This window comes from Spermophilus citellus (assembly GCF_964194105.1).
Source record: "Spermophilus citellus genome assembly, chromosome: X".
NCBI lineage: Eukaryota > Metazoa > Chordata > Mammalia > Rodentia > Sciuridae > Spermophilus > Spermophilus citellus.
Genome location: NC_138190.1, coordinates 10,262,571 through 10,317,901, shown reverse-complemented (window position 1 = coordinate 10,317,901; position 55,331 = coordinate 10,262,571). Strand labels below are relative to the sequence as shown.

The 55,331-nt window shown below is 38.2% G+C and overlaps 1 protein-coding gene across 2 annotated transcripts; it reads left to right on the top strand.

Annotated features, from left to right (window-relative positions):
• The first annotated feature begins 383 nt into the window (after positions 1 to 383).
• ASB9 (ankyrin repeat and SOCS box containing 9) lies at positions 384 to 36,901 on the top strand. 2 transcript variants are annotated; one of them, XM_081277297.1, is made up of 8 exons: positions 384 to 567; positions 4,920 to 5,120; positions 14,455 to 14,534; positions 24,995 to 25,102; positions 27,062 to 27,212; positions 28,755 to 28,889; positions 30,637 to 30,896; positions 36,700 to 36,715. In XM_081277297.1, exons 2-7 carry the CDS (start codon positions 5,027 to 5,029, stop codon positions 30,858 to 30,860), a joined length of 792 nt encoding a protein of 263 aa, XP_081133423.1. In that variant the 5' UTR covers positions 384 to 567; positions 4,920 to 5,026; the 3' UTR covers positions 30,861 to 30,896; positions 36,700 to 36,715. The 2 variants fall into 2 exon arrangements, with proteins under 2 accessions (XP_081133423.1, XP_081133422.1); XM_081277296.1 differs by having other exon boundaries at positions 385 to 567; positions 30,637 to 30,828; positions 36,700 to 36,901.
• The last annotated feature ends 18,430 nt before the right edge of the window (positions 36,902 to 55,331 follow it).

Genomic DNA, 55,331 nt, shown 5'->3' with positions numbered 1-55,331 from the left:
CACTTACTAATTTTTCTTCCCTTATCATTGTTACATCTTGAAAAGCTTTCAGTTTACAGAAAAATTGCAATAGCACAATGAATACCTTTGCATCCATCATTTAGTCACGTTTGCTTCTCTCTTGATGTATTCATGTATGCATGCACACACACATATACATATATATATATGTGTATATACAAGTGCATATGCATCTATTTTTTGGGGGGATACTGAAGATGGAAATCAGGGGCACTCAACCACTGAGCCACATCCCCAGCCCTATTTTGAATTTTATTTTGAGACAGAGTCTCGCTGAGTTGCTTAGCACCTCACTGTTGCTGAGGTTGGCTTTGAACTCATGATCCTCCTGCGTCAGTCTTCCAAGCCACTGGGATTACAAGAGTGCACCATTGTGCCTGGCTACATGCATCTATTTATATGTACATATCTATTGTGAACCTGTATATAATCAATACATATGCATATGTGTTTAAGTGAACTATTTGTAAGTTTCAGGCATCATGATTCTTCACCAGGACTAGGATCAAGAAGAGGTGAATGAGGCCAAACATTTTAGCAGGCAAGGTAAATATTTTCTTTTCCTTTTTTCTTTTAATCACTTTTATTTTTTAAATACATGACAGTGGAATGCATCACAATTCTTATTACACATATAGAACACATTTTTTCATATCTTTGTTTGTATATAAAGTAGGTTCAAACCATTTCGAGTCTTCATACATGTACTTTGGATAATGATGTCCATCACATTCCACCATCCTTGCTAATCCCCTGCCTCCTCCCTTTCCCTCCCACCTCTCTGCCCTATCTAGAGTTCATCTATTCCTCCCATGCTCCCTCTCCTTACCCCACTATGAATCAGTCACCTTATATCAGAGAAAACATTTATTTCTAATGTTTTTTTTTTGGGGGGATTGGCTAACTTAGCATTATCTTCTCCAACTGCATCCATTTACCTGCAAATGCCATGATTTTATTCTCTTTTATTGCTGAATAATATTCCATTGTGTGTATGTGCCACATTTTTAATCCATTCATCTATTGAAGGGCATTCAAGGTAAGTATTTTCTTAAGGCAAAAAGCGTACAATAACCAAGATATCGAAATTTTTAATACAGACAGAGTGTTGTTTGTTTTATGACCCTGCATTGTTGTGCAATGGGAAGTTTCCCATGTTTCTGGGATATGTGGCCTTTGAGTTCATTAGGAATGACAATGGCATGCAAACAGATTGAGTACTCCATGTTTTGTATTTACTCATGTGTTAAAAAAATTTTTTTTGTAGTCGTAGCTGGACAGAATGCCTTTATTTTATTTCTTTATTTTTATGTGGTGCTAAGGATTGAACCCAGTGCCTCACACATGCTAGGCAAGTGCTCTGCTGCGAGCTACAGCCCCAGCCCTACTCTTTTGTTTTAACTACAGAACTTGCATTGACTTTTTCTATCTGGTGCAGAATGTGTGAACAGGGATCCATTTCCCCCTTGGCCTCACAATCCATTATGGCTCTCTGCACCAAGTATTTTATTGTTCATCTCCTAAGAGCATGTTCAGAGATTCTTCCCCAGAACCACTGTGTGGTGATTATCTAGTGCCCCACATCCATCCAACATCCATCTGTCTGTACACTTCCACAACTGTGTCATTCATGTCCTTTCTGTCTCTTGCCACCATCAGGATCTGGTCAAGGGTCAGATCAAGCATCATCCATTGATTTGAGTTCTCAAATCTCCTTATTATCTTGTAATCTATAAAGCTTTCCCCTCCCCACTTTCTAAAAATATATTTTATTTAGTTGTAGATGGACACAATACGTTTATTTATTTATTTATATGTGTTGCTGAGAATCGAACCCAGCACCTCACACATGCTAGGCAAGTGCACTACCACTGAGCCACAACCCCAACCCCTCTACCCCACTTTTGTCTTTCCCACTGTTGGCATTTTGGTAGAGCCCAGTCCCATCATTATGTAGACTCTCTCCTTTTTAATTTCCCTTTTTGTTTCCTCAAGAACATCACATTATTACAGATTTTTTTTCTTTTTTAAAAAAACACTTCTTTGTTTGAATTTCACTGTACTGTTCCTGGGAGTGAAAGCAGCATCAGATACTGAGCATGCACAGGCAGTTTTGCAAGAACAGTGGAAATAAATAGGAGTTTTGCCTGAGAAGCAGAGAGTTCCCAGTTATCAGAGAAGATGTGTAGGTTTTAAAGGGTTTGTCCTAGAAAAATTGCCAGCTGGATCAACTTGAACTCATTGGAAGTGACTTTCAAGGTTCCCCAAGGCTGTGGGAGGGAGGAAGTTGTAATCTGTGAGTGACGTGTACCTTGTACTAACTTCTTTTACCTTTCCTAACCTGCATGAATTTCACTGAACATTCAGACCCACACTGACAAGCATCAGGGCCTTGGATAGCTAAGTGAGGGTGGGAAAGAGGTACTGGCTCATGTGAACACTGCTCCTGGTAAGGAATGATTGTGGCTTTGCTGTCTTCTGCAGTCTGTCATTCTTTTACCTTTCCTAACCTGCATGAATTTCACTGAACATTCAGACCCACACTGACAAGCATCAGGGCCAACTAGAAATTAGTAAGATTGCCATTCTCTTATGGTTTGTGGTAAGCCACCTTATAATCACAGCTTATATATTTTATCCTATATTAATGCTTAAAAATGCATGGACTCCTCTTGTAACTATGTTTAAATGGTTAAAAAAAGTGTTTCCATCCTCCTATTCACTATGGTGATCAACATTATAAATGTAATGAAAACTTTAAAAGCTGGTGAATTCCCTCCCAGGTACTAGGGCAACAACCTGGAAATTTTCTCTATTGTCATTTTGGAACTTAAATTTGAATATGGGAAAACTTATCTCCTTGGAATTTAATTAAAGGTAAATAAAGAACATGAACTGTGAAGATTTTATTAGGAAAAAATGGTGATAGTATCCAGCTTCCTCTTTATGCTCCTCTGTTTAACTTCTCAACTGGTCTATGATGGGAGTAATATTCTCACTCTTTGCCAAATACAAGTTTAAGTTTATAGTTCTCCAATCTTTCCAGATAGAGTACTGAGGAATTTGTATGTTTATGGCCTTCTCACTTAATTCTGCAAATAGAAATGGAGGGCAATTTGGCAGTGTTTATCCCAATTTTATGTGAGCAGCTTTTTTAAAAACAACTAAAATTGGTATTGAGATAATTATAGATTCACAGGCAGTTCTAAGAAATAATATAGAGGAGCTCTCCTTGTACACTTAGATCACTTTGCCCCAATGGTAACTTTTTGCAAAATTACAGTACAATATCAGAATCAGTAATAAGCATTCATATAATCTTCTGATCTTTTTCAGAATTCCCCAGTTTTACTTGTGCTCATTCGTGTGTGTGTGTGTGTGTGTGTGTACATGTGCCTATAGTTCTATATAATTTTTCCCATGTGTATGAGCACACCTTTGACTTAGTATTTCCACTCTTGGGAATCTCTCCAAAAATATTTGCATGTGTGCACAAAGAGGTGTGTACAAAAATATGAACTGCAGTTATTTTTGAAGGAGTAAAAGAAATGGTAACATTCTGCTTGCTTTGCTAGGAGAATAAATAAATATTTTTGGCACAATATGGAATGCAGTAGTGAATAAAGAAAGGAACATAGCTATATAAACTGAAATGTAAATATTTACCAGACAAAATAAGTGTGAAAAGCATAAAACAGTATAATAATATAATTTTAAGTGCAAATGTGAAGGGATAGACGTGTGTGTGTGCGCGCGCGCGTGCACACATGTGCACGTGTGTAGATGCATAGGATATATATCTATACATGCACAGAAGTGCATGGAGGATGTGCTTCAAACTATTCATGATGTTTACCAAATGTTTCAACTGGACTCCTCTTGTGTGTGTGTGTGTGTGTGTGTGTGTGTGTGTGTGTGTGTGTATCCATATATCTAAAACAGTAAGGCTTCATTTTTGGAATTAAAACAAGTCTACAATCATTTCACAGACAGAGGATATTTGATAGTAACTCAAAGCTTTCCCCAACTGGGATGAAAAATCCTCTTCCACATGGAAGAGAGGAAGATAGGAATCTAGGAGTGGCCATCAGCCTGAACCATCACCCAAGGGTGTGGTAGAAAATGGAAATTGAAAAGTCACATACACAGAAAGTTAATGTATTTTGTATAGGTAAATTGATAAAATCTTAACAAAATAATATTTTTATAATTAACCATTGAAAGATGGAGGGTCTCTTCCACACCCCATGCCACCCAGGAATCCATTATTCCAATGGAAAATTTTCATTGTTTATCTAGAAGTTAAAATGTGTGGAGGAAGGGTGAAATAGGACATTTAATGAAGTTCTTGCAGCTGAAAGGAAGAAAACAGAAGCTCTTTCCAAATCCTGCATTTTTGTAACATATAGACACATTTTTCCATAAGACACTCCCAGCAAAATTGAAACCACATGTGCAGATGGCCAGGGCGTGCTGTGCATATTACCGTGCAAGCAATTCACAGAGCTGCTGCAAAACTAGCTTTTTCAGCTCTTGGGTGCTGGAGCTTGTCTCAACACCAAGAAGCCCCTAAGTAGCAAACAGATCTCAGCACAGTGAGCAACTTTGCAGGAAGGGAGCTGTTTCCTTCACTCCCTCACCCTACTCCCTTCATTCTCTAAAAGTTACAAACTGAGTTTCCTTCCTGATAAAGTCCAAGGCTTCTTCAGTGATTGGTCTCAGTTTTGGAAAGGACGTGACATCAGCAGTTTTTGCAGACTTAGGGTTGGGGGGCTGTTGTAGGCTTTGGCCAGACTCCAGCCAGCTAGGTGGTATGGTGTGTGTGTGTGCACTCGTGCATTTCTCTCTGACCACAGGTAGTACTCACATTACCCTGCTTGTACTGTTCTCTGTTGCAGACAGTCTGACCAGCCAGCCACAGAACTGGAATTTCCCAGGAACACGAGGAGCCTGGAATTTGGACTTTCCTAAGCAACTGAAGTGGAACGTGGACCAGGAGAGCCCCATGGCTAGTGAACAAGGGGGCAAGAATGGCAGTAAGCCCTTGGGGCCAGGAGGCTATCCTGATACTAGGCTACTTTCAAACCCATTGATGGGAGGTGAGTCTTAGGGGCTGTGAAATCAGTGTGCTGGGGAGGGTGGTTAACTTGCTTAGGAGAGAAGAGGGCTGAGTGATTTCAGTGGGTATGTTTGACATGTGTCCAGGGTGCAGTTGCTGGACAGATGTCCACAGTTTGCTGGTATAGGTCCTTTACATGGTTGTTCAAAAATGTATACACTTCTACTTGCAATGTCCTATTCATGATACAAATTTAATTATCATAGATTATTCTCCAGTAAAAACTATAGCTCCAAACAATCATTCTTTGTGGATCATATGCATTACTCATTGGATTAGAGGATTAAAAGTAATTTATAAATCAAGAAAAAATTGAATGCTAAAATAATTATTGTATTAAAAGGTCTTAGGTGGACTTTGGCATGTAGTTCAGCTATAGTAGAGTTTGTGCTTTGCATGCATGAGGCCCTCAGTTCAATCCCCTGTACTGCAAAAGCAACAAACAACAACAACAACAAACCACAACAACAGTAAAAACGTTTTGGATAGTTGACATAAAAGGCTGAGTTTATAAATGATGTTCAAACACTGAGCACTGATTGATTCGCTTTAAACAGAGAGGTGTTTTACAGGCATGAGCTTCATCTGTCAGAAGAAGTTTTCACCTCTGTATAGAATCCCACACATACAGGCACTGTCACTCTGTTGTGAGCATTTAGCAGGTGCTCTCTTGTTGAAAGGATTCTGAAAAATGGGTCTAGGCATTTAAGGATAGATTATAACATTCAATTTTGCAATTACATTCCTGACACTGGTAGGCTGCTCACAATATTTTTCAATCAGGGGACAAACAACAGGGACTCTGAAGTCAGCAAAGAGTTATTAATCTCCTACTTCACTGGAACAAATAAAATACAAAATGCATTCCCTCTGACTGAGCAGAGAAATCTGCTCACTCATTCATTTATTCATCTGATTTTACTCACAAAACAGGTGGAATACTCAATGGTGAGTAGTCTTTTCATCCACAAAGGCAAAACTGAAGTAGCCAGTGGATACATTGAGCACAGATCTGAAGTGTTAGGGAAGCAGTGTGGCACCAAAAATCACCATTTTAAAAAGAATTTGTTAAACATATGTTTTAAGCAGCAAACTAATAACTATGGGAAAGAATCAGTAATTTGGTTGACTTGTACACAGTTATTTTACAGCTAAGTAATATGTTTATTTTCATTTCCACGTGGGAAAGAGGAACTAGCCACTTTTCACTGTTCAAGGTTTCTAAAGGTCCTAATCTAATGCTGGTTGTAGCAGGAGGAGTGGGTGGAAGTGGGCAAGTGTTATACTCAAAGGTGTGTTGCTTAGAAAGTGAACATGTTGTGAGAGCTAGAATGCAGAATGTTTTAGGGAGTCTAGTGAAGACAAATTTGGAGAGATGGAACCATATAATGAGGCTTTGAAAGCTAGGTGGAGGAATTTAACATTCATGAGCCAGGGAGTTGACAGGTGTTGACAGTTCTGGAGCAGAGACCTAGCAGTAATCAAGGATGTAAGTAAACGAATTGAGTAGCCATAGTTAGGATAGACTGTGGTGGCATCACAGGAGATGCTGCACTAATGCACTGGTTCTCAAACTTGTGTACCTCAACTTCAACTGGATAGGTTGCTAAAATGCAGGTGGTGAGGCTTCTGATGAATTGGTAGGTCTGTGGTGAGGCCTGGGAACCCTCATTCATAGCAAGCTCCCAGGTAATGCTGATGGGGGTGATCATAGAACCACTACACTAATATAAACATAGAAATTAACATTTGGATCAAACCTTGGAAATAACAGAGAAAGGGTGACAATTTCAAAGGAAAGAATAATCAGGCAATGCTGCTTGATTAAATATAAGGGCTCAAAGAAAGAAGTCAGCTCCAAATGGTAAAGTTGTCAAACCTAAATTAGTGTCAGATAGGAGAGCCTGATAAAAGGCAAGTTGGGAAGGAAAGTTGACTTTGGAATGAGTGAGGAAGGGAGGATGTTAACTATAAAGAAGTATGAAATTATGGCATTTTCTGGTAAATGGATGGAGATGGAGACTACCATGCTAAGTGAAATAAGTCAGTCCTAAAAAAAGCAAAGGTTGAATGTTCTTTCTGATGCTGACGTAATGCAGGGAGGAGGGAAGAATAGAAGTCCATTGGATTAGACAAAGGGGAATGAAGGGAAGGGTGGGGGTTGGGAATAGGAAAGACAGTAGAATGAATGGGACATAAGTTTTCTATGTTCAAATATGAATATACGACCAGTGTAACTCCACATCATGTTCAGCCACAAGAATGGGAGGTTATTCTCCATATATGTCAAGATACATGTACTGCCATGTATAACTAAAAAGAACAAATAAAAAAGAAAAAAGTACTAATAACTATGCCTTTTAGACAGCATGTGATACAAAAATGAGACTGGGAAAAGTACAGGTTGGGAGTCAGACCTCAGAATGTTTTTGCGCAGGGGCTGTGGTTCAAAGTCAGTGAAAGAACAAATTTTCTGATGGCCAAGAGCTGAGAGCCAAGGATTAAGCCCTGGGACAGACCTCTGGTCAAGGATGTGGGACCAGTGAGTTGGACAAGGAAGCAGGAAGAGACTCTGGATGTTGTAATTCCGCACGGACTAAGGGAAGAAAAGTTTTCAGAGAACTGCAAAATACAAGGATAGATTCCTGGACACCTTTGATTTTTCATCTCCTCCTCTGAATCAGACTGACATACTCCTACTCACACCTTCTGCACCCAGCTGGGCAACTGTTGCCATGAAACCCTCTTAGTCTTTTTCCCAATTCCTACTTAAAGTGGAGTCATTCTCTGCTTTGCACCAGTCTTGCACTTGGGATAAAACCTCAGTTATATCTGGTTGCATTTGTTTATGCTTCTCAAGTTTTGACCTTGGTGAAGTGTGGAATGTGGAACACTCAGAGTGCTGTTTCCAAATTGCCATCCTGAGAAATTCAGTTCTGCTGAAGCATGTCCCCTGGCACAAGGACAAGTCAGAGGGAAAATAGGGCCTAGGGATGGTTCATCTTGGGGAATTTTGCTGCTCCCATCTTTACCTGCAGGTTCTTTGCCTCCTTCTCCAGAAGGAGGGAGGAAAGGCTGTGAGGATGGACAGCCAACTCTTTATAGAAAGATTTCTTTAAAGATCGACTCTCCTGTCCCAAGTGCATGGAAAGAATATCTCTTTCCTGAAAGTACCTTGTTATGAGTTGAATTGTGTTCCCAGAAAGATACATTGAAATACTAACCCTCCATAACACAGAATGGGACCTCATTTGGAAATAGGGTCATTTGTTTAAATGAAGTTATACTGGAGTATGTGGGCCTTTAATTCCACATTACTGGTATTTTTGCAAGAATGGAGAAGACACTTAAAGGGAGAATGCTGTGTAGTTACAGGGGCAGAAGTCGGAGTGAAGAATCTACAAGCCAAGGAATGTCAGGGATGAGTGTTGATTGACTGAAGCTGGAGGAGGCAAGGAAGGATATCCTCCTTGAGCCTTTGGAGATAGCATGGTCTTGCTGACACTTTGATTTCAAACTTCTAATCTCTGGAACTGTGAGATAATAAGGTTTTATTGTCTTAGGTCCACTTAGTTTGTGGCACTTTTTAATGGCAACCCTAAGAAACTAATTCATATCTAGTCCATAGACGCTTTGGAAAATACATTGGAGGATAAACTAACCACCACAACTCAACCAAATACATGACCACTCTTCCCATTTTTAGTATTTGACCTTTGGATTTTTGCCTGCAGGCTGATACCTATAAGAGGAATTTCTTTTTTTCACTCTATTGAGCCACCCTGTAGAGTTTTCACATTTAAACAGAAAACAGATAGGAACAGGCATGGAATGGGGAAAAAAATCATTCTCTTATGGTGAATTCTTAGATATTGGTGGACCTCATCAAGGTAAAGTTTTCTGAGGGAAATCTGTCCGTTAAACAGAATGGGTGATAATGTAAGATTCCTATGGAGAATGGAGAGAGAGCAAATGAGTGAGTGAGCAACGGTGGATGATGGAATTGGAAAAAGAATTGCAGTGGGCAGGTGCAATTTGCCCAAGAGTTGTCTTAGTGGGTCTTTCTCTTTGCCTCTTTCTGACTTTGAGACTCCCATTTCTCTTTTGCATTTATCCTGGAATCAAATTAAGGTCCACTGTGATTGCAAACACAATACCCAGATCCTCTCTGATGTTGAATCATGCCACCGAATCCATCATTATCATGTTCCAAAAACCAGAGGCAAATGTGCCTATCCCCTCAGGACAACCCCAAAGAGAGGTCTTTTCTCCTATTGACCTTGCAAAATGTTTCTCGAGATGGATAGATTAATGCCACTGCCCAGCCTTCACTAGTGCTTTCAGCTTCGTTAATAGCTCTTTCAGAATGTACCAATTAGTGCATTTAAAATCTCTGCTGAAATAATGGAAGTTTTAGAAATCATTCCAGAAAGTGCAATAAAAATGAAATAGCCTTCCTAATGTGCAGTAGGTTTGATAGAGACATGAGTTTCTTAAAAATGGTAAGTTTATTGGCACCAATTAGAGGACTTGTGGAGTGGTTTTGTTATGAGAGCTCCCTGCCCCATTTTACCTATGAGATATGCTACTGGATCTGGGGGTGCTGCCAGTGACCTCATTTTTCATCTATTTTTTGGCAGAAAAACCAATAGATCATGGCTGAATAAGTGTTGAGAATCCTTAGTATGTGTCAAGAGCTTGTATAATGTGTTACATGTAGATAATGACCCTTGAGTTTCAAAGACTTTGGTGGACTCAGTGGAAAAGAGTATTATAATCTTCAATCTCCCCTTTATCCATGATGCTCGTACTGTGAACATCATCCACATTTTGGCAGGAAAACTAGGTCCCCTTTTCTGCATGGTTGGCTGTTTCTAGCTGTCAGTTAGCAGGAAGGCAGGTGAGGCTACTTCTGGTCTTAACTGGACACATGATAAGCCTACAGCTCATTTCGTGCTTGAGGGATAGGCCCGGGAAAACTCTGCAGGAGCACCAGGTCCTACCAGGTTGTTTTAGTCAGCTTTTTCACTGCTGTGACTAAAAGACCTGACCAGAACAACTGTAAAGGAGGAAAAGTTTATTTAGGGGCTCATGGTTTCAGAAGCCTTAGTTCATAGACAGCTGGATCCATTCCTTGGGGCTTGAAGTGAGGCTGAACATCATGGTGGAAGAGTGTGGGGAAGGGAAGCAACTCACATGATGATCAGAAAGGAGAGAGAGAGAGAGAGAGAGAGAGAGAGAGAGAGAGAGAGAGAGAGAGAGAGAGAGAGAGACACTCCACTCTCCAAATACAAAATATATACCTATAGCCATGCCCACAGGACTCACCTTCTCTAGCCGCATCCTATCTGCTTTCAGCTACCACTCAGTTAATCCCATCAGGGGGATTGATTCACTGATTGGATTTAGGCTTTCATATCCCAATCATTTCTCTTCTAAATCTTGCATCGTCTCACACATGATCTTTTGGGGGACACCTTACATCTAAACCATAACACAGGCAGACCCTCATTTGAATTTCACAAGGTGCAAGTCTCTGCTAATCTCTTCACTGTTTTCCAGAGCGAAACAGCAAGTGGACTAATCTGTGTTGCAAATTATGGTGTTTGCTAAACTGTATATGTGTGTTTGTGTGTGCTCATGCATGTATGTGCATGCACACACAATCTGTGTGCTCTGAATGTTAGAAAACTATTAATGTATCCATTGTCACTATTCCAGGTTTTTACACAATCATTCAATTTGTTCTGAGACCTGCTGAGGGCAAAGATCTTGTATAAATATGAGATGGATTGATGCTTCACAAGAACCCATGCTTTTCTTTTTGGGCAGTAGTATAGGATAGTGTGACAGGCTTAACAAACCCTAGATCAACTTTTTAAGTTAGGAGGGGAAACACTGCCCCATACATTACTGATGGGAATATAAAGTGGAATATAATATCAAAAATGTATCATCATTATCATATAGCAGTTCCACTCTTAGGTGTAGACACAGGAGAATTGAAACATACATCCACCAAAAAAGTGTACATGAATGTTTTTAGCAGCATTATTAATAATAGACCCAAAGTGCGAACAACACAAAATTACATCAACTGATGAGTAAATAAATAATATGTGGTCCATCCATACAATGAATATTTGAGCAAAAAAGGGATGAAGACTAATGTATGCTATAATGTGGATGAACCTTGAAACGTTAGACTACATGAAAGAAGCCAGTCATAAAGGAACACATATTGTGTGGTTCTGTTTACATGAAATGTTCAGAATAGGCAAATCCACAAGGACAGAAAATAGATCAATGGTTGCCAGGGTTTGGGGAAGTGCAAATGTGGAGTGAATGTTAATAGGCATGGGATTTCATTTTGGAGTGATGAAAATGTTCTAGAATTGATTGTGGTATCGGTTGCACAACTCTGTGAATGTAATGAAAAGCAGTGAATTGTACACTTGAAATGGGAAAATTGTATAGGATGTGAATTATAGCTCAATGAAGCTGTTAGCTAGCTAGCTAGCTCTATATGGACATTGGTATTGTCAGCCCCTTACTACGTGTGCCAGGACAATCCTCTGTACTTCTCAGAAAGACGCAGACTGTCTGCTCTGCAGATACTATCTTCTCTCTGTGTGCAAAACATCAGGTAGCTTTTGCTTTTCTCTCAGAGAAGTACATAATTCTATTTTCCCTAAATAGGAAAAATAATGGTTCAATCATGAACGAGTAGAAAGTAAAACTCATTTTTATCTACACTTAATAATATAATTGTAATATTTTTATGACATCTGAACAGTTACAATTTAGGACCCCAAATAATTGCTTAGACGGTTTAGACTGTCAGCTCTAATAATCTTAGAGCTTTAAGAAGTTTGAGGAGTGTGGCAGCTCTATTTCTTAGCCGCTAAGCACTTGGAAGAAAAACTGGACTAATCATCACATGTAGTGATCCATTAGGATGCACTTGCAAATCTGTTTAAAACTGATTTTCAAAACCTTCCTTAATTTTTGTTTTTTTTTCTTTCTGGCTCAAGATTTTGTGTAAATGATATTTTGCATTATCAGGACCAATGGAGTGCACTTAGTTGTCTTTTTAATTCTAATTGGGGGCTAAATATTTTCATATCTGTAGACTGGAATTTAGATTCCAAGTCCTAGAAACAGCAGTATTGTTGCTGAATTAGGAATCTAAAAGAATGCTGTGAGACACTGAATGAGCATGAGGATTTGGGGGTGGGAAAAGACATCCACTTAAGGTACTTTGCCCTAAGATCTTAGTGACCTCACAAGGAAAGCATTGGATGGGCATGTGTAGGTGGCCTCATTCCACTTCCTTCCTCTTATGTACTTGATACTTAATGAATCCATCTGGAACCATGGTAATTTGCTCACTGGGACAGATTTTCCGGGGCACTGATGGCTCCAGGTGGCAGGCAGGCCATAACCACCACGTGTTAAATGCAAAGTGTTCTTGCCTTCTCCTTCATGGCCTTTCAGTTTGCAAGGCATTAGTCACCACTCTGGTTCTCCAGGTTTCCTCAGCTTTTAGGAAGCTATGAGTTCTCAAGCAAGGCAGAACTGGTATCAGACCATCCACCTTGTTTGTATGTCACATGTTTACCAAAGCAGGCAGAGCTGGCGCTTACACAAGCTCAGGCAAGTCTCTTCACACACACTTCCTGCATCTGTTTGTTCTAGAAATCAGATGCAGCTTGAGATGAGAAAAAAAATCAGGTCTGTGCCTCATTAAGTACATCCACACTTAATTATAAGGCGAGATGAAAGCATTTAAAGTGTTAGGGTAAGGATAACAGGCTTTTTTTTTCCCTATGTGGCTATTTGTTCCTCCTATATTAGACTATAAATTTGCTATTTTTAATAGCAATGATTATGGGATGTAATTGAGATTCTCTGTTTAGTGTTAGGGAAAGATGTGGATAATATGTACTGAGTCATGGCTGTATATATTGCTGTCCTTAATTCACTAAAAAGGAAACTGAAGATCAGAACCTCTCATGGGTCCCACTTTCAGAAGAGGTCAAGTGGGTCTGGATTCAGAGCTTTCTTTTAACCACACTGGCACACTGCTTTTGGAGGGTAAATAATATCCTTGTTTCAAGGTCTGATTTGTGCTTAATATTAGGACAGGAGGTAATCCATAAATAGATAAGGTTCTGTTTAGATTTGATTCCAAACCTAATGGTGTATGTAATTACATGATTACTACTATTAGTATATGGCACTGTTTGCTGAGATGCCAAAGTTTGCATTTCATGCAGGAAACTAGACTGGCAAACACAGCTTAACACACTAATGCTGGTAATTAGTGAAGCTCTCACTTAACTAAATGGGCCATTTGTCTTTGAGACAGTGTGAAATGGAAGTACTGTCATCTATCATCCCAATCTGCCTCTTTTAAAAAATTTGTTAAATATCAAGGAGTGGGATGGTTGGATCATATGGTGGTAGATCAGGGGGAGAGAGAAGATGAGGGAAAGTGAAGGTACTGGGGAATGAGATTGATCAAATAAGTTTTTTTGCATGTTTCAATAGGGCATATTAGGTATTAGGTACAATTATAATGCATAAATCAATCAATCAATAATAGCTTTGAAAAACTGTTGAATTAAAACTAATTTTATTTTAACTGATATGTAAAAATAAGAGTTGTAGATATTTACGGAGGAACCATGTGAAGGTTTGATATCTACATTGTGCAATGTTTAAATTAGGTTATATGTCTATCTCCTCAGACATCATTTCTTTATGGTGAAAACTTTCAAAATCATTTATTCTAGCTTTTGAAATATACTGTACACAATTGTTATCTACAATTATCCTCCTATGCAGTAGCACAGCAGAACTTCTTGTTCCTACCTACCTGTAACTTTATACATGTTGATCAACTTCTCCTTATCCTTCCCTCCCCACTTTTCCCTGGCCTCTGGTAGCCACTACTCTACTCTAAACTTCTATGAGATCAGTTTTTAGATCCCACATGAGTGACCTCATGAGGTACTTGTCTTTCTGGTATTTCCATGCCTGGCTTATTTTCACCTAACATAATCATCTCCCAATCTGTCTCTTTTGGTCCCAGTTTGGGCGCTGACCATATAGTTCTTTAGTTATCCAGACATTTCAGATGTGTGCAAGAAACATCAATAGAGAAATGCTGAAGACCTGTTGGGGATTTTTCTTGAGTGACTCCTATGCCTCCATTCAGGACCTGTTAGGCTCTAAATTGCTGAGTAACAAGGAGCCTCCCAGTCTAAGTGCATTAGTAGGATGTGACCTGTTCCTCCCTTTTCATACAGATGTTGTGTCTGATTGGTCTCCTATGCATGAAGCTGCAATCCATGGACGCGTGCTGTCTCTGAGGAACCTCATCAGCCAGGTAGCTCTTTAAAAAAAATGGTGAATAGTAAGCACATCCTATTGCTATGTCAAACTTAGAAAAAAGAAACTGTAGACTGATATTAAGATATGAATTTCCTATCGAGCAGCATGAGGTGAATCTTGTTCTTTTTTTTTTCATTTTTCTTGGTTATTTTATCATTTCCTTCTTTGTTGGCTGGCATGATACCAGAGTTTAGTACAATGCTAAGCACACAGTAGGTACTGTGCTAAATATCTATTAAATGAGTAACTGGTAAGTTAGCACATTTAAGGTGCCTTCACTTTGTTCAATAATCTGTGTTCTTAAAAACTATCATGTAAAACAGGGATTCTCAATGTGGCAAATTTATCCTTCTGGGGACATTTGAAAATGTTGGTTGTCACACTGGGATGGTGGTGATAATAGCATCTAGAGGGTAGAAACCAAGGATGCTGCTAACCATTGTACAGTGCACAAGACAGCCCTTCCCCTCAAAAATTATCCATCCCAGAATGTCAGTAATGCTAAGGTTGAAAATGCTTAATGTATAGTAAATGCTTGAAAATGTCTTTTAAAATATGTAGTCTTGTAGCCAAGGGGAGGGGACATGGGGTAGGAAAGATGATGAAATGAGATGAACATCATTACCCTATGTATATGTATGACTGCATAGTATACAACCAGAGGAATGAAAAGTTGTGTTCCATTTGTATACAATGCATTTCAAAGACATTTTAAGTTCTGTTAAATCCCCGGTTGACCGTGGCTCTGAACAGTTTGATTTTAGATTCTCTGCCTCCCCATTGTAATTTCCAGTGCACACTGATTTGGGTTTTGCTGGCTTGAAACTAATGGGAACCCACATAAAGGTATTTTTAAGAAAATAGTTCAAGCCACCATTCAAAATCCCAATCACGTTTTTGTTCAGAAAGTTTTGTTCTGTAAAATTATACTGTATCTTTTAAGTTAGGAACTCTTAATACCTTCTGTGCTATGGACCTCTTTGGTAATCTGACTAAGTCTATGCACCCCTTCTTTGAGTAAAGTTTTAAATGCATAAAACATAACACACAGGAAATCTATCAAAATATTAAAACAAATTTGTGACATAACATGTAGGCTTTAAAGTAATTCATTAAAGAAGATCTAGTGGTGATTCTAATAACTATCATAATTTTTAAGTAGGATAAGCCTATATTTAGAGATATTTAAAATACATACCAATCTGGAAAGCAGTATGGAGATTTCTTAGAAAACCTGAAATGGAACCACCATTTGACCCAGCTATCTCACACCTTGGTCTATATTCAAAGTACTTAAAAAGGTCATACTACAGTGATACAGCCACTTCAATGTTTATAGCTGTACAATTCATAATAGCTAAATGGTGGCAGCAACCTAGATGCCCTCCAGTAGATGAATGGATAAAGAAACTGGTGGTACATATACACAATGGAATATTACTCAGCATTAAAAGAGAATAAAATTATGACATTTTCAGGTAAATGGATGGAGTTGGAGAATATCATTCTAAGTGAAGTAAGCCAATCCCCAAAAAACAAATGCCAAATGTTCTCTCTCATAAGTGGACGCTGATCCATAATGGGGTGTGTATGTGTGGGGAGAATGGAAAAACTTTGATTGGACCAAGGGGATGGAGGAAAGGGGAGGGGACATGGGAGTAGGAAAGATGGTGGAATGAGATGAACATCATTACCCTAAGTGCATGTATGACGGCACATGTGGTGTGACTCTATATCGTGTACAACCAGAGGAATGAAAAGTTGTGCTACATTTGTATACGATGCATTGAAAAGCTTTCTGCTGTCATGTATAACTGATTAGAACTAATAAAAAATAAGTTAAATAAAAATACATTGAAAAATCATAGTGCATAAAAATATCAGTGATTTCTATTGGTGACAGTACTATAAATTGTTTTTACTATTGTGATTTGTTATCTACATTCATTTATTGAAGGACATGTAGAATTTCAGATAGAGGTTAGTGAAAATAAAAGTTCTTTTTTTTTAAAAAAAATGCAATTTCATGGACCTAAATAGATTAAGAAATCCTCCTATAAGAAAAATAGTTTCTAAAGAAAAAATTTTATACTATCCTAAGCCACTATCTTAAGCTGTCTTTCATAGCAGCAGCCTATTATAAGTAGAAATATAGATTATAACATAACTCTAGCAAAAATGTTAGTCTGCTTCTCAGATAAAATGAAATATTAACTCTATTTTGATAGGATGAAAAATGATAATTTCAGCTTTTATATATTACTTGTTAAATTGGACAGACATTTATTTATATTCAGTTATTTATGTGTTTACTGAACATCAGCCAGAAGAATGTTTTTATCTAAGCTCTAGCACATTATTTGAGTGAGTTATCATCCTGGAGTCTCAATTTTGTCTTCACAAAGTAAACATTCTGATAACTACCTGCATCAGTGCACCTCAAAACTCAGCAACCACCCCAAAACTCAGTGGCATAATGTGGTAGTCATGATTTCTTGCTAATGAGTGTTTGAATCAGCAGGTCTAAGCTGGGCTTGACTGGGCTCTGCTCCAAGCTGTGGATTGGGTACAGCTCTGCTACACATTCTCTCTCATCCCTTACAGACTACTGGTTACCTGAGGGATTATCTTTTTTGGCAAAAGGCTGGAGCAGAGCAGGGCAAGCTCAACCTTGCAAGAATACAGTACTTCCAATCTTTGCTCATGGCAATGTGCTAATATCCCATTGTTTAAAACATCACATGACCTATCTCCAAAGTCAAGGATTTAGAAAGTATGTTTTGTTAATATGAGGCCATGAGAAGGTTGTGAATGTGTTATACCGTCAGAGGTGAGTAATGTCCTGAGAACCAAAATTCAATCTATTATGCTAACTTAAATCTAACTTAAATGAGCTTGACAAAATTTACTGAGGTGATATATGTAAATTATTTATTTCAGTTACAGCCATCACAAATATTATCTATTTTCTTATTACAGTCTACATGGCATTTTAGATATTCAAAGAATACTGAAAAGCATTTTTGGCAAACTAAAAAGATATTTTACTAAGAGGAATAAGATAAGGCATTCAAATGAGTATAAAACAAAGAAAAAATCATAAAAAATTCTCATTAGGTCGAAGAAAGGAAAAGCCAAATCTGTAGTTAGTCATTCTGTATCATAGCTTACCATTGAAATGATTCAGGATGATTTTTTTAAAAGAATAAAAAGAATAAAAATGCTAGTCTAGGCCAGGCCTCATGCATTGGTATTTTCTTTTAAAAGCTTCTCTGGAACAACTGGGTTAAGGGGTAAGAAAAGTTTATTTTGATAGTTGTAAGAGGGGGAGAAGCATTTGACACAAAAGGAGTATAGCATGAGAAAAAGAACAAAAAATATCAATAAGTTGGATTTCATTAAAATTTACAACTTCATGAAAGGGCCATATTTAAAAAAGCAAGGAGGTGGGCTGGGGTTGTGGCGTGATGGTAGAGCACTCGCCTAGCATGTGTGGGGGCCCTGGGTTTGATCCTCAGCACCACATACAGGTAAATAAATAAAGGTATTGTGTCTATCTACAACTAAAAAAATATTTTTAAAGTGTATATTGTTATTAAAAAAGAAAAAGCAAGGAGGTGCTGGGTGTAGTGGCATACATCTGTAATTCCAAGTGACTCAGGAGGCTGATGTGGGAGGATCACAAGTTCAAAGTCAGCCTCAACAATTTAGTGAGGCCCTAAGCAACTAAGCGAGACCCTGCCTCAAAATGAAAAATAAAAGGACTAGGGGTGTGGCTCAGTGGTAAAGCACCTCTGGATTCAATCCCCAGAACACTCCCTACCCCATCAAATATGAGGAGACAAGGCATAGACTAAGAGTAAATATCTACAAATCTTTTTTTTTCTTTTGTGGAGCAGGGGATCAAAACCACTAAAAAATATTTTCAATCCTTTGAAATTCCTAATATAATTCACACTCAATATTAGATTTCATTGTCTAAAATCAATACAAACAAAAATAAAGGCAGGAATCCTAACAGAGAAAATGAAAAAGAGACTTGAGCTGGCAATTCATAATAGGGAATATCCAAATATTCAATAAATGTCAAACTGTGCTTATTATTTTTTTAATGTTTTTTTAATTGTTGATGGACATTTATTTATTTATCTATTTATATGTGGTGCTGGGAATTGAACCCAGTGCCTCACACATGCCAGGCAAGTGCACTACCACTGAGCCATACCCCCAGCCCCTGTGCTTATTATTAGATTTTGAGTAATATAAATTAAAAATTTGAGTTACTATTACTCTTTGACCTTACTAGAAGGGTTAACTTTGGAGAGACTGATCATACCAAGTGTTGTTAAGGATATGGAACAACTAGAACTCTTTTTCTTTACCAGTGGGAGTATAAATTTGTACAAACCACTTTGGGAGATTAGTACATAATATCTATTAAAGCTAAACATATTCCTGACTCAGCAATTCCATTTCTAGGTATGTACATAGTAGATATGATATGTGTATATATAAAAAGACAGGTACAGGTATATTCATACAGCCTTATTCATGATGGCAAGTTAAAAAAAGTTGAAAACAACCCAAATGATTTTTTTAAAAAATAAATGACAGTAGAATGCATTATAATTCTTATTACACATATACAGCACACTTTTTCATATCTCTGGTTGTATATAAAGTATGTTGACACCAATCTGTGTCTTCATACATGTACTTTGGATGATGATGCCTATCACATTCCACCATCCTTGCTAATCCCCTGCCCCCTCCCTTTCTCTCCCTCCCCTCTGCCCTATCTAAAATCAATAAAAAAGAAAGATATTTCACATATAGAAATGTTTGTTCAGCTGCTAACCATTTTTTCTAAAAGTAACAATTGATTTTTTTCATACTCATGAATTTTCTCTCTGGAACATGGGAATGAATGAATAGCATTTGTTTCTAAATTCTCTCAGATTTTCAAAAGCAGTACCAAGAATTTTTGTCTCATTACTTAGGAAGGATGCATTTGGTATAATTTGTTTGCTCAGAAGAAATTATTTTATATGAGAAAATGCAATGTTGCTATGGCAATACATCAGAAGAAATTACAAATAAAAAGCAATATGATATTTAAAAAAGAAAACAACCCAAATGTCCATCAAATGTAAAATAATAATTATGGCATATGATTTTGTTAACTTTCTATGACTGTGACAAAATACCTGAAAAAAATGAATTTATAAGTAGGAGATGTTTGTTTTGCCTCATAGTTTCTGATGTTTCAGTGCACAGTCACTTGACTCTGTTGCTTTGGGTCTATGACAGCAAAGTACATCATGGAAGAAGCTGGTGGTGGAGGAAACTGCTTATTTTGAGGTGACCAGGAAGCAGAAAAAGAGAGAGGAAGGGACAAGGGTTCCATTATTCCCTCTAAGGGCAAGCCCCTTGTGACAGTTTCTTTCCACTAGGCCTGACCTCTTAAAGGCTCTACCACTTTCCAATACTGCCATAGACTGGGGATCAATCCTTTAAAACATGGGCCTTTGGAGGATATTCCAGATCTGAGCTATAGTAGTTATTGAGTGAAATTGTATATAGCAGTGAAAATGAATGAATGAGTGAATCCAACCAACATGTTGAAATAAAAATAGCCAAGCACACTCATAAAAATTCATATTTTATGGATCAATTAATATAATGTTCAAGCCCACAGAAAACTCATTTATGGTTTAAGAAGTTAGTTTCATGAATATCTTTGGGGATGAGAGGTAGATAGTAATTTGAATGAGGCATATGCAGCCTTCTGGTAATGCTTGTTTTCTTTACCTGTTTGGTGGTTATATAGGTATGTTTTTTTTATGATGATTCACTGAGATTTACACCTAGGATCTGTGAACATTTTTATATGTATTGCATGCCAATAAAAATTATTTAAAAAACAACAATGGCGATTTGTTAGGTCAACAGAAAGCAATCAAGCTACCACTTGACCATATCAGTGACCTTTTTGTCTCAAGACTGAACATTAGAATCCCCTTGGGCTGTGGGGGCCCTTAGAAATACTGATGACTGAATTCATCCTCTTTTGATTCTATTGCAATTGCTCTGGAACAGAGCCTGGATATCACGACGTTCCTAAAGCTCCTCAGGTGATTCTTTTTTCAGTAATGTCTCACCACAAGCAAATGATGAGGACTGGCTTTTCAGAAACTAGAATAAAATTCCTGATCCTGCCCCCTGTGATTCTTAAAGGGCTAAGTCACTATCAGGGTGGAAACAAGATAATTGGCAATGTGATACAGTACATCTTTAGGATATGGCAGCTGATTGAAGGCTAAGTGACAAAGAAGAACAAATTTCAGATAATAAATGCCTGGAAGTTACTGAGTGCTAAATTTTTCATACATCATTTTTAGTCATCATAATCATCTTTTAAGACAAGTACACTTCCCATTTTACAGAAAAATAATTGAGGATCAGGGAGATAAGTAACCAGCCTAAGGTCACACCACTTTCTTGGTGATGGTGCTAATATTTGAACTTGGGAATTGGGAATTATTCTGCCGTCCTCCCTCCTAAGGCCTCAGTTCTAGGTTATTAAACAAGATGATGGAGCAGGCAAGAGAATCGTGGTTGGCAAAATGGAGCTTTCATTCAGGTTGGCAAAGGCTGAGTTTGTTGCTAGCTGGGTCTCAAGATAGTTATGTCTTAGCATGGAAATAGAAAATGTACCATGGGTGGAGATTTAGATTTGATGGTAAGTTTGTGTGTACGTGTGTGTGGGGTGTTGTGGGAGAAAGGGGTAAAGGGAGAGAGTCAGTACTGAGAGAAAAGAAAAAGATTAGAGTGTAGCAGGAAATGAGGGTCAGGACACTGAGATCTGGAAGCAATATTTTATTAGTGGCGCCATGGCCCAGAGGGATGACTCCCAAAGTCTGAGCCCCAAGCATGGCCAGGCTTTTGCTTTTATACATAAGCACGTTTTGGGTACATCAAGGCAACAGAGTTGGTGCACTTCTATTGGAGGGTGCAGTCTACATTCCTTATATGGGTACAAGCTTGTCAATAGCCTAGGTACTCTTAGGTCATATGGCTTAGGGACTCTTGACTGCACTAAGCCTAAAGGGGGATTGATTTGTTCCCACTACATTGTTCCTGCTTCTGCTACAGTGGTTATCTGTTATGGGTACCTGTTAGCTACTGCCAGCCCTATGGTTAAATGTCAGTATGCAGAGCTGCTGTGTGTCAGTGTGCAAAACCACAGCCTGTTAGCTCTTAAACTGCTAATGTTTCCATTCTGTTCTACCACAAGAAGGAAAGGTCGGAGTCGGTCAAAGAGAGAAAAAAGGTCATCAGAAGTTGAAAATCAGATAGAGCTGGATTTTAAAAGTCAGAGGAGAGGTTTCATGAGGTCAACATGAATATGTAGCAAATTCAGAGGTGAAAGGAGGAGAAGGACAGAATATTACATATGGGTTTGATAAAGAAGAAGTCACTGGCCAGGTGCGGAGATGGGGGGTGCAAACCCATAATCTCAGCAGCCTGGGAGGCTGAGGCAGGAGGATCATGAGTTCAAAGCCAGCCTCAGCAACTTAGGCCCTAAGCAACTTAGCAAGACCACACAGAGTCTCAAACTATAAAAAAGGACTGGGGATGCACGTCAGTGGTTAAGCACCCTTGGCTTCAATCCCTGGTACCAAAAGCAAAACAAAAAATAAAAACAACAAAAAAGAAGCCACTGGAGATATTTAAAAGCCATTTCAACAGGATTGCATGGGTAGAAGATGAGAGAATGAATGGGAAAAAAGGATAGACAATGGGCATAAGCAAGTTTTGAAAAAAAAAAGGGAGAGTGAAGGGAAGAAGGGCATAGAATGGTAGCTTGGCAGAGGGTTGGGACTGACAGAAGGGAAGAATTCGAAAATAAAAGGAAGGTGTGCCAGAAAGGAGAGACCTGGGAAATGAATGCATGTGAGAAGGTGGATGACAGAAGGTCATGGACATAGGTCTTGGGCATTGAAAAGGCACTGGCTGTCAGGGTGAATTAATATATTTCTTCCTCAAAGAAAGGAGCAAAGAAAAAGAAAATAGGAGAAATGTGGGGAGATTTTAGGGGTGGAGAAAAGGGGCCTGTAGGAAACTCACATTAAATGGCTGTGACTTCCTTGATAAAGTAGGAGGGAATGATGTTTTCTATGCATATGACTGAGACAGGTGTTCATGATCTTCCTTTCTGTGGTAACTGTGGATGGGGAAAAAATCCTAATCATCTTTGTGGTCAGTTGGTTCAATGTAGGTGAGCATAAGAATTTTGGGGCTTGGACAGAAAGTTGCCAGGTCCCAAATACTTTATTTCCTCTGTGCCCTGACATTATACAGATCTAAGAACCCACCCCAAAGATCTTCTGATCATAGGCTGAGATTAGGTGACATTTGATAATCATTGAAGAGCTCACAGGTCAGAGGTGTGCAAGCCAGCCAGGTGGAAGCTCATTTTACGCTTTCCCTCATTATTCTTAGTTGTATATTTGTTATTATTAATAAGCACTAACTAGGAAAATCCTGTGTCAGATTGTGCAGACTTGGCTGGGTGGGATTAGAAGGAATCTTCTTTCAAATTCTACATGCTAGTTGAAGGTGGCAACTGCATGGTTCTGGAGGTGATGTGGCTCTCATGGTCACTCCTTGCTTGCTTTGCCTTGCTGACCCATTGTGTACCTTTTTTTATGGGCCACTCTTCTTGTGATTGTCCTTTACCTGAGTGTTGTGCCTGGACCTGTCTTCCAACCATTTGTATCTGATACCCTCACATAATTTTTGCCTCATGTGGACATTATACCTTCTTTTGTTGCATTGATGAAACTACTTTTTAAAAATCTGTAAAAAATTTCCCTGCCTAACTGGGCAGTTAAGTCAAGTATGAATAGTAAAGTAAGAAATGATGTATTCTTTTCTTTTATCAAGACCAGAGTTGGCAATTTTCCCATAAAGAACCAGATAGTAATATTTTAGACTTTGCAAACTAATTTCTGTTTTAACTACCTTGTTCTGCTGTTGTAGTGCAAAAGCTGTCACAAACAATATGACAATGAGTGGACAGGGCTGTATTCTGGTAAAACTTTAACACTGAAATAATTTGGATGTATCACAAAGTATTCTTTTGATTTCTTTTCAGCCATTTAAAATATAAAAATCATTCTTAGTTACTGCCCTATACAAAAAAATAGACTGTGGACTATTTTGACTCATGAATTGTTGTTTTGCTCATCCCTTTGTTAAAACCAAGACAAGCTAGGAAGGCCAAGAACAAAAGTAAATGTCATCAGGGAACAGAATTTTGGTTTCTTTTGAGAAGAAAAATTGGATAAAAGTGGTATTTTTATCACATACATTATTGAATCTGGTATATTACCAAATATAGTAGTTATATTTTCAAGAAAGATTTTATTAGTTAATACGAACATTTTACTTTCCTAAAGCAATAAATCACATTTATGTTTCCTAAAAGGCACATGTAGTATATTCTGTGTTCCCTTGAAGTTTCCTTATAATTGTCCTACAAGAAAGAGACACTGGTTAACTTGTTAGAATTTCATAATTGCTTGTTAAACCTAGCAATTTAGGATATGCTAACTTGAAAACTTTTAATTTGAGAAGTAGAACAAGCAAACTAACTTAAACACATATGTGCAATTTAAGAAATAGTAATGGTAATGAGAATTTTGCCATGTGATTGCCCCCCCCCAGGTCAAGAAATGGAAAAAAAATAGCACATTGCTGGCTCCCCCAAAGGACCACCTACCCCATTGCTCCCCTTGCACTTTTTCTCTTCCACAGAAGTAACCATATCCTGACTTCCTTGCTTTGTTAAGGTTTTATTTCCCATGTGTGTATTCTGAAACAATATATGTTAGGTGTGCCTTATTTTGAATTTTATGTTAATGCAGTCATTCAGTATATCTCATATTGGGTCTTTTCTTCTTTTGCTCAACATTATTTTCATAGGCATCATCCTTGCAGTTGTTTGCAGTTATAATTTGTTCAGTACAATATTGCATTGAATGATTGTATGCAAGTTTATTCATCCACTTTACTATTGATGGCCATTTCGTTGTTTGTAGTTTTGAGCTACCATGCTGTTGTGAACTTTCTTGTATATTTATCTAGGTATATATTTCTATAGTGGACATAACTTAGAGTGAAATTGCTGGTTTGTAGACATGTATCTCATCAACTGGAACAGATACTGCCAAACCGTTTCCCTTAATGATTGTATCATATTATACTTGCAGGGCAGTTTCTTCTTCTTTCTTTCTTTTTTTTAACATCATTATCAACACCTTAATGTGGTGTGTGACAATAAAAAACTTTGAGAAGAATTGTCATATAAGTACTGGAATCATGGCTGAAAACCAACCCCAGGGCATTGTTGTTTTGCACTTCTTACTCTTCTCATTTCTGCTGTGCCAGGGGTGGCCTGTGAACCTCACCACAGCAGATCGTGTGTCTCCACTCCATGAAGCCTGTCTTGGAGGTCATCTGCCTTGTGCAAGTATTTTAATAAAGCATGGAGCTGAGGTAAGTGCAGGTTAAATAATATCTTAGAGACAAATATTATCTAAGAATGAAAAATGACAGTTTCTACCCCTTCTGAATAGTTTCTAGCACTTTTGATGAGCCTGGTTTGAAATATGAAGAGTGGTGTTTTGAAGAGTTATTATGTCCATCAAACTTGTTCGTTATAGTGAAAGGTGAAATACTGAATTGTTTGCTGCAAAGTCATGCTTAGAATTTCTAGCATTTTCTTATCACCCACCGCTAATAAATAGCTGCTGTATTTCTGCTTTCATTACTGTGGGTGAAGGGTAGTAAAGTATTGTAGAAAGCATAAAATATTTGGTTGGGATGTTTGGGGAGATGGAAAAATGTCTGTGTGGTCTCTCATACTTCAGTAAGCAGCCTCAGCTTCTCCACATGGTAGCAGGGATTGCAAGAATAGCAAAGAAGAGCAGGCTCTTTCTACATAATATTGGCTACTGTCTTATTGGCCAAAGTGATTCACATGAGTAAGCCTAGATTCAAAGATCGGAAAAATAGTCTCCATCTTGTGATGGGAGGAGTTGCAAAGGGATATGCATAGTGGGATAGAGAATCTGGGGCTATTCTTACAAACCACCACTAAGATGGTTGTTGGGAGCACAAAGAAGTGTTTCTCTAATGTATTTCTTTTGGGAAGAGAGGGAGTCAAAAGAGGCTTCCTACAGAAAATGATATCTAAGTTGACACTTACAGTACCTGTTGGAATTAGTCAGCTGAATAATGGGTTAGGGGAAATGATAGGCTTTCCCATCTACTGGGAACAGCAAATACAAAGGTTTGGAAGTGAAAGTGAACAAATTTTTGACTCATTCCTAATGGTGGGAGAGTAAAACACAAGCTACCTTATTGTCTTGAAATTATAGAGAGCCAGAGGTGAGTGCATCATCTGATTTATATCTGGGTTAGGGAAACTTATACAAAACTTGGAAACAGGACCAGGGCTGACATGAAGCAAGAGAGGCATCTTATGGTGCAAACTTCATAGAAGCTCTTACTCTAGGGTCTTGGGCAACACTAAGAGTGAACATCTTAAAATTTGTACTCTGCATTTTTGTACCTCATTAAGATCCTGGCTTTGCTTGTAAATACAATGTGAGAATAAATTCATTGCTTTCACAATGTCATTTTTTTTAAAAGAGAGAGTGAGAGAGGAGAGAGAGAGAGAGAGAGAATTTTTAATATTTATTTTTTAGTTCTCGGCGGACACAACATCTTTGTTGGTATGTGGTGCTGAGGATTGAACCCAGGCTGCACGCATGCCAGGCGAGCGCGCTACCGCTTGAGCCACATCCCCAGCCCACAATGTCATTTTTTAACAGAATCATCAAATGATTATTTAGTGACATAGAAGAATGTGTCTGCATTTGGCTTTGCTTTTACTTTTTGATTATAGCCCAAACATTAATCTGTAAATTTCTGTCTTTTTTCTAACATTATAAAAGATCACCACAAAGATTATAGTTTTATGGTTTTTAGAGCATTAGCTAGTTTTGTATTTATTAGCAAATATGTTTCAGCAGTCTATTGACTGACTATATAAATTCTTTGAACCAGCCTTACTTACCATCTTACTGGTTCCCTTGTCAATGAATGAGTTGAATAAAATCCTTGGTCTGCGTTAACTCTATATTTATATGAAAATCATGTTTTTACATGATTAAAAATTACTTTCTAACAATTTTAGAAGACTACTATGGTCGCTATGAGGAAATTGGATTAGTCCAGGATGAAAGTTTAAAATAAGATTAGTTTGGAAACTGAAAATCACTCTAACAAAGTTCATGTTCTTGGGAAGGGCATGGAGGAGAAAGAACCTTCAGTAACATTCTTTCTGTTTTGCATTTGACATCTCATTCAGTTTTTCATAACAACCTTCTAGAATTTGTTTTCCTCCCCATTTTATAGCTGTGTGTAGCCTAGAGCTTTTTGTCCCCTTAGGTGAATGGCATGACTACAGACTGGCATACTCCCTTATTTAATGCTTGTATCAGTGGCAGCCAGGACTGTGTGAATTTGCTTCTGCAGCATGGAGCCAGCCCCCATCCTGAGAGTGATCTTGCATCGCCCATCCACGAGGCTGCTAAGAGAGGTAAATCTGTTGAGAATTTTAGGTTTTCCACCAAGTTTTTCAAGAAGCATCTTACTGTTGAAAGAGGGAATAAAAGGTATATTTTTTAAGCAGTAATTCTCAAAGTGGGGTCCTGATACTAGAAGCATCAGCAGAAGGGGGCCTGCAAATGTAGCCTCGGCCCCATTGAATCAGTAACTCTGGGGGTGGGGCCTAACCATCTGTGTTTGTTTTAACATGCCCTCCAACTGATGATGAAGTACAGTAAGTTTAAGAATCTCTCTTTTAGAGCATTTGGAATGTTCACCATTATATTTCTGGAACAGGACTTGGTACCTAGTAGACTATCCATCAATATTTGTGGAATATATTGTTGAACCTGTGACCTTATAGAAATCAAGCAGTTTTATGAAACAAATTATATTCTTCTATTTTATGACCTCAAGAAATAGTATCTCAGGGCCACCAAAATTTGCCAAGTGAAACAAATTTTCAATTTTGGGAACTATAAGATGTATATACATTTAGGGGAGTAATATTTTTCATAAAGCCACGAGTTCACTGATATTCTTAACTCTGAGACAAAAAATAAAATTACAAATTTTTCTTTTCTCTGATGTTTAGTTTCATCATTATCATCATAATTATACTTTGCCCATGGGCTTTCTGTTTCCCCAGTGGCTTTCACAGAATAGCTTCCCAACCCATGTGATAATTACCTACCAAAACATTGATATTTATTTATTTATTTATTTATTTATTTATTTATTTATTTATTTATTGTACAGGGGATTGAACCAAGGGCACTTAATCACTGAGTCACATCCCTAACCCTTTTTATTCTTTTATTTTGAGACAGGATCTCGCTAAGTTGCTGAGGCTGGCTTTGAACTCGTGATCCTATTGCCTCAGCCTCCAGAGCTGCTGGGATTACAGACATGTGCCACCATGCCTGGTGACATTTATTTATTAAGGGTCACACTAATTTATCACATTCAGTGGATACATGTAGCTAAAATGGTATAACTTGAGAAACATAAAGGATCAATGTTTAAACAATGGCATTCTGAACAACGGAAGAGTGATTCAGCTTTCACTATACCTAGTTTACCAGACTGGACCCTCTCTTGTGGGATTTGCCAGATTCTTCTAAGCCTGGCCTATGCCCACTCTGGCCTGTTTTTCCCAGGCCTAGCCTTGCTGAGGTTGTAAGTTTCCTTCCTTGTCTTGTGACCCACATCATGCTATTTCTTCTTGAGATCCACTTTAATTCCTGTTCCTCCCTAGCTCTCCCCAACTCAGACCAGTTACAAAACCATGAACAATTGAAACGTGGATGATTGCTGGTTGTTTACCATGGCTGGGAAGCTCAAGTGCAGTTCCCCTTAACAGTTACAGATCACAACTTGTGTTTAAAATCATTCCTTATTCTATATGAAGAAAACCACTTTTGATCCCTGGATATGTTGCTGACAAATTTAAACATGCAAAAATGGGGACAGTGTTGTTTCCTTAGCCAAGGGAACATGTGCTGTAACTGTTTACTCCTGCTTTGGACTGTAGGCCATGCGGAGTGCATTGAGACCCTTGCAGCTCATGGGGGCGACATTGACCGTAACATCAGCCACCTGGGCACGCCCCTCTATTTGGCTTGTGAAAACCAGCAGATAGCCTGTGTCAAGAAGCTTCTGGAGTCAGGTAGGACAAAAAACAAACCAAAAGAAGGAAAGAAAATGAAAAGTAAATTAAATGTATTTTAAAAATCTTTCTGTTGTAGCAAAGAGTGCAGGCAGTGGAGTTGGGCCAGATCAGAGTTTGTACTGAGTGTGTTTCTAGGGGAGTTATTTTATTTTGTTAGAACTTTAGTTGTTTGACTTGTAATCAGGATGATGATGATGATGATGATGATGATGATAATGATGATAATGATGATGATGATACCTCCTCCCAGGGGTGGTCTTCCATGATCACTAGTTTCTCTTTCCTCTGCCTAGTCTATGATTAGGCCCTGCATAAACTGCAGTGCTGTGGGATTTGGGCTGAGTCTTCCAATTTGGGACCATCTTCACCAGTTCTCTTTATTTTGAAATTGAACTATCCCAATTTTTAGCCTGATGTAAACACTTTCATTGAAAACTCCTCATTTTCCTTTTCATCTCCCTGCTATTATCTAGCCCCCTTCTCACCATTTTATCACATTTTAATTCTATTCATTTTTTAAGACTCCAGGAGTCTTAGAAATGAATGTTCTTATAGGTATATTTTGGTCTTCCATTCATTTGGTGGCCATTTTTATGAATTAGGAGATTCATTCATTCTGTCTTTCCTCTTTCTCTCTCTCTCTCCCATCACCCTAGATAGATTTTTTTTTCTCCTCATTTTTTTTTGGTGCAGTATGGTTGCACGCAATGGTGGGATTTATTGTTACATGCACACAATATAACAATGTAATTTGGCCAGTATCACTCCCCTGAACTTTCCCTTCTTCCACCCCTTGGTCCCTTTCTTTTCCTCTACTGATCTCCTCTTGATTTTCATGAGATTCACCCCCTTCCTTTTTTCCTTTTAAGCTTCCACATATGAGAGAAAATATACAACCCATGACTTTCTGGGTTTGGCTTATTTTACTTAACAAAATGGTTCATCTATTTTCCTGCAAATGCTATAATTTAATTTTTCTTTATCACCTTAAATACATTTTAAGCTACTATCCAGAAAAGGGCCATATTTGTCATTCATTCCTCAATTAAGTTCACATTTGTTGAGGGGATATAGATTCTCATTTTGCTGCAGGGACAGCATCTCAGGCAAAGCCACGTGTCCCCACATGTCACAATAAGAGCCAAGATCTGGACCAGGTGGGGATTTGTCAAGACTATCAGTGTGGAATTAGGTGGAGATGGTCTTACAAATACACCTTACTCATGAAGAGGAGACTTGGCCACCTTCCCTCTGATCTTGCAATTGGTTCTCCCAACCTAGGTGATGTCTTTATGAGTTGATTGCTTTTTATAGTCCAAATCACACAGTTTGAAGTCCCAAGTTTAAAAACCTGTGGTGATTGTTCAGTGTATGCAATTGGCTGCTTGGTATAATTAGGACTTCAGTATCTGTCCTCCTTCTGAGCCTATACTGGCCAGCACTTAGACTATTTAAATAATGACTGTGAAGCTTTCATGCCACCATGATTTTTCTTGTATCTATCATGCTGACATATAATGCTCAGTGGCACAGTTTTCACTTAATATGGTAGCTAGCTCATGCTGTACATTCAGGCATATTGTCAAATGGTTTTCTCATGATATTAAATAGAATCAAATGATCAAATTGCTATGCTCACCATGGATCAGCTTTCTTAGAGAATTTTGAGGCTCTGTGCTTTGAGAAATGGGATGGTTGGACTCTGCTCCTTGGCTGACCCTCTTTTGTTCTTATGACTATTTAGGAGCAGGTGTGAACAAAGGCAAAGGTCTGGATTCCCCTCTCCACGTAGTGGCCAGGATATGCAGTGAGGAGTTGGCGTGCCTGCTCATGGACTTTGGAGCAGACACCAGGGCCAAGAATGCTGAAGGCAAACGTCCAGTGGAGCTGGTGCCTCCAGAGAGCCCTCTGACCCAGCTCTTCTTAGAGAGAGAAGGTGCTTCTCCTTTGCCTGAACTTAAGCTCTAATCCATAAAGACTCCTTCCAGCCTTAATAAGAGGCAGGTACTTACTAAGTTCTGACTAACAATCCTATACAAGTTTACCATCTGTCATCACCAAATGTGGGGAAGTTATGACTAGTTAGTATTTAACAGGGTGCGATATTGGTTATGTTGTGAATGGCCCTCCTATTGTTCTGCATGTCAGAGACATGCTCTTTGGGATGTTCTAATGTTCATATATGTAGTAGTCCAGTTTTCAAAGAATTAATTTGTTATTTAATAATTTAAAGATTAAAGTTATCTAAAACATACTTTAGAATGATACAGCAGAATCCTTTTTGGTGTTTCCATGATGCTCCAGGATGTCTCATTGTACCACAGAGGGGATAGACTATTGGATATTTGAATTGTGGAATTAAAATGTAGCTAATAGAGAGTTTAGAGTTTCTTTTTAATAATTCACACCAATTCATAGACATTTACTATTATAAGTGAACCAACAATAAGTTCATACTCCTTCATAAATAAGAACTGACACTCAACCCAAAGAGCTAAACATTGTGGTTGAGTGGTGTGTATAGGAGGAGGGTTACTTTCTTGGGATGTGGATCTAGGATGGGAAACAAAGATCTCTCAGGTTGGGGAGACACCTCACTGCAATCTTCATTATTCTAGAGGCAATTCAGCAGCCAACTCAGCACCTACTCTATTACCAGAGGGTTGACTATGTCAAGTTTTAGGGGTTGTGAGTTTTGAAGCAGACTTGCCCACTACAAGGATTTTTATGTCATGTAATCTGTTTTTTTCTCCCCACATACTAAAAATTTGGGACAGTTCTGAATAGAACTATATAAAGTAGGCCAAGGAACTCTTCCTCCTTCTTCATGACCACAGGGTACTTGCCATGCCAAGCTCCCATCTTGGCATATGCCTGTACTCCTTGTTGGTGCTGGCAGGGCTAGGGAAGACTGACCCAGGCAGAAGGAACAATCAAACAGAGACATTTTTATGTTAAACAGTAAGAAAGATAATTACTGAGCAATTCTACCTGCATTTTGGTGATTTCTTATTTTCAAAAAATGCTATGCATATATACAGGGCCAGTTTCTCCTCTAGTGCTTCAAGGCCCACAGAAATATCTTAATTTCTTTTAAAATCAGAAGGAAAAATGAATAAAACTCAATCTGGATTATATTCATCCTTATACCAACATAGTTGTAAAATATGATTTTTAATATATTTTTATTGGGAAAGGGGTCCACAAATGCAAAAGTGCCTAAGGACTCCTTAAAGTCATAATATAGGAGATATATATATATATATATATATATATATATATATATATATATATATGTGTGTGTGTGTGTGTGTGTGTATCTCCTATATTATGACTTTAATATATATATCCTTCTCTGTCAAATAATCTATTAAGATTTTTTTTAAAAAAGAAGTGGATCAAATACATGACAGTGGAATGCATTACAATTCTTATTACACATATAGAGCACAATTTTTCCTGTTTGTTTGTATATAAAGTATATTCACACCAATTCATGTCTTCATACATGTACTTTGGATAATGATGTCCATCACATTCCACCATCATTGCTAACCCCCTGCCCCCTTCTTTCCCCTCCTATCCCTCGTCCTATCTAGAGTTCATCTATTCCTCCCATGCTCCCCCTCCCTACCCCACTATGAGTCAGTCACCTTATATCAGAGAAAACATTCACCATTTGTTTTTTGGGATTGGCTAACTTCATTTAGCATTATCTTCTCCAACTACATCCATTTACCTGCAAATGCCATTTATTCTCTTTTATTGCTGAGTAATATTCCATTGTGTATATATATCACAGTGTCTTTATCCATTCATCTATTGAAGGTCATCTAGGTTGGTTCCACAATTTAGCTATTGTGAATTGTGCTGCTAAAAACATTGATGTGGCTGTGTCCCTATAGTATGCTGTTTTTTAAGTCCCTTGGGTATAGACCGAGGAGAGGGATAGCTGGGTCAAATGGTGGTTTTATTTCAAGTTTTCCAAGGAATCTCCATACTGCTTTTCATATTGATTGCACCAATTTGCAGCCCCACCAGCAATGTATGAGTATGCCTTTTCCCCCACATCCTCACCAACACTTTTTGTTGTTTGTATTCATAATACTGCCATTCTGACTGGAGTGAGATGGTATCTTAGAGTAGTTTTGATTTGCATTTCTCTAATTGCTAGAGATGATGAACATTTTTTCATATATTTGTTGATTGATTTGAATATCCTCTTCTGAGAAGTGTCTGTTCATGTCCTTGGCCCATTTATTGATTGGGTTATTTGTGTGTGTGTGTGTGCGTGTGCGCGTGCTTAGCTTTTTGAGTTCTTTATATACCCTAGAGATTAGTGCTCTATCTGATGTGTGAGGGGTAAAATTTGCTCCCAAGATGTAGCCTCTCTATTCACCTCACAGATTGTTTCTTTTGCTGAGAAGAAACTTTTTAGTTTGAGTTCATCCCATTTATTGATTCTTGGTTTTAATTCTTGTGCTGTAGGAGTCTTTTTTTAACCTTTATTTTGTTTTTATTTATTTTTATGTGTTGCTGAGGATCGAACCCAGCACCTTGCACATGCTAGGCAAGTGCTCTACCACTGAGCCACAACCCCAGCCAGATATAGGAGTCTTATTAAGGAAGTTGGGGCCTAATCCCACATGATGAAGATTAGGGCCTACTTTTTCTTCTATTAGACGGAGAGTCTCTGGTTTAATTTCCTAGGTCCTTGATCCACTTTGAGTTGAGTTTTGTGCATGGTGAGAGATAGGGGTTTAATTTCATTTTGTTGCATATGGATTTCCAGTTTTCCCAGCACCATTTGTTGAAGAGGCTATCTTCCCTCCAATGCATGTTTTTGGCACCTTTGTCTAATATAACTATAATTTTGTGGGTTAGTCTCTGTGTCCTCTATTCTATACCATTGGTCTACCAGTCTGTTTTGATGCCAATATCATGCTGTTTATGTTACTATTGCTCTGTAGTATAGTTTATCTCTTAAGATTTTCAAATAGCTTTTTCTGGCTCTTTCTTTCCACTTTGTTTCCCAAAACCATTCCTAGAGATTTCGGTTCCTTTAACTCTTTTGCTTCACAGTTCACATGTGAAGCAAAAGTATAGCCAAGGATATAGCTGATTTACAAAATATAAATTGAGGGGTCTGCAGCCCATAGCTCAAGCCTAGCATGCACAAGGCCCTGAGTTTCATCCCCAACACCATAAATAAATAGATAAAGTATAATTTGCCCCTGGAGAGAATGATGTGTTTTGCCTCCGTGCACCACTTTTGGGATTCTGGTGAGGTCACCTCCCATCAGGCTGAAAACTCACCTGAAATGGTGCCAGACAAGTGCAGAAAGTTGGACATGCAAATTGAATGCGGCAATTTCTGTCTGGATGTCTCTGTTGATTCAGTCCACCTGTTTCTCTGTGCTCAGGGAAGTGGCTTAATTAAATTACTGTCCTCTTTCAATGGTGTAGTGACAGGAGAACATCAGGTGAAACACAGCCATGTTCTGAATTGGACTTTGCATGGTTGTTAGAAAAGGCAGGATTTCCCCTTCTTCAGAGGGAAAGGGAAAGTATTTCAAGAATACCACTATTCTTGATAAGCAGCTAAACCAGTGTTTGTTGAACCCAATGAGAACTAAACATGACTCTCTCAGTCCAGCATGACAGGAACCCCTTCACCCCAAATAGGAGAAAAAAGGCAAGACCCAAAGGAATATGCCAATTCATAAATACAGTTAATTGATTTTATTATTGAGCAAAGTAGGTGCCAACAAGTGGCTCCAAAACTGTAGTGAATTTTCAGCTCTGTTTATATGGAATTAGAACTACAGTTGTAATCATGCTACATGCAGTAAAAAGTCAGCAGCTATTCTTTTTTTTTTTAAATTAGAGCTTCATAGTTATACATAATAGTTGGGTTCATCCTCACAAAATTCATACATGCATGGAAATTGATTTCAGTTCACAGTCCCTGCTTTTCCCTCCTGTCCCCCCCACCCATTCTCCTTCCTCTATTCTACTAGACTTCCTTTCACCAACAATATACAAGTGTTCCTTTCTCCCCACAACCTTACCAGCATCTATTGTTTGTATTCTTGATCACTGCCATTCTGACAGGAGTGAGATGAAATCCTAGTGTAGTTTTGATTTGCATTTCTCTGATTTCCAGAGATGTTGAACATTTTTTCAAATATTTATTGGCCATTTGTGTTTTTCTCTTTTGAGTAGTTTCTGTTTAGATCTTTTAGTTAACAGCTATTTTGTTGTCATCAGTAGTTATATTGACCTTACTCGGATGTCATGCTTTCCATAATTCTCTATTGGGCTTGTTCTGAGGTCTTGTTCTTCATAAGGCTTTTATCATTATTTCCTACAGTTGTCCCTGACAGTGTATCTAGCACACTTGATGAATCACATCCTTTGATCATCCTTAGTGAGATTAGATTAAGTTATATTTCTTTGCCATCAGTTAGTCTATTCTTTGGGTACACTGGACATAATCTGAAAGATGTCCTGAATCCCAACAAAGCCATTCTGAAAGTGTTGTTAGGGCCCTTTTAAAATCTTGAGTTCATTTAAAAAATTATATTTCTCTATTTCTACCTCTCTTCATTCTATATTACCTGAGAGATGTGTAACTCAGTTTACCCTGTAGCTTGTAGCAATATGGGAAAATAGAGACCACAGTTTCCTTTCAATTGTATCTTCAATCCTAGCTGCACAATAAAATGAGCCAGGGCCCATGCCTTTAAAAAATACAGATGCACAAGCCCCAGTCAACAATTATCAAAGCACCATTTCTGGGATGGGGCCCAGCATCATGTAGTTTAAAGATCCTCATCCCCAGACACTTCCAAAGTGCAGCCTGGACTGTGGGCTACTGTTTTATGGAATTTTTGAGGGTATATAGTTTTCCTTTTCTTAAAATAACGCAAAGAGAATTTCCATTACAAATTGATGCAGGGAGTTGGGATGGAGTGAAAAATCATTCCCTATCCTTTTACTCTGTAACAGGGGTTTTCAACCTTGGCATTATTGACATTTTGGGTCAGTTGGGAGCTGTCCTATATACTGCAGGATATTTAGTAGCATCCCTGACTCTCTACCCATTAGATACCAATGGCACTTTATCCAAGCTGTGATAATAAAACATGGCTTCAGACATTGCCCAGTGTCCCCTAGGGAGCAGGTACTTCTTCCCTTCTCCCCACCTGTTCTCTGTTGAAAGCCACCATCCTAAAATGTAAACTCTTGAATGTTCCCCAGGCAAGGTTTATGCTAGTTCACTTTTTACCTATGAGTTGAAGCTTTGGGATAGCTCTGAATACAGAATATGAAAGCAAATGTGACTTAATAAGATAGCATACACTTGTGATTCACTGATTGCTCATTTTATTTGAATATCTTATAAATTGCTAAGATTATAAAAAAGACATGTTTGCTTCTAGAAATATTACCTTATTTTAAAAGTAAAAGACAACAATGCCATTAAACATGATTTTTATTTTCATTATTAGAATTTTCGTGTAGCTGTGTAATTCCCAAATTAGTTTTCTTAAGCTTTTGTTAGTAAGGCTAAGTTTTAAATTTCTTGCACTCTGTTCTAAATTAAAACCCAATGAGCTTATTTCAGTTGGATACCACAAAAGAGACAATATGGCTTAAAAATGCCTTTCACAAAAATAGTCTTAAACTGTACCATATTATTTACTTACAACAATATTGTATTTTATATGCTTAAAATAGGAAAGGAAAAGCAGTCTTAGATCAATGAAACCAGTGTGTGACTTGTCTCGTGATCTTTCCCCAGGGCCCCCTTCTTTGATGCAGTTATGCCGCCTGAGAATCCGGAAGTGCTTTGGCATCCAGCAGCATCATAAGATAACTGGACTCCTTCTCCCGGAGGAGCTGAAACGGTTCCTTCTACACCTTTAATTGAGTCAAAGGAACAGATTCAAAAACAACAGATAAACATTGAATATTGTAGCCACTGGAATTTAAAATAAAGTTAGGTTTATAGTGCTTGGCTAGTTTTTTTTATTCTTAATAGAAACACATTAGGTACTTTATATTTTTGGTTGGAAGGCACTAAGATGTCCCCTGCCCCTGACTTGAAAGAATGTCTGAAATAATGGCTACTCTTTTGAATATCTACTACATGACAAATGCTAAGGAAGGAACATTTTATACATCATTCAATTTAGTCTTTACAGAAAACCTACCAGGTGGGCAGTATATACTACCTTTCCAAGGTAATGCACCTAAACTCAGGGAGATCAAGTAGAGAGGAGCCAGAATAAAATATAGGCTTTCTGATGTGAACCTGGGGAATTTTGACCAAGGCAGAATTTTCCAGTATTACTGTCCTGGCTCCATCTCTGTGATATGGGAATATAAAACATTTCTTTGTTTACTTTTTTAAACTTTTCCTGTTATTATGAAAAAATTACTACACCCTAGTAGAGTATAGGGGCAAATTCTTTTTCTCAACCAAAATGTCATATACAAGTTGAACATGTTCTAGACTTGTCCTGTCCAATATAATAGCCACTAACCCAGTAGTTCTCTGCTGTGGTGATTTTTGCTCCCCATCCAGAGGATATTTGGTAGTCTGGAGACACTTGTGGTTGTCCCTACTGAAAGATTAAGCTATGGTCATAGAGCACGTAGAGGCCAGAGATGCTGCTAACATCCTACAATACATAGGACAGCCCTTCATATACCAAAGAATTATCCAGTTCAAAATGTAACTAGTGCCCAGGTTGAGAAACCCTGCACTACCTATATGTGACTAATCAAAAAATTCAAATTAGTTAAAATTAGGTAAAATAAAAAAGCCTGTTTCTGAATGTTATTAGCAATATTTTAATATCCACAACTTAGCTAGAGACTACTATATTAAACTGAACAGATAGACACAGATCAGTGAAGAAATCTCGACTAGACAGTGCTCTTTAGATACTCAATGAATGGATTTTAACTACTTTACAGTTTCAGATTTATGGGAAACCTGTTATGTAGTTTAGCACTGATGGTTATAGTTTCAATTCTGTCTAAGAGATGAATTTAGGGTTCTATTACATCAATAGATAGAAAGAAAATACCATAACTACTTAAGGAAAATATGTATCTGTAATAAGATGACATATGGTCTAGATGATCTTTAAAGATATTTCCAATACATTTTTTTTCTGTGATTCTAAATTTAATTTGCTATGTGGAAAAAAACAACAACACAACCCCCCCCTCCCAAAAGAACCTCCAGAATATTATCCTAAAATGCTCAACTTGTTCTCCCAGCAAGTGGCGCTGTTGTCACACGATAACAAGCAAAAGGGTTGCTTCTCATAAATGATCCATCATAAAATGGTTTACAACAGAGGCTCTGGAAATTTCCATTCAGGCATGAAAACTTTGTGGTGATAGATTCCACTAACACCAGGTTTGCTTCTTTTCCAAAGTACCCAGTAATTCAAATGTGACTACAGAACCTCACTTCCTCCTGTTTGTTTTTTTTCTTAAATTGACCATGTATACATTTAATGCTCAGAATTCAGACAGCTAATGAACATCAGTATCCTGCCACTTGATAATCAATTTAATTTCATTAATTTGTTAGAGTTCATTTACTTAGGAACTTTCTAGTGAGTACCTGTGTCTCTGCCACACACTATTCTAGGCACACCAGGGTGACAACAATGAAGATATTTCACTTCCTGAATCTTACCCTGTAGCCAAAAAATCTTTTTCCAAGGGATAAGTTGTAGGCATTTTGCTATAGCTTTCTTTTTGAAAACATCAGTTTAAAAAATAGCCTGTTTTTTCATATAGAATACATCAGACAGACCTTGGCTTATGTTAATCTTCCCTCAGTTAAATCCACTGAGTTTAATCCACAATTGTAACAGAATTACTAGAACAGCACTTTCTTCTTAAATATTCCAGGCAATTAACCAATTTGCCAATCCATATAATAGATGGTCATCCTCACAAATGGGGAAAATACCATCACCACCTCTCTCATTGCTGTTTAGGGAAATTTCAAGTCACCTTACTTAGCAATGCTCAGAAAGAAGATTCTATTTAAATAGCATCCTTTTATGAGTCTAGATGTGGTTATATTTGTAAGTAACATACACCTTTTAATGCTTTGTCATCCTAGTATGGCAAAACCTCAAATTGTATAATCAAAGCTGGTTAAGTGACATTTAATAGACCCTACCTTCATGAATGATGGATGTAAACTTAGCTTCATGAAACCATCTTTTAAAAATGGTAACCATTCTCTCTGTTTTTTAACTTTCAAACTTACGTATTTTGTAGACTAATCTCATATTGTCATTATATTACATTTTGCTTGGTTTTATTCAGTAGAAACACTGGCTAGACAGTGCACATTGCTAGCACAATACATGCTATGATAAAAGAAGAAAATGAGAGGAAGGGACCAGGGAAGGATAACTATTTTTTATTCTGGGTTTGTAAAGGGCTGATTGACATGGTCTGATACTCCATGTACCAGGCTAGAATGATCAGTCATTAGCCAGACACTAGGAGCTCCTGAACAAGGGATCAAGATGTGCTTAGGTTCTCTATTCTGGGGCACAGGGTTGGGCCTTTACAATATGATAAAAGCCCAGCATTAGGGCTTCAGTGTAAGACTAGATCAACATCAAAAGCAACTAAATAACAGCTCCCATTTTAGAGGGCTTGCTAAAAGCTAGGCATTATGCATTAGTGAATTATAAGCATCCTCACAACTCCTAGCCCCATTTCACAGATGGGGGTGAAGAGGGGTTAAGGGACTTGAAAAAAGGCACACAATTAGTAGACGGTAAAGCCAGAGTTTAATGCGGAAGTCAGAGCTCTTAACCATTACATACTCTGCCTTCCATTTTTTTTTCATTCAGTCCCAAAGCTCTGGCCTCTGGGTCCTAAAAGCCCCCTGCCTGATTTCCTAGTAGTTCTTGAAAAGTTGAGCCAGATATAAGTCTGTAGGTCAAGGGTCTCATTGTGACACTGGGAGGCTGTGCCAAGTTTAGGCCTAGACACCACACAGACCTTTCCCTAATCATTTGAGCCAGACTGAGACCAAACTTGCTGTTTCTAAGGATGAGTCAGCCTTGTGCTGCCAGTGATGTTGGTGGGCACAGAATGAACCTTCCCATGAGCTCAACTTGATATGGCAAATGAACTTTTTCTTTCCTGAACTGAGAATATTTTGGACCAACTTTGTCAGTAATGCTGGTAAAATCTTTCCCTGTAATGTGGTAGGGCAGAGGAGAAGCTGCCTGGACTTAGGACAACACAGAATGCTCATGTACTTGTGTATGTTTCTGTTTTTGTCTCTTTCTTGATCTTTCTTTCCTGCCATACTAGTTTTCTATTGTCGAGTAACAAATTATCACACGTTTAGTGACTTAACACAAATTAATCATATCATAGTGTCTATAGGTCAGAGTTTTAGGCACAGGGTGCTGGATTCTCTGTTCAGAGTCTCACAGCACTGACATCAAGGTGTGGTCAGAGCAAAGGTTTTTTATCTGGGGCACATAGATCTTTTTCCAAGCTCACTTGTTGTAGGCAGAAATCAGTTCCTTGTGGTTGTTGGACTTAAGCCCCAGCCTTATTGCTAGCTGTTAGCTAGGGGCTGCTCTCAACATCCAGAGACTACCCAATTCCTCGCTATGTGACTGCCTCCATCAGAAGTTTTAGCGTGAATGTTGACTTTCTTCCAGGCCAGGTGGAATGCATCTTCTTGACTTCCTATTCCATGACCATATGGAAAAAACTCTGTACCTCTGTACATCATGCCTGATTAGATCAGGCCTAGTGGATAATATTCTGACATTAACCTCAAGTGATTTGGGACCTTCATTACATCTACAAAATTTATTCATAGGAGAACCTAGATTAGTGTTTGAATTACTGGCAGAAGAAGTATGTACATCAGAGCCATAGAATCTTGGGAGCATCTTAGAACTCTTCCTACCATACTTATTAGTGGCTCATAGTCATCAATTTTTATGTTTATTTGTCTCAAGTTTAATATATAATGACATAGTAATGATTGTTTTTGTTATTTCATCAAACATATATAGTGCTTAATCTATGACTGTATGTCAGCATGGCTCTAAGAATTTTACAAACACCAACCCCTATAATATTCATGATACTCTATGATAGGTACTGTTATATCTATTTTACACGTAACAATCTGAGGCACAGAGAAGTCAAGTTCATACGACTTCTGTCAAGAGACAACATGTTTCCTTTAACACATCATTATGAATTCATCAGATTTGGTGCTAAAAATGAAGGCGCACATGGGGACAGGAAATTAGACTTCTCAGGTTTGACTCCATTCCTTTTGGGGACTTCTTAGCAGTTTAAGGCCATTGGCATTCCTGCCTAGGGGGTGATGTGGTAGTAGAGTGCTGTTCTCTCTCTTATGTTGTCCTTCATGACTTTTCTGTACACCTTGGTAGGTCAGTTCCAACTAGGAAGATATTTTACTAGAGGATTCTCTATAGTTTCTGGAAACCAGAAGGGAAGCTGAGTAATATGCTTACAAAATGCACCTAAGTTTGCCACAGGTCCCCTCCTGGCCTAGATATTGACCATCTTCCTCGGGACAGAAGACATCAGTCCCTTGCCTTTCCTGACATCTCTTCAGTGCTCATCTCCACACCTGAGAGAGTGAAGTTCAGAGAAGGATAGGGCTTCCTTTCTGCTCAAAGCCCAGCTTCCACACCCTGGTTTTCTTTCATATTCCCTGGTGATGTCACTATTAAGTGTGGAATGGACTTACTCTATGATCAAAGAGGCCAGTTCTATCAGATGGTCCCCAAAACAACTTCAAATGCCAGGGGCACATAACTTTGGAGGCAGGATAAGGGGCCTTCTGTTAGATGCAATCTGGAGACTTGTTCTGGTGAGCGAAGAACAGGCACACTGAGGGCTTCCTTTGTCTTCTCCCATCTTGCCCTTCAAGATATTTGGGCTGGAACTAAAGAAGGCAATCTCACATTTGGCTGCTGCCTTCACCTTATCTTGAGAGACATGGCAAAAATCCTTGTCACAGTCCTGTCAGTACAGAGAAGAGTTCAACCACTGTGCTATAGTCTCCACAATGTGATAGAGGACAAGAACATTCTACTGCCTAATACACCCTCCAAGACCTTTAGACTCCTTCAAGTGTATAAATTCTCACTGATTTGACAAGATTGATTTTCTACCCTTTACTTTGCAAAATCCATTGTGAGACCGAAGCAAGTAAAATTGATTTCCGCTCACTTTCTTCCCCACCCAAGGCCTCTTTGCTCACTCTTGGTGATATGAGATTTTCTAACTTTCTATGCCCTTTTTGAAAAGCTTGGGGTGTTTTTTTCCTTTTTTCTTCCTTTTTTTTTAGTACATAAAATCAGATGTTTCCACAGGCTTGTGCAGGAATTTTAATATGATATCCTAGGTGTTTGAACTTCTTAAGTTCAAGAAGATACCTCTGTTGTATCATAGTTGGAAGCCTAAGTATTTGCATTGCAAATATTTGGCTATGATCAAGAATACCGTGGATGGTATCACCCTGCTTTTCATTGAATTCACATTTTGTACATTTCATTTAAATAAGAATGCACCAGAAAGCCACCTGCAAAAATTTATTCCTCTGAGTTACATTGTATAGAATCAGATGTATTGGGTCTATATCTTACTTTTCAATGTAGGATATAAAGAATGCCTTAATTCTTTTAGTTCTCTGAAATGAATTTACTTGGTCCTGAACCATCATCACCCTGGCTGGAGATCCAACTTCAGTCAAAATACAGACCCTGTTGAAGGGTAAAGTGGAGATTTCAAGGGCCTTGTGTTGCCCAGGACAAGCAAGAAAAGATCTCTGGTTACTCCTCCTTGGAGGCAGAAATCTCTGAGGCAGCCATGCAACCTGATGCTCAGGTTGACAATGAGACTTGGCCTTTCTAGAGAGATCCTGCAACCATTCTCTCTCAATCCTATGCCACCTCTCCAAGGTGTTGTGTGGGAAGGAGACATGAGTACTCGCTTCTGGGACCCACCTCCAAACCCCAGTTCCCTTTCAGTCTCTCCATGTTAGGGCTCGCTCCCTTTCAGCTCTGGAAAAATCTAGCACAATCCCCTCAGTGATTCACAGAAATTCAAACAAGAAACTGGGCACTCCACTCAGAAAATGCCTGTCTTTAGAGAACCACAGCCTGCAACTATGCAGCACAAATGTTTCTGAGCCCAGGGAAGAACAAACTTCGATAGTTTCTATTTCTAAGCTAAACAGAAACAGTGAGTATGAGGAGGTGACTTTGGGGGGTTAAAGAACAGAAAAAATGTAAACTAGTTTTTTCCAAGGGAGGAAAAATTAACTTTTCTCGAAACTTGTGTTAGGACTGTTACATATGTTCAACACCCACATGAGATCTGTGGTCATGGTTGGGTTTTTCCTCCAGTCACACTCAGTGCTCAAGAGCAGCTGTGGCATAGATGAAGAACTGGGGAAGTGAGATAATGGAATTAAGGGGAGTGCACAAGGTTTGATTGCTATCTAAACTGGGCAAGTAGGATGGGTGAATGGGGAGGGCAAGGCTGGTGGACAGTGAAAAAGTAGTAGGACCAATAGATTGGAAGTCCCAGTGGCCTCAGAGAGCCAAGGAAATATTGGTATCTGGAACACTAGAGTAAGATAATTAGAGAAGGAGGATTGATGGTTAGTGAGAACATTGAAGGCAAGATTTTAGAAGTAGTTTGGTTATTGTCGATGACAGCCTATAGGGGAAAGTGAGCGAATTGACTAGAGGAAAAGGTTATTGGAGGTGAAGACTTCAAGGGACAGAGAAACTAGGATGCAAGGTGAATTTTCTTCTCCACGAGTAGAAAAATTGCCAAGAACAATGACAAGTATAAAAGAAATGGAGCTGGGTGTGGCAGTGCCTGCACCAGGGGCTTGGGAGGCTGAGACAGGAGGATCACGGTTCAAAGTCAGCCTCAGCAATAGCGAGGCACTAAGTGACTCAGTGAGACTCTGTCTCTAAATAAAGTACAAAATATGGCCACAGTTCAGTGGTTGAGTACCCTTGAGTTCAATCCCTGCTACCCTCCTCCCTCACAAAAAAGAGGAAAATGGAGAGCTAGGTATAAAAATCAGACATTTCTTTATGATCATAACAAAATGGGGTAATGGATTGTAGTCTCTAATGGTATATGTTTAAAAGAAGTTAGGTGTTTGAGGAAGGAGGAAGAGAAATGATCAAAAAACAGGTTGGCAAACTATGGTTAGCAGACCAAATCTACCTTGCCTTCTGTTTTGTAAGTAAAATTTTACCAGAACAACAGCTACAGCCATCATGTACATCTTGTCTATGGCTGTTTTGGCACTACAGCAGAGTTAAGTAATTGGAACAGAGATAACACAGCCTGAAAAAACTAGGTTATTTATTATTGGGTCCTTCACAGAAAAAAGATTTCTGATCTCTGCTCCTGAATTAGCAATGAAGAACAGAAATATTAACCTCATAGTGAGAAGTAAACACAATATTACGATGATTTTTCTTGCCACACAAATGTCAGATCCTTTGTACCTTTCAGTCTGGGTCTGCTCCAGGTTACCAGATCAACCATTTTCACTCAATTGAGTTTTTTTTTCCCCACAGTGAATCAACTTATTAGATGACAGAATGGCTGACTGCTTACCTTTGTACATGGATTGATATATTTTTCCTTTTAAGTCCAAGCCAGCTTAGTTAATCAATTTACAGAGTAAATTTCAGAATGTGCAAATCCCGATCATTATTCATTAAAAAAATTAACTTCAGGCTATGGCACTCTTTGGCTTGTTAGAGTACTGAGAAAAAAATGCTAGTGGGTTTGTCTCCCACCTCCATTTTCCTGATCTACCTTATTTTGTTCCCTATTCTTAGTCTTGAGAATAGGAAACTGTCCTACATAGATTTGCCCACTATCTAATGAGACTGGCATGGACAGAATTCCCAGGGTAGTAAATCTGTAGGACTGCCAGTGGTAACTCACATTCCTTCTCTGGAAGATTTAAAACAAGTGATAAAGTCACTCAAGAGAATGGGCAAGTGAGTTAAGTTAATGGTGGGACCACAGAGTAAGTATTTTTGTATGGGTATCATTAAACTTCCTGAAACTATCTTCTTTTTTCCTGCTTCTCCTGGAACTTGGAATCTATACAGATCCTTGTTTCATGAGATCTTTATCCTTTATTTAAACTAGCTGGAGTAGATTCTATTCCTTATAACCAAACGATAACTAAAGGATTATGAATGCCATGTTCTTGGTCATAAGTGAATCCATTGGCTTCTCTTCCCCAGGATTTCACATAGGATGTGTTCCCAAGGACAGTAGTCTTTTATTCCCTTTGTCATAAAAAAGAAAAGAAAATGGAGGGAACGCACAAATGCAAGTCAATCTTTACTCTTTGGAGACCACTGATGGCATGAACCCAACTGAAACAGTCAATAGGTAAATAGTCTGTAACAGATATACTTGTCTAGCTAGACCAATGTTTGAATAGTAAGGGTTACTAGAGTCAATTGTCATCCAAGGAATGTCTAGGGATTCCTTGAAGTTAAGAGTGAGAGTTTGAGGCACAAATGGTTTTCTTGGAAGATTTTATTAACTAGAAATATCACATTGGCCATTTTCATCTCTGCATTTTCCAGAATGGACATTAACTGTGGTGTTTGTAGAATTGTATTTCGAGTATGACTGTCTCTTGGAACTAACTAATGATGATGGAATTTTAAAAAAATTCCTGCACAGCCCATAGATGACAACAGTTAGTGATGGAAACAATCCCTGTTGTGCCCTTTGGTTCATTAATAAGTTCTTTTGATCCCATCACTTCCTTTGTTGGTTTGTTTTAATGAAAATGCACTCTGATGTTTGGGGATTTAGCAGAAGAAAGGAAGAACCAAACATATACCAGTGCCAGCTATAGAGAAGATGCTACAGCAGGTATTTGGAAAGATGGACCAGCAAGATTCCTGATGTCTCAGATTCTAAGGCTTTAAATGTATTCTCTTTGCCTTGCCTGGCCAATGGTGACTCCTTTCCCCCTGATTAATGAATAAGCAGTATTATGTCTTTAGTTCAATAATCTGTGGATTGAAGGCAGATGTTCTACAATGGATCCCCACCAGTGGTGGTGATGCCAAATTGGTTGTTAAATGAAGCTGGAAGATCATTTTCCTTGGGCTGTGAATTTCTGTGTCTCGTATGATTTCCATTCTGGGTCAGTACTAAAGACAGCTACTTTAGGAGAGAGGAAACTTTAGTCTGACATGAAACTTCCAGCTGTATTATGTTGGAAGAAGTTATCAAAACAAATCACTTTTTCTGTAAGCTTTCATATTCTTAGGCTTGTCGTAGTGGGCAGAGGTCTCTCTTTAAGTAGAGAGTCATAGAATAATGAGTTTCTCTGAACTAGTTTCTTAGTCACAAAAAGAATTACTCAGAAATTAATGGGGAGGCTTGTATCCCCCCCAAATGTGGAATAACAAGGCAATATTTGACATATAGCTGCTCTCAATATAGAAGACCCACTTTAACAAAAACTAAAAAAAAAATACTCAACCAGACTACATAATAACAACACAGTGGCATTTTAGTTTTGTCTACTTTGGCCCAGACAATAACCTTTGATGCTGGTAAAATATCTAACATCCAAAATTCCAAAAAATATAAAGATTTGATTTGTAGTGTTTTACAATTTCTGTGGTATAAAAATGCCCACAAAGGCCAATTTCAAGCTTACCAATATGATGTCATTGAATGAAGAATTTGTGAAAAAATTTGCACAGTCAGATTTTAGAAGATAATATCTGCTGGCTCCAGATATGACTGTCCTCTAGGGATGGTTAGGCCATACACAATGATGTTGGCTCCTGTCAACTGTTTTAGAAGAATATAATGTGGTGGGATGCAAGGGAGATATTTTGATGATGTCCCTTTCAACTGTGCCTCACCTTTATGGCTTAAACACAAGCTGAGGATGAGGCTGTTTAATTTAATGAGTATTTAGTCACTCTAGCTGAATTGTGTGCAACCTCCTATTATTTCACTTTTTTATTGTGGCAGTACAGAACTGTGGAAAGAACTTTGTATTGGTGTGGGGGTGTGGCATATTGGGGGAAAGATCTTGTTTCTACTTCAAGGTCTTCCAGTCATTAGCTATTTCATTCTTGGGCAAATCATATGCCACCAGACCATTCTCTCTTCTTCCCAACAACTTATGAATAACAGTCAGGTGCCAGCTTCTTCCTAACCAACTCAAAAGCAAACCTATAATGTTATATATTTTACTATTCAACTTTTCTACTTTCCTCCTGGAAGTTTAAACAATAGCACAAAGAATGGAAGACAGGAACAAGATGTCAGCAAAATCACGAAGCCTTGAGCAAATTGCATAGTCTCCTCTGAAAGGATTTCACTGCCTTGACAGTTAAAAACGTTTTTTCCCTATAATTCAAAAGAAATGAATATAATTTGCTCATTGAAATTACCAATCATTTTTGAATTCACTAATCCTTTATAATATAGTTCAGAGCAGATGTTCTCAAACTGTAAAATTACACACAGAAATTTAAAAAAAATACTGATTCTCCAGACCTTATCTCCGACTTAATGATTTAGAATCCCAGTCATGGTGGGAAATGGAGAGGAAGAGCATATATGTTTAATATTTTTGCAGTGCTACTAATTGAATCCAGAGCCTCACACATGCTAGGCAAGCAATCTACCACTGAGTTACCCTGGACCTTAGACTCTTAAAAACCTCCTCAGATGATTCTGAGACACAATCATCATTTGGAAATCATGCTCTAGAGCAAGGAAGGGCTTTGTTATTGTTCAACTGGGCAGCACTCAAAGTTAATCTGTATTTTCTAGATCAGCAAATGGAGGCATTTACAAATTAATGTTTCCAATGATGAGAAGCCAAACCTCTGAGTCAGTGGTCCATCAAAGCAGCTCATCATCAAACTTTTAGATCCCCAAATTTCCCTGCTAATGTCCCTGATTGAAAAACCCTGTGGTGTCTGCCAACTGCAGCCATGTTTTTCTCCTATCCCTCAAGCAAAGTCCCTGAAAGACAAAACCTTTTGAAAGTATTAGGGAAACTCAGAGATATGCTACACCTGGCTGATTCTGATTGCCTTTGGATGCTGAAATAGCTGTCAGAAAGAGAATTTCTTAGCCACTTGCAGTCCTTCATGGACATCAGTTTTTTGGTCTTTAAGTCAATGTAGATTATGTGCATCAATTCCTATTGCAGCCAGCTGTCAGTTAACATCTCTGTCCCTTATGATAACTGACTTGAGTATAATCAGCAGGTGAACACACTCTTTATCATTGTCCATCTTTCTAAGGTTCTGTGTATTGATTTTCAGCCTCAGAGCTGAGCCAAAACAGCCTTGAACTTTAAGTGATTTTTCTGCTCTGCATCTTTCTTCAATTCATTCATTTATTCATTGAATATTTGTAGAAAGTCTGCTGTGGTCCAGACAATGTAGATACCGCAGTAAAATAAAATAAACCAGAAATCCAACTCTCATTGAATCTGTCAATGGGAGGATGACAAAAAGTAGCAAAGTAATAACAAATATGTAATATAATGAATAAAACAAGTAAAATACATAGTATGCCAAATAATGATAAGCACAATGAAGAAAGGTAAACTGGCGATAAGGAGGAGGAAGATTTTGGGTTAGGAATTTTGCCCTAATAATGGTGGCAGTGAGGAAGGACCTAATTGCTAGAGACTCACTGGACCCTAAACAACAGTGCTTAAACTTCTGGATTTTATTACAGAAAAATTATATGGTTGAGAAAGAGCCTTAAGAAAAGGATCCCCAAATTTCCCTGCTAATGTCCCTGACTGAAAAACCCTGTGGTGCCTGCCAACTGCAGCCATGTTTTTCTCCCACCCCTCATCACTGCCAAAGACTATCTTAAGTGAGAATCTGGAGAGCTCAAGAGGAGGGATGTACTATCTTCCTTCTGTAAGGGCCACAGCAGAACACAGTCTTGCTTTTCAACCAGGAACCATACATGTGTACATTGTACCAGAGAACTCAAAATGGAGTTTTGGTTAGAGTTTTTAGAAAATATTTTGCTGGTTATTTGATCCATATTCCTCCTACATAACCAGTCTTAACAGTTGAGACCTCTGAGAGTCTCACTCTGACCAGGTTCAGATCATCAATCTTACTGTTATCAATAAACAATGTTGACAAGTTGATACAAACCTCCCCCAAACTCCTTGTACTCGTGGTTACACAGCAGCATTGTTAATCAATAGGCTTCATACCTTGGTCAGGGGTCAGTGCCATATAGCTACATTTCTTATTTCAACAGAATAACTTAGGCCAGTTTCAAGCACACTGCAATTAACTCTCAGAGCACAGATTGCAATTCTAAGTAACAATTCTAAATTCTAAATTACAATTCTAAACAGCAGGTCAAAATCTCAAGGTGGTTACAGACTTAGCTATGAAGAAATCTTTGGGCAGGTTTTTTCCTCCCAGTGATGGAGATCAGCCAGTGCAAAGACCCTTAGGCTTGATCATATTCAGAGAAAAACAAGGGGGTTTCTGAATGCAAGACTGAATGAATGATGGGGAAACTTAGAAGATGATCTCAAAGATCTGGCAGATGCTGGGTGGAAATCTGAATTCCATGGTCTTCAAATGTTTTACAACTCTGCCTTGAGTTCCCTTTGTGTTGCATTGGAATATATTAGTCACAGAATAGAGATTCTTTAACCTGGAAGACTATTGACAGAATATGAATCCCATAAATGTAAATTTTAAAGCATCTTATTTTTAATCACCTCTAGCTGAAATCGAGCATTTCTTTCCACTAGGAATGCAGGCAACCACAATAGTCTTAGCTTTACTTATAACTTTGCCATTCATATTACAGAGATTTTTATATCAGATTGCAGTTGTTGTAAATATTCTGAAATATCTTTTATGCTCATCACTTCTTTGAAGTTACTGTAGTTATTAACCTGCTGCAACAGTATACGTGATCATGGTCTTTCTGTCTCCAGATCAAATGATGAAGTTGAATGTTTTCATAACCGGTGTTTAATGCAGAAAACTCTGGAACATTCTGATGTCGCAAAGAGATTAGTTTGGTCTTCTAAAATGAGCTATGGAATTTTAATTCCGTTTGCCACAATGTTTCTCTAGGGATTGGCTTTTTAACAGGGGTAGCAATTTAAACAAACAACAAAAAATTTGATATTGACTGGATATTTAACATGATATGCCTCCAATCTTATCAAAGATCACTCCACAGTTGATTGTGCTCTTTGAAATTAAGCAACAACAGCCATCACTTAAAAATGTCTTTTAAAAATTCTGTAACTTGCATATATTTATCATATTATTTGTGGTTATTTATGTGATAACAAAGAAGCACTTATATTACTATACTATGAATGTATTCGTTTACTGTATTTTTTGGAGATTGATTGAGGTATACTTCATATATAACTCATAGAACTTTACCAGTTTCCAAAAGAAAAAAAAATGATCTCAGCAAGAACATTTCCTATTAGTCGTTCCAAACAGATATGCAAGATCTCCAGGATAGCAGCTGGGGTCTTGAGAAATTGAATTTTCCAGTGCCAGGTAAGGTTGATGAGGTATTAGCTCCTGAATGGAATACATCATATAAGATTTGACAAGCTTGAATTAATACCTAATGTTTCGAAAGGGGTGGGAAATGATTAGAGAGCAATCAGAGAGGGTTCCCAAAGAGGCCACAGATAACGTGAAAGCAGATAAATATGAAAATGCATCCCATTAGCAGGTCATGAGTGGACTGGAATGGGCTTGTTATTGCTGAGGGTAAAATGAAAGCTTAAGAAGATGTGTGAACACAGCAGGGGACCAGCATCAATGCTGATTTTCTTTCTCTCAGGTAACCAGACATTCGTTTATAGTGCTCAGCTATTCTGAAATAAATGTTTTTGGCTGAAGGATCTATATAAATTTTAAAAGGAGGGGATGCTCAACAATGCCCCCCTACACTGACAAATAAGAACCCCTCATTCTGTTTCAGTAATTGATTTAGGCTCTAACCACATCTGACAATGGGCTAAATTTGATGCTGACAACCAACATTTAGCCAAACAGTTCTTCCTCCACCTTCCACAATGCAGTGGAATCTTTTGGGGTCCTTTTGGGCTCACTGACTTCTTGGACCTGTAGTGGTCCTCAATGGAAGGCTATTAAACTCTTCTCCAGGGAACATTTGAGAATAACTGGCTATATTTTTTGATTGTCACAACTTGATGGGTCTCTGGGCATCTACTGTGCAGGGGCCAGGATGCTGCTAAATACAATAGCACAGGGCATCCCCCAAAGCAAAGAAGCATCTAACCTGAATATGAGTAATGCCAAGGATAAGTAACCCTGGTGTGGAGGATGGTGCATATCACTGCCTGGTAATGGCTTGTAGAGATGAATGAGGGCCTTGAATGAGGAGCAGCAATGGCCAGGTACAGCAGGGAGGAAAAGGTATACATTCAGTCTCTTCTGATGAATTTTGCAAACACAACTCTGCTCTAGACGTCATAGAAACTATTTATTTCTTTCCCACTTTCAGTTTTCCTATGGATTAAAAGAGCCAGCCAAGAACAGAGAAGGCTATAGCAAGGCTCTGTCTGATACTACTCAGGAAATCACCCACCTTTGGACATCATCATTTGTTCACTCAATCTTATATTAAAATATCAATATGTTATCAACTAATATTGGCTTAGTATATATCAGTCATAATGGATTGTGCTTACTGATATATGTCTTCTTCCTTCTAATTAATATTTTTTTAAAGAGAGAGAGAGAATTTTAATATTTATTTTTTTAGTTCTTGGCAGACACAACATCTTTGTTTGTATGTGGTGCTGAGGATTGAACCCAGGCCGCACGCGTGCCAGGCGAGCGCGCTACCGCTTGAGCCACATCCCCAGCCCCCCTTCTAATTAATATTATTTTGAGCTCTTATTCAAATACAGAACTTGAGTGAAACTATTATCTGTATAGTGGAGTGCTGGATGATTAAAGGGTTTCCAACAATACTCCAACCTCAACCTAAAGTCAGGGCTAGAGGTGCTCTGATTTACCTATGGAAAGGAAAGGCCAAAGAAAGACCATGAAAATGAATGACAGGGAAATAAGGAAGCACATTTTCATAGAGTTGTGGGAGATGGTAATGGTATACAAGCTAGACAAATAGCAGATTGAGAAGTAGGGCAAACCATAATGAGTGGCTGTTCTTAATCACCTCTGATGGCATTTTTTTCCCACTACAGAATCCATGGCTCATTTATCTAACCATCTTGTGCTCTACTGGCTGATAACTGTTCCTGTTCTGATATTTGTTAATGAAAGCCCAAGATATTTCCTAGCAAAGTAATTGGAGTTTCTGGGAAACAAGAAGTCCTCAAGGCACAAAGGAATGACTTCTAATGTCATGTTTTTATAGGTTGGAAGAACAGATGTTAGGGCTCAGATGAGCATTTAGAAGATCCCTTCAACTACTGCCAAGGATGTTCCTGCCTCTGTTTGCTTAAGCAATATGACTTATTCTTGCAGCACACACTTTATAATCCTTAAAGTGTCAAGTTCCTAATCCAGCCCAAGATAAATGCCACCTTTATATTAACACTCTCAAACATAAAAATTAAGACATGATCATTTAATTTGTCTATACAAATAATCAAATAGAAACTCAGCTTAATTGGGTTTGAAATTTGATCATGGTGAGTTGAAAACAAATGGTAGTTGAAGAAGTGGAGATGACAATTCTTTCGAGAAGAAACCAATGATGACTTTCAGAGTAAGGGAAACTCTTGGCTGATCCTTTAAGGAAGATGTCTCTGGTAACTGCATTATTACCTGCTGAAGCTTACCTCTGATTTCAACTGCAGCTGAGATGGACAGTTCCTTGCAAATTTAGGCTCAATTTGAATTTACAAGGCCCCACTTCAAGCACAACTTTCTGCATTTTGTTTCAAGATGTCTTCTGCTACCTTGGAAGCATGAACTAGAACTTTGGATGAACCCAGAACAGAAATATGAGGGAAGTAACTCCAAGAACTACCCTCACAATATGGGGGGAGCTAATAATATATCTATGTCTATATATTTCAATATCTTATCTTTACAGTGGCTGTTTTTCTGCCTCTCTGGTGGAATGGAGCCCCCATTTATTACATCAACTACTTTGGGAATGCACCCTGAGATTGGCTTTTCCTTCTTTCCTGTCCCCCTCTTTCTGTTCACTCATTTATGACTCAATGCTACTGCCAAATGCTTTTGCTTGGAATTTGTCATTACCAGCACTGAGTGAACCCTTGATTTTGCAATCTTGACATGTTAGAGTTTTACTGAGCATATTCACATATTGTACCAAACATCTTTTGTGGATTCTGGGTACCATTCCAGCCTTTTTACAGAGGCTGAAAGAGTGGACATTATATCTCCCAGATCCCTTGTCATCAGGGTTCTAGTTTCATTTTGTTAATGAGGGCACAATTTGGAATGTTAATATCTTTTAGTGGTAGTTGAAGATAGATGACAGAGGCTATAGATGTACCCCCAAATTGTTCAGTTTAACACTGCAGGCATCTGAGTCCATTAGTGGCAATTCATGTGACTCCTGTAGTTTTTAGAATCAATTTCCCTGACTTTCTTTTGTACAACACTTCCAGGGGTTGTGTAAACCTCCAATTTCCCTATGGAAAATCCCTTCCTGTTCAACACACCTAGAATGGTTTCTGTTTTTTTTTGTTTGTGTGTGTGGCTAAGCCCTGATTGATACACATATATTATCTAAATTTATTGAGATAAAATGTTTTAAACTTGAATTTGACTTACAGATAGTAATGGTTAATAGGTGAGGGGAAGATAACATGATCCAGCTTAGGTAACAAAGCAAAAGTATTTTGAGAGATGAAGCCAATACATTATATAGGATGTCAAGGTGAAAATTATTTCAAGAGGAGGGAATCTTTGATGATGAATATTCTCTTCTCATCCAAGAGATGTCAGCCTGAATGAATCTGATGGATATTAAACAGCACAGTTTTAAAAGTAGATGTATTAGAGCCTTCAGTATGTCCTTGAAGGTGAATAAAGGAGGAAATATGAGCAAACCATGGAAACATCATTAATATGCATAGAGTGTCTGTGTTATTTGACTTCTCGTGGGTGTTGATACTGGAAATTGTGTACTGTGTGGTAACTGTGAAATAAAATGTAAAATTTACTGCAAAATTATTAAAAATTCTGGGTTCCACAGGAGTTCCTAAATCTATTATATCATGTTTCTTTGACAGACCAGAAAGATAGCAATATAAAACATAGTATATGTTAAGCTCTTTGTATCTGCAGGAGGAAAACATGAAAGCTTTCTTTCTCCTGTTGGAGTAAACTACTATCCTAGTCCTACAAGTCCAAAGGCCTGAGTCATAAAAAGAATGAATGCTTAAGTTATTGTGTTTCCAATGTAGCCAATTGTTTGACTTCCTCTATATAAAGTACTTTTTGCACTACTACCCCAGAGATTTGGGGCAGAATCCTTTTGTAAAGGATCGTAATCTATGATCTGTGATTTTGGTAAAATATTTAGGGTAAAGTTAGAAAACTAATCCCACTAAAATGCATGTGTATGTCAGGGTTCTTCAGAGTACTGAAAACAGTAAGATAGATGGATGGATGGATTGATGAACAGATAGATAGATAGATAGATAGATAGATAGATGATAGATAAATAGATAGGTAAATTTGTTATAAGAAATTGGCTTATATAATTGTGGAGGTTGACAAGTCCACAAATCTGCAGTGAGCAAACTAGAGACCCAACAAAGCTAATAGTGTAGTTCTAGTCTAGAGGTTCAAGACCAAGGAAATGCCAGTGCTTCAGTTGGAGTCTGAAGACAGGGGAAAAAAAAAAAAAACAATGTCCCAGCTTAAAGGCAGCCAGACAGGAGGTATCCCACCTTACTCAGCACCCCCCCACACTTTTTTTCTATTCAGACCTTCCACTGATTGGATGAGGTTCACCCATATTAGGAGGGTAATCCATTTTACTCAGTCTACCCATCCAAATGCTAATCTCATCTAGAAACACCCTCACAGACACATCCAGAATAATGTTTGGCTAAGTGTCTGGGTACACCATGGCCCAGTCGGGTTGACATATAAAATAAAATATCACAGCATGAAAATGCTGTGAAAGGGAACTTATGCTTTCTAAGAACACCCGGAGCAGATGCATATATTCACTTGACAAGCATTTCCAAGCCCCAAGTCAGGAGAAATTACTTTTTAACTTGATGGATAAAAAAATTGATCCTATTTTCAAGGATCACCTAGTTCA

Coding starts and splice junctions, on each gene's coding strand:
- ASB9 (XM_081277296.1), top strand. CDS start 5,027: ATGGCTAGTGAACAAGGGGGCAAGAATGGCAGTAAGCCCTTGGGGCCA. Junction 14,535..24,994: donor TGAGGAACCTCATCAGCCAG/GTAGCTCTTTAA, acceptor CTGCTGTGCCAG/GGGTGGCCTGTGAACCTCAC. Junction 27,213..28,754: donor CCACGAGGCTGCTAAGAGAG/GTAAATCTGTTG, acceptor TTTGGACTGTAG/GCCATGCGGAGTGCATTGAG.